This window comes from Lycium barbarum, chromosome 8 (genome assembly GCF_019175385.1).
Source record: "Lycium barbarum isolate Lr01 chromosome 8, ASM1917538v2, whole genome shotgun sequence".
Taxonomy (NCBI): Eukaryota; Viridiplantae; Streptophyta; class Magnoliopsida; order Solanales; family Solanaceae; genus Lycium; species Lycium barbarum.
In genome coordinates this window covers 107,162,058-107,234,146 of record NC_083344.1, presented here as the reverse complement: position 1 = coordinate 107,234,146, position 72,089 = coordinate 107,162,058, and the positions used below count along the sequence as shown (strand labels likewise).

Below are 72,089 nucleotides of genomic sequence, written 5' to 3'. Positions count from 1 at the left end.
AATGTTTGGGCAGATGGTCGTACCATGTCAATGCTCCTTTTGACAAAGTTTCGCCTAACTTTTTCAGCAATACCGATTCTATTTCGTCCTCCTCCATATCGTTTCCTTTTATGGCGCATGTGTGTGAGGTCACGTGTTCGTGTGGGTCCGTTGTGCCGTCATATTTCTGGATATCCGGCATTTTAAACCTCTTCGGGATTAATTTCGGGGTTGCGCTCAAAGAAAAAAGCCTTTGGATGTACCTCTTCGAATCCGGCCCCTTCAGTAAAGGTGGAGCCCCCGGGATTTGATCCACCCGAGAGTTGTATGTTTCGACCCTCTTTTTGGTCGAGTCTACCCGCTTTGCCAAAGTTTCGAGCATTTTTAGAACCTCAGTGGAGGAGCCAGCTCCGGATCCGTTGCTCTCAATAACCCGTGCCTCATCCCTTCTGGGTTCAGCAACACCGCTCGTCTTCTCTGGGGTCGTTGTATCCCCTCGAGTTTGCAACTGAGCAATTGCGATCCCTTGTTCGGCAATCGCTGCTCTCTGTTCCTGCAACATTTCAAAGATTAAACGTACGTCAATATTGTCATTAGGTGTACCCGGTTCTTTCCGGCCCTGTGCCCGGGACAAAGTAACAGAATTGTGGGTATTTAGAGGATCAGTGGCCGGTAAGGTGGCATTCTCCTGGTCCACGGTGTTTTGACGGTTGAGGCCCTCCCTCGAATTAATGGGGTTAGGGTCAGCAGGGTTTGGCAATCCTCGTGGCCCGCTGCCTTCATTTTCGGCCACGATCTCGTTGTTGTTGACGTGACCAGATTGCCCACTGTCAGCCATTTAGTCCGTTTTTTCAGAGACGAACAGAAGGTGTTTTTTGATTTAGATGGGTAAGGTAGAGATCAAGATCAAAGACCACTATTATCCTAGCCCCACGGTGGGCGCCAAACTGTTTACCCCGAATTTGGATAATCAATTAAATTTGTTGGTGAGGTATAGGATATGTGGTTATATCTTGAATTTGTTTGATAGAGGAAAGAAATATATGAATATGCTATAAAGAAGCAGCTAATAATTGGTGGTCTGTTATGCACTTGTATGTTTGTTAATGTACGAGTGTTACTTGATTGAAGAAACGTAAGAGATAAGCACAACAAATGTGGAACGAATATGATATATAAGAGGGAGATTTTGTATATATTTTGCTATTACAAGAGTTCTTGGTATGAAGGAGCCAACCCTTTAAGAGGAGGACAATGCCTCTTATTTATAGTAGTGCCCCATGGGCTTCATACAACATGAATAATAAAATAATAATGAAAAAGCTCTGAGTTGGGTTAGGTTGGATTAGGTTGATCGTACGATCTAACACCCGTACGATTGGCAGTTGAACATAACAGGACGTTATCGACGCGTGGCAACCGCACGACGGATGTACTGGACCACCGGCCACGATCAAACGGGCTAACGGCCTCGACAAAACGGATCAATGGCAACGATCAACCCGGTCATGGGGGAACCGGACCAAACGACGCCCTCCCTTTGCTTCGGTCCAAACATTCCTCCGGTTCAGAACGGGAGCCTTCATGTACGTTTCTTGTTCCTTTCCTCCTTCGGTCTTCGATCTCACCGGTTTAACATATATCCAATTTTTAACGTATACAACTCTCTTATGGATAATCCCTCTATATCAACTAGTAGCATTATGTGGGAACTTTTTTCAATTTTATGCTTTCAATTTGATCATCATTCATGAAGCTCACTTGGTTATTTTTCATCTCCTATAAATGAATTTCTTTATTGGAATAGATATCTCCATTGCGCGAGCAAATTACATGTAATATCTACAATTAGTAAAGAGAAGCCAGAGAGAGAGAATCATTAGGGGCCTTACTTTTGACAGACACTTATTTCATTACATATTTTATTTACCATTACAAAACATTAGGGATTAGAGGAGTACCTTTTACAGTAAATATTTTAATCATGGAAAAAAAGATACAAGTTGTACAGAATCTACACAGAACCTTGGAGGGAACTTATACCAATGAAATGAATTATACTTGGTTATCGTTTATTTCACATTTCAAATCGTTAACACAAAATTGTTAGTACTATTTTAAAGTTATAGATTGAATGTGTCAAGTACTTTCTACATAGCACTAGCTAGCGTCAACTTTTGATAATATAATTTTGTTATCTCATTCCATATCGCTTCCTTTCTTTTTTACTTCTCAATTAGTTTATTCTAATATTTTGGTTTTCTTTTCTTTGAAAATCGAAACTCATGGAGTCATCTTGCCACGTCTACATTAAAAGCCTGTTATAGTCTTATAGAGAAATTTTTGTTAACATTTTGGTTGAGAAGTGTAGGTATCATTTGGTTTCAAGGCAGGTTAGGCAGGATTGTGTAATATAGGGAATAGCAATGTAAGGATTAATAATTCAAGAGATTGTATAACGCATTATTTTTTTTTCTTTATAAAATCAACCGACCATTCTTTATTTCATAGAAAAGGAAATTACATTTGAAGAAGAGGGGGACATGATGCCTAACTCTTCCTAATCTTCGCAACTTGATAGATTAAGCTTTCGACACTATAAAAGAAAACAACAAAACTGCACAACTAATTACACGTAGTCAAGGTGGATCAAATGAAATTTCTGAAGCTTTCCTTTTTCTGATTCTAAAAGATGTCATTTCCAGCCTGTCCGGTTGCATCAATCCTCGGATTTGTCTTGACAATCCTGAGAAGTCCGTGAAGATTAGATTCTGTTTGTGAACATGACTCAGGGCAGCTAACTTATCCGCAATTTTATTACCTTCTCTATAGCAACATAATGTTTAACAATCACTCCCTTCTCATCACCATTGCCTTCGTTCTGTCCACAATTTGCATAAATCTCCAATGAATTATTTCTTGTTGAATGTATAGATTGATACAACAATAACATACCTAATGTAATTTCACAAGTGGGTTTGGGGAGGGTAAGATATACGCAGACCCTACCGCTACCCTTTACGCGGTAGAGAGACTATTTTCGATAGACACTCTGCTACCTACTAGATCTACTATAATTCTCAACCTTCATACCTTCCTAAAGAAATGTTAGATTGATATAGTACATATTAGTTTATAATGTATAATCTAAAATATCTATTTACTCTTTCCTTTTTAAGCAAAATACTTCTTTTCTTATTTTTGTGAGGGTCAATTTTGTCATTTAAGCATTTTTAAATCCATGTATTATTAATATTCAACATTATTATTTCATATTCTTTCTCGCACAACATAATATATAAATTTTTGCATATCTATATATGTGTTATTTATGAGAAAAACAAAAAGGATCAACCAAACATTATTAGTTAATGCTATGTCTCCTAAAATTCGGACCAAATCTTATATAAATTTATGCTGATTTATGTGGTGATATTAGCTCTTCTAAAGCCCAAACCAAATGACCCCTTAATCCTAACAACTAGTACTTGATAAATCATACTTTACTGAAATGATTTTTTTTTTAACCAAAAAAGAAAAGAAAAGAAACATTTCTGCTTTCATTATTCCCCCTTTTATCAGTTTATGTACTGACTCGACGCTTTCACTTTCCAATTATGGTATGTTTAGTTAGTTAATCTTTCCACATGGCAAGCTTTCATGCAATTTAGTCATTTCTCATTGGTTGTCCACCTCCTTCCTTCGGAGCTAAGAAATTGCTAGTATAACAATTTGTTCATTCAGACCCCCCTAGAAAAAGATCATGTTTGACTGGAATTAGATTGTATAAATAAACAAAACGCAGTTATTTTTATAATGTATAAATTAAAATTTCATTAACGTAAGAGAAATAGAAAGGTATATGTTCAAAATCCTAAATACTGCTATGATTTTTAAATTTCTCATCATAATTTTTTACTTCACCACGGCTTAAGCAAACACTATAGCTGCTAAATAGAATTTGGGCTACTGAAATCGACTATATTTATAGCCTTTAAAATAGAAAATAAAGATACTAATGAGCTAACTGATTCGAGTACATAGTTGGTTTAATAAATCAACCTCGTACGTAAAGTTTAACTAATTTTTAACTAGTAGTTGTGTTCCTTCTTTGTGTTCCCCTACCTATATTTCTTCTCATGATAATGATTTTTGGAAGATCGAGAATAGATTGTACGTGACATAATCAATTACAGCAATTAATTAATAGGACGTAATTAGTTTTTTAATACAAGTTAATCACTGAATTCGAACTTGTGAAAACGTACTTAGGTTTTGTGACCTTAGCCAACAAAAAATTGGGTGGACTGCCCTTCATATGGATTGACTGGTCTTTAATTTTTGTCTCTACTTCTTATTTAATGAAAATTTGTAGGCCAAAGTACTCTTATTCGCGGGTCTATGAAATTAGAGATTCTGGGTTCGAACCCCAGCAGAATAAAAGAAAAATAATTTCGTAAGGCAGGATTTTCATAGAAACTATGCCTATTCAAGACAAAGTTATGCCTCATGGTAGAATTTTTTGGTATCCTACAGAACTATGCCTTAAGGCATAGTTTCTAAGTAGATAGAATCCGCGACTTTTCTAGCACAAAAAAAAAAGTTGAACCAAACTAGTACCAAAAAAAAAAAAAAACACATTAGTAGGTTTCACGCACGAATTCAGGAGGCCTAACATCTAAAAGTGTCAGGAAAATTAACCTTTCACGCACAGAAACTGTGCGCGAAAGGCTTTTATCCTTTCACGCAGTAATTTCGTGCGTGAAAAGGCCTCCCTCCCCCAACACCTTGATTTGACAATGCATTATTTGACCGTTTTAACACGACTTGTATTGCGCACCATTTTAATGCGCAATGTAACACCACGCATGACAATTTCAGGAATCTATGACACATAAAGCCTTGATTTGACAATACGTTGCTGCATTATTTGACCGTTTTAACACGACTTGTATTGCGCACCATTTTAATGCGCAATCTAAGTATTGATTTGACAGCACACCACGCATGACAATTTTAGGAATCTATGACACATAAAGCCTTGATTTGACAATAGCCGACGACGGGACATGGATGCCAAAGCCCTTCAAAAATATGGAGCATTATAGAAAAAAAAGTGAGCATCACCAAATGACCGAGTATGACCCAATTCAACATGTGTATGAAGTTAGGACGGGTTATCGCAACGGTAAAGGTGGAAACGTGCATACCATTTATGAGGCAACAAGAACATGCACTTGCGGTAAGTGGCAAACGTACCACATGCCGTGTTCTCATGCTGTCAAGTGCTTCGAGAGAATGAGAAAAACGGTAACAAGTTATGTGGCGAGGGAATACAAGGTCCACAGTTACCTTAGAGCATATTCCGGCCAATGCCACCCACTTGGTAATGAAGCTTATTGGCCAAACGAGCCGTTTTCGATAGTTGCTAACAAGGATTACATCAGAAAATTGGGCATTAACTCACGGAGTCGTAGACCCAATCAAATGGATGTTAGTGAAAGAACTTATTCTCGCAAGTGCTCTACATGTAAGCAATATGGCCATGACAAGCGTTCGTGTGGGCAACAAGGCCGTTGTAGTACAAGCATGTCTCGAAGCAATAGAGCCTCTAGAACTTGAAGATTGTATTATTATTGTATTGCTTTGAATTAGTATTGCAATTAAATGGAATGAATTATTTTTTAATTAGTATAAACCTCTCATATTGGATGAATTATTATTAAATCAAATATTTATATTTGTACATTCAAATATAATAAAACACTTAAATCAAAACCCTATAAATATGACAAGTTTCAAAACTTACTTCGGGGCCTTTAGAACCCCTAAAACGACGATCCAAACGTTTAGGTGGACTTGATGTAATGAGACGACATTATTGTACGCAAAAAAATATATTAAGTTTTATATAAAATATTGATATTTTGGGGTTTTGAAACATGACTAATCTTTGCCCAAAGTATGGGAAAAAATGTGATTTGAAAGGTAACACCAAAAAAAAAAAAAAAAAAAAACAGAAGAGCCTTAACGCACGAATTTCGTGCGTGAAACCTACTAATGTGTTTTTTTTTGTACTAGTTTGGTTCAACTTTTTTTTTGGTGCTAGAAAAGTCGCGGATTCTAAGTAGATACATAGAAAACTTACAACAAACTATGCCTTAAGGCATAGTTCTGTAGGATAACTTAATTTCTACAGAATTATGTATGACAAGGCATGGTTTCTATGTAACTATGACAAGGCATGGTTACTATGTAACTTAGTTTTTATAGTTACATAGAAACGATGCCTTGTCCGGTATAGTTCTATAGAAATTAAGTTATGTAGAAACTATGCTGGAAAAGGCATACTACAGAACTATGCCTTAAGGCATAACTTTTGCCCGAAGAGACATAGTTTCTATGAAAACATTGTCTTGCAAATTTATTTATTTTTACTCTGTTGGGGTTCGAACCCAGAATATCAGGGGTACTTTCGGCCACCTTTTTATTACTTAAAGTGCCGAATGGAAAAAATTAAAGACCAAAAAGTTGAGGGGAAAAAAATTAAAGACCACCCGAAATAGGGCATTTGTGCGAATGACTCCTTAGTCAATAGCTACCAGACCTTCCTTATCGGGTACAATTAGTATATGTGATACAGATGCTATAACACAATGAATTTTGATTTTTTTTAATTTTTTTTATGTACACCTGAAGGTGCTGAGGAGTTTGGCATAGACTCCTACCATGTAAATTAAAAATCAAAACATAAATATATGAAGGAGGGGGACATGGCACATTACCTCCTTTAGACCTATATAAGGATTTGACATGCCAAATCCTGAGCAAAACAAGAGCTTGCAAAATACATCCTCTCTTTTGGTTAAACATTCATGTAGGTTAGGTCCTATGATTAGAGTAATAAAATTACATTATATACCAACATACTACTATGGGAATTACCTTCCTAGATCATGGAGGGATGATAATTCATCAGACGGAATGAGTGGTGAGGGGATTTTTTTTAGCATGCCCAATCCTGAAGCTAGGCATGCCCATGGTGTCCATCCTGCTTGGTCCAATAGCTTGGTTAGGCATATCCCGAAGCCTATTATACGTAATAAGCCTCTGGTTTTGGTTGAAAGCTGCCCCATTCTTGGCTAATGCATCAACGACCTGATTAGCTTCCTTGAAGTAGTGTTGAATAATCATCTGCTTGAATTTCATACACTTCCTTATCTTGTAAATTTTTTCAAATAGGCTCTACGGTGTTGTAGCTATCCCTTTCAAGAGGTTGACTACAAACATGGAATCAAGTTCCAAAATAATCTTATCCTTGTTATTTTGCATGTACCATTGTATAGCAAAATCTACAGCCTCTACTTCAGCACTATTGTTAGTGCAGAATTGGAGAAATTTGGAAAATGCCATGATTATCTCTCCATTTCTGTTTCTAACAACCCCACTGTTAGAGGCTACGCGTCCACCAAACAAAGTATATAGAGAGACCTGGTTGCTACCAGTTCTCTCAGACAGTGCAGTAAGAGAATAACACAAGATCTTTTATGTGGAAAACTTCTTGATTAAGGGATTAAAAACCACGATCTACCCTAGTAGGATTTCAACTTCACTAACCGAGCAACTTCAGGTTGCAACTCCATCATAAGCTAGGAATTAACTCCCATAATTCCTCACCCTTACAATAACGTTTATGCAACCTAGGAACTAACTCCTATAGTCCCTCAACCTTTACTATACTCTGATTGCAAACACCTCCACTTGACTAACTCTATCCAAGGAAACTAATACACCTAGACTCACTCTAGCCTAGTGTACCACTCAAAGGCACCTTTTGAGAATTCAACCCGTGATTAACTCTAGCCACCCACATACTAATACACTTGGACTAAATCTAGCCTAGTGTACCATTCAAGAGCTTGTGGAAGAAACCTTGAGACTTTAAGACATCTACACACAACTTCCTTTAAAGAGAAAAGTAGGTTTACATTTTTAGCACAAAAGAATAAAGACTCAACAACCTAAGGACCTAAAGCATCTTCAGTTCTGGATTTGGTCCTTTGGCTTGTTGAGACTTTGTTCTTGGGGAACACCTTGAGAAGTGGAGACTTGCACTTAGGATGGAGCAATTTGATTTGTGCAAGAATGCTTCTTCATTTGAGCATGGTGTTGTATATGTAGAGGGAAAGGGAAAGGGGTGAGAAGGTGACAGCCCATACTGGTCCTCTGCTGCTGTATGGTTGCTGCACTGCTACAGTGTCGGCAGCTTTACAGTTGTAGAGTTGACTTTTCAACTCTCCAGGGACCTGGTCTCTCATCTGGAGAAACCTGGTCCCTCATCTGTTCTTGAACGGGCTGCAACAGCTCTGCTGCTACACTGCCGTAATGTCAGTCTCTTTACAGTTGTACAGTTGACCAAGCAATAGCTGGGGACCTGATCTCATCTGGTCCCTCTGAAAACATATTTGGTCCTTTATATATGAACATATCCTGCAGCTTTTGTAATGAAACTGATTGCATCTGTTTTTTCAAGAAGCATGTCAACATAGCAGCACATGAGATATCTGGTTCCTTAGGGTTTGTCAAATTATCAAAACATAAGGTATCATAACTCATCAATTTTCCCCTTTTAGATGATGACAAAGAAACATACTTTGTATTCTCCTTGAGGACCAAATTTCTCACTTATTCCCCCTGAAGCTCAGACCGCCTTCTCACTTGTTCCCTCTGAAGCTCAGACCGCAAGACGCATAGTTGTTTTCTGGTTCCCTGAGTAAGGTTTGTCAAATCATCAAAATATATCATAACATAACGCATCAATTTGTCCCTTTTTGATGATGACAAACATATACTTGATATTCCCCCTGAAAACCAAATCCTACTTGTTCCCCTTGCGAATCGGACCTTCACTTGCCCGGCTTACATACCCCTTTTCACCTTTCCTCCATTCTACATGTCTCTCCCACATATATCAATTTGTTCCTTGAGACTGTGAGATGCACGGAGAGAACACATTGAAGACCGGGTCCCTCTCTGGTTCTGCACAATTTGACAATCATCAAAACATAGAGTGTGTCACAATCATTTTCCCTCTTTTTGATAATAACAAACTCGTAGACGATGTTCCCCATGAGAGCCAGATCCCGTTTGTTGGTAGTAGCAATCAACTATCAATTTCCCTTTGAGTACAGATCTATCTCCTAACAACATGTTTGTAGCAGAAACCAACTATCAATCTTATTCAGATCTATCTCGTAACAACATGTTAGTAGCAGTAATTCCCCACCCGGAATGCTTCCCTCTTTTGGCATCATCGAAGACCGGGTCTCTCTTTCTAGTTCTTCCAAGTTTGACAATCATCAAAACATATCAATCATTTTCCCCCTTTTTGATGACAAACTTTGAGTCGCTGTTTGCACATTCTTCCACTCTCTTCCCTTTTTCCCCTTTATTTTCTTCCCCCTTTTGGAATCATCGAAAAGAGGAAAGCATAGCTAATCACTGAGGGAACTTGTGGAAGGTCAACTAGTTGACACGCCCAGCTCCAAGCTATTTCTTTCAAGACGCTCTCTGCTTAGTGCCTTGGTGAAGATATCTGCTACCTGGTCTTTTGTCTTGCAGAATCAGCTTTCAGCAAATAGAGTGATAGAGGGACCAAGTTTCTTCATGTTTGGTCTATCATTGACATCTTCAGAGGCCTGACGTCCACTTCTTTGTTGCAGTAAAGAAGTGTTTCACTAACACTTCTTTGTCCAGCCTCAAGGGTGCTTGATACAACATCAGTTGTTCAGCTTCGAGTGGGATAATGGAGGGGCCAGGTTCCTTTGGGCCTTTTGGAGATTCTGCTGCATATGGACCGGGTTTCTTTGCGCCTTTTGGAGATTCTGCTGCATCTTCTTCATTTCTCTGCTTGACCTGAATTTTGGTAGGCCTTGAGTGAGAGGAAATCATCCACTTTTTCAGTTTTATGCTTTGAGCAGTCACTATTAAAAAAATATTTTTTTTGACTGCCACCTCTCAGTCCAGCCTTCTTCCCTTTTCGGGGACTAGGTCGCTCAACTCTTGCTTTTTTATTAATCCTTGGACCTGCCACAGAGCCAGCCTCACAACTCTTCTTGGGAACATAAGCGCCATCACAAATGATGTCCCACAGCTTTAGATCCTCAGCCATGACAGAGTTATGCCTTCTTTCCTTCCACCATCCACAATATTCTTCTATTGGATCTTGGTGGTCTTGTGATAGATTCTCTTTTCTCTCGGTTTGATGAACTAGCCATGATGAAGGTCTTTTCTAGATGTTAACCAAAGAACCCGCTCTGATACCAATTATTAGAGGCTACGCGTCCACCAAACAAAGTATATAGAGAGACCTGGTTGCTACCAGTTCTCTCAGACAGTGCAATAAGAGAATAACACAAGATTTTTTACATGGAAAACTCCTTGCTTAAGGGATTAAAAACCACGACCTAACCCAGTAGGATTTCAACTTCACTAACCGAGCAACTTGAGGTTACAACTCCATCGTTAGCTAGGAATTAACTCTCATAATCCCTCACCCTTACAATAATGTTTATGCAACCTAGGAACTAACTCTCATTGTCCCTCAACCTTTGCAATACTCCGATTGCAAGCACCCCCACTTGACTAACTCTAGCCAAGGAAACTAACACACCTAGACTCACTCTAGCCTACTGTACCACTCAAAGGCACTCTTTGAGAATTCAACCCGTGACTAACTCTAGCCACCCACATACTAATACACTTGGACTAAATCTAGCCTAGTGTACCACTCAAGAGCTTGTGGAAGCAACCTTGAGACTTTAAGACATCTACACATAACTTTCTTTAAAGAGAAGAGTAGGTTTACAGTTTTAGCACAAAAGAATAAAGACTCAACACCTAAGGACCTAAAGCATCTTCAGTTCTGGATCTGGCTTATTGAGGCTTTGTTCTTGGGAAACACCTTGAGAAGTGGAGACTTGCACTTAGGATGGAGCAATTTGATTTGTGCAAGAATGCTTCTTCATTTGAGCATGGTGTTGTATATGTAGAGGGAAAGGGGTGAGAAGGTGACAGCCCATACTGGTCCTCTGCTGCTGTATTGCTGTTGCACTGCTACAGTGTCGGCAGCTTTACAGTTGTAGAGTTACACTGCTGCAATGTTAATCTCTTTACAGTTGTACAGTTGACCAAGCAATAGCTAGGGACCTGATCTCATCTGGTCCCTCTGAATCTATATTTGGTCCTTCATATATGAACATATCCTGCTGGGAACCTGATCTGGTCCCTTTGAAAACATATTTGGTCCTTCATCTATGAACATATCCTACAGCTTGTGTAGTGAGATTGATTGCATCTGTTTCTTCAAGGAGCATATCAACATAGCAGCACATGAGATATCTCGTTCCTTAGGGTTCCTTAGGGTTTGTCAAACCTTCAAACATAAGGTATCATAACTCATCACCCACCAATACCAACTATATTCATCCTGTTATTTCTGCTACCATCAGTATTTATCTTGATTCAATCATCTTCTGGTTTTTCCCATATGACCATTTGGCTAGTGATTCTAGTTCTAAGAGTTTCCACCTCTCTGCAAAAATTTTTCCAGTCCTAGGTGTGATCAATGTGTATCCCTTTCTTTCCCATAACAACTTGACTATGAAAGATGATTTCCTTACATATCCATAAGATGGTATTCTTCTTACTATCATATCTGGTTGAACCTCTAAACTTCCAAGGCTCTCAAACAATAAAAATAAGAGTAACTTGGACCGAAAGTTTGTGATGAAAATTCATAGTTCTAGTAGTTCTCCAGATATGGATCATGCCAGCAACCGTATGATCTCTTATGTTGATCCCAAGTGGATCTGCAAAGTTTTCCAGATTGTAGAAGCTACCTCACCAAAGATAAAAACATGATTAATGGTTTTATCTACTGGTTACTACAACAACACTTAGTGTCAATGGTGATACCAAATGTGCTAATAATTTCATCAATGGGCACCTTCTTTTTAATGATCCTCTAAGCAATAAAAGATATTTTAAATAATATGCCTTTCTACCATATATTAGACCAAATCTGATAAGACTCTTTTCTTTGTCACAACAAATCCCAAGCACTTGCACAAGAGAAGTTTCCATTAGTGGTGAGCTTCCAAATTGGGTGGTCTTTCTTCATGTTGTCTCCAATAGGAATATAAAAAATAATTTGAGCAATAGGAGCTGGTACCAAATTTGAGGTAAAAACTCTATCCCATTCATTGTCAGCGATACAGTCCTGAACACGAAGGTTCCCATGACTCTATAATAAGCCTTCATTTAACAAAGCCAGTTTGATTCAAAGAGATCAGTTTAGAAAGTAACTATCCAACCTATTGGAACAAACTTGAGAGATAATTTTGTTTGTGAAATTGCTCAAACTAATAGGTCTGACCTGATTACATGATTCAGGGGCTTCAACTTTAGGTAATAGGAGACATGTGTGAGTAATAAATTTGGAAAGTTGTTTTCCTCTGAAGAAATCCCTCACTATAGCATAAATGTCATCAGCAATGATAGGCCAATATTTTTTAAAAGAAATGGCTATTGAATCCATCCGGACCAGCAACACTATCAGGGTGAAGACCAATTACAGCTTCTGTAACTTCTCTATATCTGGGACTTCCCTAAGTTTGTCATTCTCTTCTTCAGTTACAATCGATTCAAACTTTGTGAGAAACTTGAAGTCATAATTCTATTGAGGTTGAGTGAAGAGATGATTATAATATCCAATAGACCTTTGAGATCAAATTATCACCTTGAATCCATTGGCCATTTTCATCTTTGATTCTATGAAGGTAAGCTCTCTTTCTTTTCTGTCACACAACACTATGAAAGTATTTTGTGTTGTGATCCCCTTCTCTACCCACTTGACTCTAGCCTTTTGTTTTATAATATAGTTCTCCATCTTCATCCATCTGATTTGCTCAACATATAAAGCTTGAAGGTTAATTATGTTCTGATCAGAAATGTTTTCTTCATAATCATCCTCTGCTACTTCAATCTAAGCTTTAAGATCTTTAACTCTATTAAAAACATTGCCATTGGAATTCTTGTACCAATTGCTAAGGCGACGAGCAAGCCTTTTGACTTTCTGCTGAACTATATACATAGGACTGCCTTTTATTTGTTCATCCCAACTATCTTTCACAATATCCATGAAATCATGTTGTGTGGTCCAGAAGTTGAGAAAATTAAAATATATAACTGGAGGAGCATCACTCAATGAACATTTGAGGAGCATAGTGTTATGGTTGGATCCAATTCTTGGTAGATGTCTAATAGTGACAAGAGAAAAAACTTCTGACCACTTGTCATTTGTACATCACTTTATCAAGTCTTTTGAAGATTCTTTTCCTTTTCCTTCTACCATTGCTCCAGGTGAAATTGTTGCCAATGTATCATGCATCCATCATTCCAATATCTTCCATGCAACAAATAAAATCCAAGCTTCTACATAATCTGTGGCTTTTTCCCCCCGCTCTTCTCACTGCTTTCCATAATTACATTAAAATCTCCCATGATAGACCATGATCCATCAATATTTTGGTTCAGTTGGTTCAGAGATTCCCACAAATCTTTCCTTAGCCTTGATTTGGTCATAGCATAAACAATAGTGACATGAAAGTTGGTTTGAGACATTGTATGTTGAACGCTTAATGTGAGGTGTAGGATGTGATCCTCCACTCCAGTACAAGTGTAATTATGATCCCAAAAGCACCAGATTTTACCACTACAATTAACAGTAGCATTATTAAATCCAAGATTCCTTCTGAAATGATGTAACCTAGTGTTGTTCACAAAAGGTTCTTGTAAAGCCACAAAAGATACTTTGTGTACTCTAGTGAGTCTGTCAAATGCTCCTTTGAATTTGACTCCCCTAATATTCCATATGATTGTGTTAATCATTGGAAACTAGGATTGCCACTGTGTTTTCTTCCCTTTGCCTCTCCATCTAGTGTTAGGAAGAGATGACATAATGGGTTGAGTGTTTTTCCTCTTCCTGCTTGCCTGCTTCTGGGAGATGACCCTTTTGATTGAATCACTTTTTTAATTTCCTTGCTGACTTTTTCTTGTTCATCATGCTCTTAGTCTTGATTACCAGGTGAGAAGGCATTAATTAAACTGTTATCCACTTCCTCCTTATCATTCTCAATGTTAACAATTTTACTTTCATCCTTGTTGGTTTTCACTTGACTGTCTACATGTTGATCAAATCCCGGTGGGAAAGACAAGTCACTTTGTTCTTCCTCTTTTTTCACTTGTCGACTAGAAATACATTCTTTAGTGTTCTGGTCATTTTGAATGAAAATAGGAGTGACTTAGGTATTGGTCTCCTCCTCAATTCCATTTTCACTTACATGAGCAAGGCACTGGAACCTATTTTGTATATGAATGGGAGAATCCTGGACTTCTTCAATGGTTCTAGTATCCCCTTGATCTTCCTGAGAAATAACCACAACCACTCTTTTGCTTTTTTTAGTGTCATGGTTATTTTCTGATATTTCATTTCCTTGCACTGACTGATGTTGATGCCTTTTCTGCTTTTGCTTCCCAGCTTTCAGATTCCTTCTGACTTTTTGAAGAGTATATCTTCTCATCCTCCTCCTTTTCGTCTTTCTCCTTCTGAATTTTTTGCGTAATCTGATCTTCCACAATAAGATTTTGGCTGCACTGACCACCCTTATAAACCGTTCTTGTATTGTCTCTATTGATTTACAGTTGATCTTTGTTTGCCTCATTGACTTGATCTTTCTTAGCATCCACTTTTTTCTGATTTTTTTTTTTTTGTTGTTTTTGTTTTCCTTGTTCTTTTGTCCTCCTCCTTGCTCATTTTCTTCCCCAGATTTTTGGTTGTTTTCTTGATCTCATGCATCAGGTTCATTAGTCTCTTTTACCTCCTTATTGTTGTGCCCTTCCTTTTTCTCTTGTTCAGCCAGTTTCTTCTCTTTTTCTTGTTTTTTCCTTCTTTCTTTCTAAGACCCTACATTGATTCATATGGAATGACCCAATAACCAACAATGATTACGGTATTTAGGCATAGCCTCATACTCAATTTTTTGGTAGTAACCTCTCAAAGGATTGTTTTCATCTTCTTGCCCAATCCATATCTTATCAATTCTAGTCTTTGTGAGATTCAATCAACCTCGATCCTCACCTTAGCCATACTTGGTCGTGTTCTTCCTTGAGTAGCATTGGCCATGGCCATAGGGTTACCAATAGGTCCTAAAATTTGTTTCACATAGTACCAGGTGTGTAGGTGAAATGGAAGCTCCCGTAAGAGCACCTACACAGGTACTATTGGACTATCGGTTTCTGGTCTCCACTCTGGTGACCATTTGGTCATCCATATTTGCATCCCCTCAATCATCATAACTCTTCTAGGCCATAAATTAGGAAAATCTTCTCTATTGCTACAATCTATAAAGACATTATGCATATCGAAAACTCCAATTGTGGTTGTACCTTTTAGGGGGGTTCGTTCCACAAAGGCGGCACGAATTTGATCAATTTGTGGTCTTGTCTTTAGAAATCACCCAACTATAGTTAGTTTACATTCCTCCGCCAAGACTCCGACGTAATCTTTGGCTTTGAAAATGACTGCCAGAACTCCATTGTGGGTTGTTGATTGAGATTTGATGTTAATATCTCCATATTTCCTCTGTGTCTTGATGGTGTTATTAGTAATTGCAGTGGCGTAGGTATTGTTAGGAGATGCAGAATCAGAATTGGTAGTGGTACATGATGGATTAGTGGTGACTGTTGTTGGATCGGGTGGTCGAGGGACTTGCTCCGGTGCCGAGGCAGTCGGAGGTTCCATGTCACGACCCAACCCCGTAGGCCGTGACTAGTGTCCGTGCTGGACACCCATACGTACCCAATAACCCAAACCAGTGCATAAGCAGAATATACAGATACAGAAGTCGAATGGCTTTACTAATTATCGCAGACAAACAAACATATCGCACGGAAGCCGATAAGGCTATCATAGAACATAGCAACCCAAAACATATACAGAACCCACATGTATGTCTACAGACCTCTACAGATAGCAACAGAAACATAAGACGGGACAGGGCCCCGTCGTACCCTTGAATAACAAACATATGTACAACAGAAAAGTATGTACCCAAAATATAGGCTCCGGACAAAGGAGCACTCCAAGACAGCAGAATAGGATCCTAAGCGGGCGGATCAGCAAATCGGTCGTCTGTACCTACGTGGCATGAAACGCAGCCCCCGAAGAAAGGGGGTCAGTACGAAAAATGTACTGAATATGTAAAGCACGGAACAGAGTAAACAAAGTCATAACCGAAGCAGAAGGTACAGAAAATGAACGGAATATCCAGAATATCAAAATGCTGATCATATAGCATAAACAGTGCATGCAGAAAACATATGTCATATCTGGTCCCATTACGGGACTGAGTAAACAGAACGTGGTCGCCACCCCGACACTGGCGCCACAACACATCATACTCCGGAGTAGGGAATATCTCCATAGCATATCATATCACAACAGATGGCCATATCATATCATATCATCAAATAACAACATAAGTGTACATGGCACATCATACACCACAACCCATGTACGTATCATACCTGCCCCCTCACATCGGGGCATGGCGAACAATGCAGAGAAATGCGCATGATAACATATCCTGGCCCGGGCTCAGTGGAGGAAACATTGAGGCATCCACGAATGGAGTAGTGAGAAACTAATGCAAAATAAAAACATAACGCATTTACGGAGACTCAGTAGCATAATTCAGATGACAAACCATATAACAGAAACGGAGCAGTAATCATAGTGTATGCCTTTCGGATATCACAATAGCATATGTCAAAATAAGCTTTCTAAAATCATTTTCATGTTTCAAAATATATTATGGGACTTATCAAAATAATCCAAACAAATGTCATATGGTAGTGAGAAGAGTAGCCGAGAGTTTCCTTTGAGTTCTACTTCAAAATAAGTTAAACGGAACAAATCAGAAAAATCAGGGAATAGTGGGCCCACCTCGGGTCAAATGAGGTGGCGTACATAATTTACGTATATTACACTTCATAACATCACTCGTGAGAGTTTTAAGGTAATCGGGTCCTATTTGTGCAAGTTCTAGACTTTTATGCACTTTTTCTAACTATTCATAACATATTCAATTCAATTCTACTGAATGAAAAAGGGGCAAATTTGGACGTAGATTCCGAAGAGTAGAGTCGTCCCCAAGGCTCGAATCAAAGCCTATCATACCTAGGACATGCCAAGAGAAGAATAGGTAAAGCTTTACATACCTCGATCGCTTCCTAAGCTAATCTCAACTCAAGTCTCGGGCTCCCCATGATCTACAATAACATAATTAAATACCAACGTTAGCTACAAGTACTTAGGAATTTAATCCTAAGCTAGTACTTGTCTACAGAAATTTTGGCAGCATTTTCCCTATATATTCGCCTATCCGAATTTCCAATTGCTCTCCTGTTGACACAGAAATACCAACAATAACATATGGACACAACCATATCTTCAATTCCTTTTATTTCAACAAGAACAACAACATATCAAAACAGCCCCCAACTATAACATAACGATGCCCAAAATGCTAACGAACACTTACAATACACCAAGCAGCCCATATACACTTCTTATACCTTATTTCATGCAATATTTTCAGCAAATTTCAGGGAAATACAACAGCAGCCACACGACACCACATCATCTACTCATATGCAAGAAAACCACATTATTATCTCTACAATCCTTACAACAACCCACAACAATTTTAACTCCAACTCTAACCATTAAATTCCTTCATTCTCCTCACATAATCTATGATTACAACAACCAAAATATTAATTCAAACCAGTCCATCAATTTCAATTAAAACAGCCCCTAATCCATAAATTTCAACAAAACAACAAACGAGTTATAATGTTGTTTTCTCCGTTCTAAGTCGTTAAAACTCTAAATAAACACTTTAATAAAATAAAAGGAATCTTATAAATACCTTAGCAGCAGCTCCACCACGAAAATTTCATCCCCCAAGACCAATATTTAGCTCAAATTGAAGGCAACGCAACGTACAACGTTTTTCTCTTCATGAGCTTCGGGATTCGGGGCTCGGATTTTGATCAAAATGGCTTCCTTAGCCTAGAAGCTCTCTCTCTCTCTCTCTCTCTCTCTAATGTTTTTGGAGGGTCTTAACTGAAAATGATCAGCCCTCAAATGAATTTTCTATATATTTTAACTTTATTGGGCCTCATGGGCCGAAACATACTAATGGGCCAAAATATGAGTGCTTGGATCGGATTTCCAGTTTCTGCCCCACCAGCCCAACTTGCATCGTCCATATCTCCGTATTCCGATATCATTTTGATGAGCGGTTTGTTGCGTTGAAAACTAGACTCGATGAACTTCATTTTAGGCTTTTGAAACACCTTAAAACTCCTCATATACTATGAGATATGCCTCCACCAATCTAGGCTAAATTCGGGTCCGAGATTTTACTGCAGTTGTTCCGATTCATTTTGTTTAACTTCTAATCCTCTTCCAACCTCATGTGACCTCTTATACATACATATAAAGACTCATATACATCCATAAAAATTCATATACATGTCTCGAAGGGTCCGTAGAATCAAAATAACCTTAAACGTAACTAGAGAACTCACAAGCTTTGACGAAATTTCAACCGCAAAAGTATATTCATATCTTTTGTCCATCTTCTATATCATTACTAATAATCACAAATACTTTAAAAGGTCACTCACATTACCTCATATACATACTCATAACGCGATTTCAAATACTTTAGGTTACCATGTCACCTCGGGATACTTAAGGCAATCATATATATAACGATATTCTTACTACTCGATTAACTTTCCTTGAACCTTCTTAACTCATTCTTTCTTGTCTTAATTCAAGTAGCACAGATTATTATGGAGTGTAACATTCCATGACCGGAGCCCTAATTTGATCTCAGTTGGTTTTTAGACCTAGCCGTTGGACAGAGCTATTTCTTCTTTTTTAGAGAGAGCTTTTTATTACATTTTGAGTTGGACTCCATTTTCTTAGAGGTGTATATCCATGATTTGAGCATTAAAGGTTCACGTTGGGAAGTCTATCCCGATTTATTTAATTTATTGGATTCGAATTTTTTAGTTTTAGTATCAGTACATGTCCGGGCCAAACACTATTGAGTTCGAAATAATTATAGCCAGGGGCGGACCTAAAAGAGAACCTACAGTTTCACTAACCCACCCAATAGTTTTTACTCATGCCTTGTATAAGTATTTAGAAATATACAATATTTCTTATAACTATTTGATTGTGAACCCATTATTGTATGTTAACTAAGGGTTGACGTAGGAACTTACAAACTTTAAATCCTGAATTATAAGTATATACAGGCTAACTAAATCCGCCTCTGCTTTCTTGATTTATATTTTCTTTTTATTTATTTATTGCTCCCTGCCAACTATAATTAAAACTATGTTATAAAATAAAAACTATAAAGTAAATACACAGAAGAAATATGTAGAGAGAATATGTAGAGAGATATCAGATTATCTTACTTCTGCTCTTTCAACATTGCATCTGTGCATCCTATTTATAGGAGCAACATACAAATGAGATATTTTGGGATATTTGGGATATTTTGGATATTTTGGGATATTTCCAAATTAATGGATATCCACCAAGTTGGGATATTTACAACACTCCCCCTTGGATGTCCATTAATAGATGATGTACCTCGTTAAAACCTTATTAAAAAAAAACCCTGTGGGAAAAAGTCCTAATGAAGGAAAAAGAGTGTACATATCTAGAAATACGCTTTGAGAGCTGTCTCATTAAAAACCTTACCAAGAAAACCCAATGGGACAAAACTTGGTTAAGGAAAAAAGAGTACAACGCGTATTTCACTCCCCCTGACGAAGACCAAGATTCAGATGTCAGAGTCTTCGTATTCCAATCTTGAATATCATCTTCTCAAGAGTTGAAGTTGACAAAGATTTAGTGAACAAATCTGCAGGATTGTCACTTGAACGGATTTGTTGCACATCAATATCACCATTCTTCTGGAGATCATGTGTGAAAAATAACTTTGGTGAAATGTGCTTTGTTCTATCTCCTTTTATGAAACCTCCTTTTAATTGAGCCATGCATGCAGCATTATCTTCATATAATACTGTGGGTATTTTTGTATCACACTTCAAGCCACATCTTTCTTTGATGAAATGTATCACTGATCTCAACCACACACATTCTCTACTTGCTTCATGAATAGCGATTATCTCAGCATGATTTGAAGAAGTAGCAACAATGGACTGCTTGGTCGATCACCATGATATAGCAGTACCTCCGCATGTAAACAGATAGCCCGTTTGAGATCGAGCTTTATGTGGATCAGATAAATAACCTGCATCTGCATAACCAACAAGATCTGTACTACCTTTGTTAGTATAAAACAGACCCATATCGCTAGTTCCCTTCAGATATCGCAATATATGCTTAATCTCGTTCCAATGCCTCCGTGTAGGAGAAGAGCTATATCTTGCTAGCAAATTAACAGAAAATGCTATGTCAGGTCTTGTAGCATTAGCAAGATACATAAGTGCACCTATTGCGCTAAGATATGGTACTTCAGGACCAAGTAGCTCTTCGTTTTCTTCCTGAGGTCGGAACGGATCTTTGCTCACTTCAAGTGAGCGAACAACCATAGGAGTACTTAAAGGATGCAAATTGTCCATGTAAAACCGATTTAAAACTTTCTCAGTATAGGCAGATTGATGGATAAATATCCCTTTTGCGAAATGTTCAATTTGCAGACCAAGACAGAGTTTAGTCTTTCCGAGATCTTTCATCTCAAATTCTTTCTTCAAATATTCAATCGCCTTTTGGAGCTCTTCTGGAGTTCCAATGAGGTTTATGTCATCAACATAAACAGCAAGTATTATGAACCCTGATTTTGTTTTCTTAATAAAAATACATGGACAAATGGCATCATTTATATATCCTTCATTTATCAAGTACTCACTTAGGCGATTATACCACATACGCCCTGATTGTTTTAAACCATATAATGATCTTTGTAATTTGATTGAATACATTTCCCGAGACTTTAAACCAAATGCTTCAAGCATTTTATATCCTTCAGGAATTTTCATATAAATTTCATCAAGTAAGCCACATAGGCCGTGACAGCATCCATCAGTATAAATAATGTGACATCTTCTGTTGTTTGGACTGCTGGCCCAATAAACATTACGTCTACCAAGATGCATCATTTTACTTGGTAATTATTCTACGTCAACATGCTTTAAGAGACGTAGAAATCAAATCCTCACAACCTTATACAATATTGCGCGCTATATTGTATATTGTCGAGAAGATATCATGTTGTATCGGTTCGCAATTCGACATAACTTACTGAGATCTCATCACTTCATTATTTTCAGGTACCTGAACCTCCCATAAGGTTTATGAAGTGTTATGTCGTAGCTCTTCAAGAGCACATTGCCTCTTTATTATGATCATTTGTTCCTCCCTTTTTCAAGGATTATTATATTTGGAACCGATTGGTCTACCATGCTCCATGCACGTTGTAGACTTTGTCCTTCAGAGACATTAAGAGCATATTTTGCAGATGAAATATGAAATAGTTGGGTCAGGAGGCATCCAATGCCAAACCAACTTAGATATAAACCAGCATTATCAAGATGATTGTCTTGATTACATATTCTGAAAATTGTGCTTCCAACTCAATTATTTTGAGCAAGCAACTTTGTAAATGTCAAACTGCCAGTTGACAATAAACATACATGTGACCGTCTCATAGATGCATCTATTTAAGACATCACATTGCAGGTGAAGGGGCCCACACTCACCTTTTATATTTTTCAGAATTTTGGGGATTCAGTCCCAACATTAGCTGGTGTAATCAACTTATCATGAGAACAAGCAACACAAACAAATTCTTGAAGAATCTTCTAGTTCTTCAATATGTTTTTAATACTCAATTAGCACATCAGATTTAAATCAGGACGATCAAAATGGTCATGTCAACTGATAAAATTATCTGTACCCGTAAACTTCAAGTTTACTATGACGAGTGCTATTTCTTTTAATAAACTTCTGGTTTACTGTTGCATGAAATTTTATGTCAAAACTTCTGGTTTATTGTGACATGCGATCTCATCATGCTCGGGTAACGCTTTTACACACGCGACCCTACCCGTAATAAGTTGGAGATATTCAATCTTCCAATCAACTGTAGTCTCAATATGATGACCATTTTTCTCGCTAGTAAACTTCAGGTTTACTATAATTTATTTTCCGATCGAAATAATTATGATCTGAGATGAATGGTACTATCATATATAAGCTCTTCGAGAGACATTAATTTGTTCACCATAATCATATATTATTTGGACACTGCTAGTGTCATGATACTTGTAAATAAATAATTAGCTCTTCTGGAGCCTTTGATCATTAATTTCTATTACCAAAAATTGTATTAATATTTCCCCTTTTTCTACGCAAGTAAGAAAAGTATTTCTCATCTTTGAATATAGCATGCGTTGTTCCACTATCAATTACACAAATATCTTCATGATTGGTCATTGATCCAAATAATATTTGAGGATTTTCCATATATTCTTCAAAACGAAAGAATAGGCAAAGTAAACACCGAAGTAGATATTTTGATTAGACAAAGTATTACACACACTTTATTACATATATATGGAAACATAACCACAATAGCTAATACAAACGACATGTATGAAATATCTAAGTTAATACAGATCCATCACCGATCAGATGATCTATTTTTCCTTCAGGGAATTCAAAGAAATCTGCCACATCTAGATGCATAGGCTCAACATTATCTTCAGAAATAAAATTTGCTTCGGCATCCTTTTCTGCCCTTTTGAGGGAGGCTTGATATAACTCAACAAGGTGCTTTGGCGTACGACAGGTACGTGACCAATGCCCTTTTCCTCCACATCGAAAGCAATTATTTTCTGAATTTTTCTTTTGCACAACTTCATGATTTTCATCCTTCCTTTTACACTGCTGGTGGTCAAGGGTATTATATGGTGCAAAACGAGAATCATGATTAAAATCCCTTCCTCGATCACGACCATGACCACGACTGGGGCCACGACCTCTTCCACGCCTAGAATGGCGAAAATTTGCCTCATTCACTTCAGGGAATGGGGCAGTACCAGTGGGTCGACTTTCATGATTTTTCATCAGTAATTCATTATGTTGTTCAGCCACTAGAAGATGTGAGATTAAATCAGAATATTTTTTGAACTTCATCTCTCGGTATTGCTGCTGCAGGAGCATACTCGAGGCAGGAAAAGTGGAGAATGTTTTCTCCAGCATATCAAGATCAGTAATATTTTCACCACATAATTTCAATTGAGAAATAATTTTAAACATAGTAGAATTGTATGCCTTAACAGATTTAAAATCTTGGAACCTTAAATGGAGCCAATCAAAACGTGCTTGTGGAAGTATGACCATCTTCAGGTGATCATATCTATCTTTCAGATCATTCCACAGCGTAAGAGGATTTTTAACCGTGAGATATTCCATTTTTAAATTCTCATCAAGATGATGGCGGAGGAATATCATTGCCTTAGCACGGTTTTGGTTTGATGCCTCATTTTTATCTTTGATGGTGTCTTCCAGACCCATCGCATTAAGGTGAATCTCGGCATCAAGAATCCAAGACATATAGCTATTGCCAGATATATCTAAGGCTACAAATTCACGTCTAGAAAGATTTGCCATTAGTAATGGAAAACAAAGAAATCAATACCTTCGAGGCTTGTAAAGTATTTGCTCGAGATGACAGAGTCTCGTGCTGATAACGTGTTATAAAATAAAAACTATAAAGTAAATACACAGAAGAAATATGTAGAGAGAATATGTAGAGAGATATCAGATTATCTTACTTCTGCTCTTTCAACATTGCATCTGTGCATCCTATTTATAGGAGCAACATACAAATGAGATATTTTGGGATATTTTGGGATATTTGGGATATTTTGGATATTTTGGGATATTTCCAAATTAATGTATATCCACCAAGTTGGGATATTTACAACAAACTATTCTTTTTTCCAAAATTATTTGAAATGCGAGAATAAATTACGTTGACGACAAGATAGAAAAGAAAGACGGAAGAAGAGGGGCATGCATTACGTTTTATCTGAAAAGCTTAAACTAACCACTTGTAGCAAAGCTACGTTCTCGTTAATTTAGAAAAGTGTTCTCATCTCAATTTGCATAATTTCAATTGTTTTCCATATATTTTTCAGTTAAATTTTTAACCTTCAATTAAATAGAACATACAAATTTAGTTACTAAAATAAAAATACTACTCTATTGATAACTTTTTATAATCAAATCAATATTGAGCCTCCCAGCTGAATATCCTCATTCAACTTCCCACCAAAAAACTTGTCATCGTTGTTCAGTAATGCCATTACAAAGTAATCTAGAGTTTAAACTTTTGCACCTAAGCAATATAATCTTTATACTATCAAGTTATTAACAAGTCTCACTATAGGAAATTTTCTGTAAGGAGCATGAGTTGGAGATTTGGAAAAGATGAGTAACCTATAACTAGTTTAATTGCATTAATAATGTACGAGATATTTACAGCATGCAACTTCAATCCATTAACTTAGTGTTAGATTTATCAGATGGTCACTCTAGAGAAGTCACCTTGCTTCTTGATTCCAATTTCCTTCAACAAAGAATGTGTGACTATCTGATATAATAACTATTAGTTGAGTGACCATATGAGTAATCTAACTCATTAACTTATACAGCCTAAGGGCCAAACTTCTCTGGAGTCTAGACCCCTATTAGTCCATCCATTCAAACCATCTACAATTAGTGGCATTTTTTCACTGCAATGCTCCACCAAAATATAGTGAATCCAACATCCCTTGTTCATTTTTCCGGTTGCTTCTTGTCTTTCAGATAATCACAGGAGCAGACTTCATAATTTCCTTATCAGCATCTTCTTCTCTAGATGATACCTCGAGCCAAACCTATTTTTAATCTTTGGATGTCCCCTATTGACTATCCTTGTAAAGCTCCATCTTAAGAAGTATACATCCTCACATTCCATTAAAATACTTAAAATAGCCCCAAGAATTTTTTCTTCTTCCTTTTCTTCTCCACGTATGCTAGAAGTTCCGCTTGACGAACCAGAGCTTGCTCAAGAGCCTTACAATAAAACAATAAAATGCAGATTAAAATACAGTCCCTCAAATCTCTAATATGTTTTCTAGCTTTAAAAGGACAATCAAGAAAAGCATATAATACCTTATGAGTAGCCAAAAGGTCTTGCTCCAAAGTATCGATGCGTTTCATGGCATTATTGAGCATTTCCTCTTTCTCAGGAGTTAATGAGGCAGGTTTGTTGGTAAGAGTAATGACTTTCTCCTCGAGTTCTTCCATACGCTTAATCATGCTGAAGTGCTCATTAGCAGATATGGTAGGTTCATTCAATTGGTAACCATGAGCTTGTAGGGTTGCATCAGCAAGCTTTCTTGGCATATTTCGGGTCATCTTGACCAATGTCACAATGCCCATCATAATTGTCATAACTCCAGTGAATAGCTGGTTGCTAAATCCTGCGGGCGACTGAGAAGCATCATGCATGGGGAAGAAATCTCTACCTACAAAGAAAGACAAATTTAAGTTAATAAAATAAGAAGACAAAAGAATGACAGCAACAAGTATAAACAGTTTTAGTCCAATGAGAGAAGAACTTGTACCCTTAGCTTTAGTCCAAGTTACATCAACTGCCTTGTCCACTATAGGCATATAGTCTTGAGGTTCATATGCACTAGGGTGGTTTTTGTTCATGTCAACCTACAACACAGTTCCATGTTATTCTACTTGAAGTAAGTAAACAAAAGAAAGACAAAAGAAAGAAAATAAGAGAAGCATAAATATGGTTAACGGGTAAGCTATAGTACATTCAGTCTCAAAGTATGACGATTAAGTATCCAAATATTAGCAAAGAAAGTTCGAATTACTTTATTTTGGTCACAATCTTTTTGCAACCACAATAAGGATGAGATGTAGGGAAAAATATTAATTTGTATGTATCTTTCTTAAACTTCTTTTTTGAAGTAAATATTATTGGACCGTAACCCATTCATGAACTATTCAAAGTAAAAAATGGGACATATGCTCATATGTGATGGATGACCAAGTAACTTACTTCCTCATGTACAGGGGAGAGTTGAGTATGAGCTACATAATCCCTTTGAACATTAGGATTAGCATTTGCATCTTCTGAGATTGTTTTCTCATCAATTGTTGGGATGAAAATTCCGTTTGAACATTTATGTTCACCATTGCGAACCATCTGGTATAAAATTACTCACAGATTTTAGGCAGGTAAATTGAAATAGTACATTCAGAATATATGCCAAAAGGTAAGTAAACGTTCAAATTCTAAGGTTGATATCTACCTTCATTATATCAGGATCATTCCATGGACCTTTATCAGAAAGCATGCATCCTCCTTTGTCAGCACAAGTGCATGTACCGCCTAAAAACTCTGGCAGTTCACTGGTATAAGGCAGTGATAACAGTGCATTAGGCTCTATGCAGGAAAACTCACGATTCATTTCAAATAAATATAATTGCTCAAGAAAGTTTCTCGTATAATTTGTTGAATAAGCTAATAAACTCGCGCATCCTAGAAGCATATAACTTGAGTTATGCTAGAAGCTCAGAAAGCTGGAGGAAATATTTATGTCCACCTATGTTTACCTGGCATCAATTACTTCGAGCAATTTGCTTTGGTATTTGTTACCAAGAACCTAAAAGAAAGAGCCATGAATTTGTTATTCTATTGAAAGTGGCATAGTCAATGCATTTAGGAGAAAAGATGGATGTGAGTTTACATGAATTTTTGCTGTAGTCTTGGGGTCTAGGAATGACTTGACAGAGTTCCATAAGAGCCTGAATCCAGAACCAGCATTGATGATATACATGCGACACAAGCTCTAAACAGTGATAAAAAAGAATTCAAGTAAGCAAAGAAACTCAATGACTCATCAAGATAAGAACATCAAGCAAGAAGAGAACACGGGCAATGACTTAAGCTAGTTGAGAAAGAATCAAGTACCTCAGGATAATTGTTACCATCAATATTTTGGAGACATTGAATGAGTTCCCTTGCTGATTTGTTGAAGTTCTTTAGTCCCTGCTCCATGAATCATATAGTTTAAGTCACTGATTAATATAAGCTCGCAATAAAATAAACATAAACTCCTTCTGAAGTTTTTCCATGGTAACCATAGATTACTGAAATTAACAATTTGATCAGTGAATTCTAAGTCTCTCACTTGAGTTAATAATTTTCGAATACCAACATACCACTCCTTGCACATCCAGAATAGTTGTGCTTGTGTCAATGTGTCTTTTGGCTGCAATGGAGCAGGCAGGCATCTTGTCATTGAGTGTCCTCTCGAACTCCTGCACATGGTACTTGAGATAGCGATCCATTGTTGTAACTTGCAAGAGCTTAATAGAATCTACTTGACCAATTCTTTCAATATAAACTGGTCTTCCCTCCTTATCTACTCCGTGATGCCCTTGTGGATAGTACTTGAGGACTTCTTCCTTTTCCTTGAACTCGAAATCCTAATAAAAAAGTACAACAGCTTAGTCCTGCAAACTTCTTGAATCATGATTTCTACATAACACTATAAAAAATAAAAAATAAAAAAACTGGAATTAGCTACGAACTTCGTTGCTAATCCGTCGCTAAATTGCTCCTACCTAACAACATTTTGTGACAATCCGCCACTAAATAGGATTAGCAACGAATTTGTTGTTTAGCTACAGAGTTTGTCTATCACTAATTTCTTTTTTTTTTAGTACTGTAAAATTTTACTGACATTTTGCTAATTTCTGTTTTTCAGTAGTGTAAATTTTTACTAACATTTTAAAAATTCTACCTCCATGATAGTGTCTGCACCAAAGTCACTCCTCCACTTGATCATATCAGCCCACATCTGCTTTGATTTTTCAATCTCAAATTTTCTGGCCTTCAAGAATCTGTTTCATCATTTAGACACAAGGTTAAAAGAGATCCAGATCTTTCCATAAGAAATACATGTCGTCACGAATTGAAAGAAATAAAATTCTTGGCATCAAAAACTTATCACCATGACAAATAACAAAGATACTCAAAATAATGAGTTTAATCACCTTAACAATTTATGATAATCATCATGTTTTGAGGGAAGTAATTCTTCCAAGATAAGTGCTTGGCGGAATGCATCAACTGCCTTTATTTCCTCTGCATCACGCTCATCCTCAAAAACAACAGACATAACTCTGCTATTCCTTCGACCCCTTTTTGTAAAAGAATGTCTAAATTTGGTAGAGGCATTAACTGCCTTCTTCTTGAGAGACCCAAGCCTTGTCTTCCTCTCATGCTCAGGATTTTCAATGTCAATCTTTTCTAGACCTATAAAAAGAGAACATCTCAATGGTTATATAAGCTAGTTAAGAATTAAGCTGAGTATCTATGGCAAACTGTACATGTCGACACGGAGGAGGATAAATAAGATACAAAACTAGTCTAATAACGTAAGAGCTAATGATAAAGAACACATTTGAACTATCACTTTTTCGCAAGTTTCACACCTCAACTATATCAGTTGTTCCCTTTTCCTACCTGAACTATCACCACCTATATGTATTAAAACACACCTAGGTGTGTTTTCAGGTAGGAAAAGGGAACAATTGATAGTGGGCCTAATTAGCTTCAAGGTGTGTAACACTCATATGGTGATAGTTCGGTAGGAAAAGAGAACAGCTGATAGTTAAGGTGTGAAACTCGCGAAAAAGTGATAATTTAGGTGTGCTTTTGACCATTAACTCATAAAGTAACGAATTGGGGCCAAAACTCATGCAAAATTTCTGCACATCTTAAAAGAACAAGAGACTAGTTTTTAGAGATTTACTGTTCTTTAATATTCTTAGAACATGATAAATTATTCATCTATCATAAAAGATAGCTATCTCGAAAATTCAAGAAATTTTTCAGAAGTACATTACAAGATAGTCAACCCCGTTTGATCTTGAAAGCTTTTGCAAAAACGTTCAAAACAAGACTATTCCATTTGCTTTCAACATATCAACTCTTTAGGGAAAAAAATTAACCCCAAAATATTTCATGGAAATCCAAGACATTGTTGTTTTTTTCTAAAATAACTACAACTACTTGTCTAAAAATAATGAATATGCAATCATCTTCTCAACAAGAACAATTTATCGTAAACAAATTAATTCAATGCCAAAGGACAAAGAGAGGTATTGTATATAAAAATGAAAACATACTTGGCCTGAATGGTCGGTCAAGAGGTCCGGACATGTTGCCACTCATAATTGTAATTCACAAGCTGTGATAATATATAGATACCGCGAAAATATATACAATATTAGTTTATTACTCTCTTGTTGTATGCCTACATTTTTAAAGCAAACTGAAATTAGAAGAACGAATATCAAAGACATAACAATAGATATTCGAAATGAGGATTTCCTTACATTCAAGGACAATTTAAAGTCATTAAAATCATGTTAACTAAAGGTAATTTAACGGCATAAGGCAACAAAAATGAGAACAAAAACTATAAAACTTAGATAATGTGATTTTCTATCATGAAATGTTTAGGTGATGAAATTCCAAATTTGCAAAGTTCAGTTAAAAAATGAATATTCAAGCCCCTAAAAAGCAACGGGTCATTTGCACTTTTGTCCCTGTTTTTTGCTTGTCTCTAATTTTTTGTCCTTAACTTTTTCACAAGGTATAAATTTATATTTTAGCATCATAATATTCCACAAATTATGTCGATCTCATTAAAAAACTTATGTCCCGATAGACATAAATTCGATTTTGAAGGGCAAAAATTAAAGACCAGCCCATCTGAACGGCAAACCGTGCAATTTCTTCAAAAGCAACACATAAGAAAAGAGGGTCTTAAAATAATGAAAATAGAACACTAAATTCCTGGATATGAAAGTATTGATGATGAAATTAAAAAAAAAGGTAATTACACGAATGAAAATGGAATTAATGATGAATTTTTAGGAGTGGAAAAGGAAATGGAGAAGACTATGGGAGACTTATTACCAGTGGCAAAAAAATGGATAGGACATTGAGAAAGAAAGAAAGGGGTCTCTTAAATTACATAATATTACCGAAAGATTTGCGGCACCAATAACTCAACGAATGGGTAAGCGATTATTTTTCTTTAATTTACATTCAAAATGCACAAATATAACTCTAACCCTACATTCATAATTCTGTTTATAGAAAGAGATTACTGGTCCTTTGTTTAAAGATTGTTTCCATGACCGTTATTGTTTTCTCTCACGCTAAAATCTTATCGGCTCTTATACATATTCCTCTGATCCATATTATTTAATTTTTAAGATTTTTGCACATCTATTAACATTCTTTTTTGACTGAGTTGTCATTTATCTCTTCTTACTTCTTAAAATTGTTGACTGATTTAGTAAGGTAGATTTTAAAATAACAATTAAAGTCTTTAGTGTTTTCAAAGGCGTTTTCGGGGAGTCCCGGAGCGAGGCGTACCAAAAACGTCCCGAGGCGTACAGGCGGGGCGTAAGCCCCAACCTTTCAGGCGCTCGCCTAGGCTTAAGCCCCAACATTCTGGGTATTCATTTGGGGCGTAAGCCCCTAAAACTTTTTAAAATTTGAGCCAAAATTGCCTATTTTAAAAAAAAAAATCCAAAAGTTAATTTTTAGTAGATTCTCAAACTAAAAATCTCAAAAAGTCAAAAGTTTTTTCTAATTGTTTATCCTAAATTCACAACCTTTTTTCGTTGTTATATGCGGAGTAACAGATACACTTTAGACATTTGTACGCAAAGTGCAAACTACAAGGCTGAGAATTTTTGTCCTCCAATTCTTATTATGCTTTCATGCTTGCATTTTTCTTCTTCATGCTTTTATTTTCTTCATGATTTTTTAGCATTCTTCAATTTATCTTTTTTAAGATAGTTCTTAGTTTTAGAACTTCTTTTTGTGTCGCTCTAGTTTTAATAATATTTTGAAGATTCTATTCTGGCTATTTGTATTATAATGAGGATTAGTTTTAGGTTTTAAAACTATAACTTTATATTATTGTCATTTTTATCTTTGAATAATTAGGATAGAGGATCATTTTTACGACTCTAATTATGTTTCATCAGAGTCATGTCATTGGTGTAATGTCATTCATTTTTTCAAGATTTTTTTTAATGGTTCCTGCACATGTTAGCATGTTATAATAATAATAATAATAATAATAATAATAATAATAATAATAATAATAATAATAATAATAAATATATAATCCTACTAATTTATAGTTTTTTATAATTTTAATATATTTTTTCTTTATATGTTTATTTTATTAATTTATAAAATACTAAAAATTAAATACCCATGGAGCTTACGCCTCGTGCCTCGGGGCATACGCCTCGCCGAGGCATATGTAAAATGCCTCGACTTACGCCCACGCCTGTTAAAACATGGATCACGAATAAAATTAAAAGATTAAGAAGACTATATCTAACCTAAGTACACTTGTATGACCAAACAACTTGGACAATAACGAAGATTAATTATCGTATGTACGAAGATTATTTTTGTTCGATGAATGAAAAGAAAATGAATTTATCATGCGGTGGATAATAAAGAAATTGTATGCAGTGAATTATACAAGACATACTACGAAAGAATTACTTAATTTAAGAATATTTTTGCTTCAATCCTCATATTTTTAGTACACTTATTTTTATTTCACTATCGTCTAATGCAATAAAACATAAATCTTCGTATAATATAATACGTGTATAATTTAATACTGATAATCAAAAACTATATTTATAGAGATTATTAGTGGAATTACCCGCGCTTCGCGCGGTTGTATAAAAAATTCAAACCTATTAGTAAATAGATTTTTTTTATAGTTATATTTCTGGATTTTACAAAGGAAAAATAATCTTTACTGATTAAAAAGATATCTTAATTATTCTACTATGAACTAATTACAATTAATATGGCCTATAACAAAAGTTTAATGCAAAATCTCATCTTAAATTCTCATCATAGATTAGCTTAATTCTCATCTTTGACCACTTCAAAGTGAGTCAAACGCTCAAATATAATACCTTTGATTTCATGTACATCACACGCACTCCATCTTACTATCAGCAAGAAATTTTACTCATTGCCCCTTACTCTGCCAAAACTAAAGGATGCTTCTAGCTTGCAGAGTTATCTACACCTTATCTATCTAAAGATTTAAAGTTAAACCCAAAGGGTCTCATTACCTCATGAAGAAAATCCACCAACACCTTATCATAAGTTTTCAAATTATCTAACTTTAAAATAATATCGCTGATCGTATATCTCTTTTTCATTCATCTAATAATCTCTTGACAAAGCATTTATTGATAATTAGTTAGGTAAAACATCTGCTAGCCTTTTTGCCTTTTATATCTAGGACAAAACTTGCTTGCAAACTTGTACAAATTAATAAGCCTAAAATCAGTAAAACATGTTGGAGAATCTCCCTTGGATAAGCAGCACCAGATCTGTACGACTGAAACCTGTTGGAAATGTGGCGCCACAAGAAAAATAGAGAATAATATAAACACATCCTAAGCGATACTGCTCTAACAGTCTCAAAAATAATACTATCTTATGAATCCATCTGAACCATCCGCTATACTATATCGACTCATTGAGAATACAGCTTGATGACTTCTGCAAAAATTTGGCTCAATAGATAGTCATTGTCCCTGCAAGATTACTTAAATCGTTTCTTTTCAAAAGAGTCTAATTTATTTTGACCTTATTAGCTTGATTTCATAAGTGAGAATTAAGTTGGAATTGAACAGACCGTGAGAAACAGCGCCTTTCGTGATTCAAGTAGTAAGCACGTTCTCTCCCTCTAAAGACAAAATATATTATGGGAAAAAAAAGATGCCTCATTCGACATGCCTCTTTCGTAGTAAGCAATTTATCAACCTGATCACGAACTTTTTTAAGATTCTAACACTTCCCTTCTTGGTTTAAAAAAAGAGCACTTCCCTTCTTCCTTGAAAAATAGAGTTAAAAGCACTTTCTATTATCTATCTCCCGCTGTTAGAATAGACAAGGAGAAAAAATGCCTTACGTGATTCATAAGCTCGGTCTCTCCCTCTGAAGACAAAATATTATGAAAAAAAAAAAAAACGAAATTCCTCATTCGACATGCCTTTTAATTCGTAGTAAGCAATTTAATTCGAGATTTCTCATGAATTTTTTTAAGATTCTAACATCCCCTTCTTGGTTTAAAATAGGAGCACTTCCCTTCATCCTTGAAAAATGGAGTTAAAAGTACTTTCTGTTTTCTATCTCCGTCTATTAGTGACTGTCATTTTCTTTGTTGTGTTTTCCCTCTTACGAAAATAATGGTCAGTTGCCAATAGTTATTTTAACTTAGCTTTCCAACTATATATCCTATCATCTCCTGAAGGATTGAGTTGCATCTCAATTTCTTGTGCTAGAAGACGGTGAAGCATTCTGTCAAATAAAATAGTAGGTGTAAATCTTCAAAGTCTAGATGTATCAAAGTGGAGATACAAATATGAATATATTTTATTTTTCTGTGGGAATCAAACCCACGTTATTTAATAAAAATAGCAGTTGAAAATCTTCACAACGTACCTACAGACATAACACTCTAAAGTCTAAACGTATCACAGTAGAGATTACAAATATGAATATAATCATAGTTTTACAGCCAACAAAAAAGGAGCCTCTTTTCGACCCTCACTCCTAAATGCTCTAAATTCACTATCTTTTAAGAAGTTAAGACCGGACAGAAATATAGTTACATACTTGAGAACACAACCAATTTTCATGTACTATTTGAAGTTCGGTTTTTTAAATCAAAACATATGGGAGTCAAAGTGTAATTAAACGAAAGAAGTAGTAGGCAATCTAATTGGAAAAGATTGATGCGCTAGAAGTAAAAAAGAAGTGGTTGAGAATGGAAAAACAACATACCTGACCGGCCTGAAGAGATTTTGTGCAGTCAAATTACCTCCAACAATTGTGACACAAAGTCGAGGAAAACAAACACAAGCCCCGGGATAGAAATAGGGGAAAAAAGAACTCAAGCAGAGATACATGACAGTAAATATTAACCATAGATGAAGCTTCAAACTAGCCTTGGGTTTCTTCTTGGCCGAAGCTTCCTCACCGAAAGAGTCCTTCAGTCAAAGATATATGCACATATGTAAATGAAGAAAATATAATCCATTGGAAGTGTTGTCAAGAAAATCAAAGTAGTAGTTAATCGAAAGCCTTCATGATCAGAAAGTTCCATTAATCACAAGGAAATTACCTTCATCACAAGAAAACATCGAAAAGACTAATGATTGTTCATCAATCCTTCTAGAAACACTTGTTCTTCAGTAAACGTTACAAACTTTTGACTTTTGCACAAAGTTACAAAGAAATTCCCTTGTGAAATAAACGCACAACCAAAAGATGAAGAACTTGTACCTTCAATTTTTTCTCAAGGATGATAAACTTTCTCTCTAATATTATTTCATTGCAATATCGTTTTAAATCTTTTAACCTTATCTGATCCCCTTTTTATGCTTCTATTGAGCCGAGGGTCTCTCGAAAACAGTCATCCTACCTTGGTAGGAGTAAGGTCTGCGTACATTATACCCTCCCCAGACCCCAAGATGTGGGATTTCACTGGGCTGTTGTTGTTGTTGTTGTTATTGTTCAAGAAGTTAGCCAATGGAAGTTCGAATGTTCAACTTTCCCCTAGAAACACTTTTAACAAAACCTAAACAATACTTGACGTTACAGAGCAAAGTACTTATTATCGAGAAAAACAACAAATAAATATTTTAGTGTCCTTATCTATTCATAAAACGCAAGACGAAAACTTATTAAGTGAACACATTCAAGATCAATCAAATCTCACAACATGGATGATCAAATAACCAAAAGATACAAACTTTATGTACATGGCTTAAATGTTATGTATAAGTTTTCTAAAGTCATGAACTATGTCTCTGATCTGATCATTGTAACTTAAAAGTTTTAGACCTATATTTCAAAATTTAGGGCGATAAAGAATCTTCTCCGCTTCAATTACGTAGCAATAAAGTTTGTATGGTTTGCTTAAGTTTCAAAGGAAAGAAAGAAAAAACGCCTGCATTCTTCCCCTTCTTTCTTCTTTCATCAACCAATGGATGGTTTTATGCAGTTCGAAGTGCTAAGATTTCGAGTTTAACAATTCAAGTAAGAATCTGTTACTAACCAAAAGATACAAACTTTATCTCTACGGAATTGAAAAATAATCAAACAATACAAACTTTATTGCTACGTAATTGAAGCGGTGAAGATTCTTTATCGCCCTAAATTTTGAAACACAGGTCTAAAACTTTTAAGTTACAATGATCAAAATAGAGACATAGTTCATGATTTTAGAAAACTTATACATAAATATTTAAGCCATATTCTCATAATTATGTCTTTAGAATGCTACAAAAATAACTAAAGTATGTGTATACCTTAGACTTCACGGATTTTACAGGCAATCCTAGTCCCTCTTTAACACGCAGAGTTTTGTCCATTTGGTTTACCTCTGTTTAGAAAAACCTTCTTCCGCTTTCTCCTTTCCTACATATTTTGTCTGCAATTGAAACAAAACAAAAAACAATGCTAAATTAAGGATTAAATATACATGTAAATTACAAGTTTAGATGGAACTCTCAAGTGGAAGAGGGAAAAGGGGAAAAAAGGAGAAGAAGGAGAATGTTTTTGGGGGAAATCGACCAGGGGAAAAAAGGTTTTCAGGAGGAACGTTGTTGTTTCCATCCGTTACAGGGAATTAATAAGCGGAGCGACTGTTGAAGTCTATTTTTTCCTTTTTTTTAAGAGTAGATTTGAAGGAGAATTGGCAAAAATAGGAGAAAATAGATAAATACCAATATTGGATTCTAAGACATGTCACATCAACGAGCCTATATCCCTGCTTTATATAGATATATAAATTTTTTTCTTAAGCAACCAGCCAATTACTGCATTAGTTATTTGGTGATTATTTTTAATAAATGTAGAGAACAAATAAGATGTTAAAGTTGCAAGAATTGCGCGGATTAACCTTCATATGGACTAATCATTAATTTTTGTCTCAATTCGGTGGTCTTTAATTTTTGTCCCTACTTCTCATTTAATAAAAATTTGTGGGCCCAAGTATTCTTATTCGCTGGTCTATGAAACCAGGGATTCGGGTTCGAACTCCAAAACTATGTCGGAAAACGAACTGCATAGAAACTATGCCTTCATGCACAACTTTTGCTCGACTAGGTATAATTTGCTATGAAATCTTGCCTTGCAATTTTATTTTTTTATATACCCTAATAGGCACAACTTTTGCCCCAATTTTTTTGACTGAACCGGGGTTCGAACCCAGAAACTCAGGTACTTTAGGTGAAGGACAAAAACTAAAGACCAGCAATTTGATGGCCAAATATTAAAGACCACCCCGGATAAGAACAAGTAAAACTTACATAAATAGCTACCTTTTAGTAGCTTGTAACAAGAAATAGCTATAAAATTGTTATTTACTAAGCGTAGCTGGTTTTTTAGTTGAAACGCGTGTATTTCATTTTTATGAAATATAGTGAAATACATGGAACGTCCGACACTGGTGAGTAAAATTAGGCCGTATTTATGGAAAAGATTTTTTTTTTTTAAATTCAAGGATTCAGTTTAAATCTTCCCATTAATCACGCGTAATGAATGTTCTTCCATAACAGATTACGTATCTCTCTCCACTTTTATCACAATCAAAACTTTTTGAATTCAAAAAAATACTGAAGATCTAAAAAGATCCAACTACAGAAGAATCTCTTTGAGCTCTGTTTTCTACATTCGAATTCTTCAAAATCAAGTTGAAATACACTCAATGAGATACGAACGAGTGTATATATGGAATTTTAGTGAAGATCAGATTTGTATTTCAGATTCTACAAAAGGTATGTTTCAAATTTTCAATGATTTGTGTGATTGTTTTTTGATTCAATCTTCTGTGATTGGAATGATGAATTTTTTTTTTCCAATGCAGTCACTGTTCTTCTAGTTTTGTTGAATTATCAAAACGAAACATGTCAAGCATAACAACAGTGATCAGACACTCCGGTTTTTGGAATGAACAGAATTGCTTTGTTGATTACAAACTAGACGCAGTTGTCTTCAAAGATTATTGTTCATACGGTGATTTGGTTAAAACTATAGCAATTCAGTTAGGTGTTGATATTAGCAGGAAAACGATTTCAATAAAATATGTTGTTGAAGGAGACAACATGCCAATGGAAATACGCAACAATATGGGAGTAAGGGTGTATATTGAGCTTAAGAGAGAAAACAGGGGATTTGAAGCATATCCGTTGTGCGTTAGCATAACTGATAATGATCTTGAGAATTTTGTGTCCGGCGAATCTGCAGTTCGAGACGATATGTTTCAACTTGAATTTAATGATTATATGTATGCTATGGACGTAGTTGACTCAAATGATTTGGATGCGTCGGATTGTGCTAAGGCTGTTGTTTTATTTGAAAACAATGATGACTTGATAATTTCGAACAAGGAACATAAGGATGTTTTTGTTGATCAGATCTACAAAGATAAGGACACTCTGAAGAATGTTATGGCGAATTATGCAATTCGCAAAAGATTCAATTTCAGGACAGAGAGGTCGAATGCCGTAAGGTATGTTAGTCACAAAAAAATATGAAATACATTGAAATATACTATGAAATATATATGAAATATATTGAAATATACTAAGAAATGCATTGAAATACAGTGACGTAAACTGTTGTATTACCATTACATTTCAGTTGGATTTAATTAAATACAGTGAAATACACACTGTTTGAATTATTTAATTCCATTATGTAACCATTTCAGTATATATAGACAATGTATTTGGGATCTTGTATGTGTTTGAAACTTCAATCTGACTGTTCTTTTTTTGTATTGGTTTATGTAGTTACACTCTGGTATGTTGTTCAACTGATTGTCATTGGAAATTCAGAGCTTCAAGTATTGCGAACTCTGAAATGTTCAAAGTGAGATCTTTTCATGACGAACATACGTGTCCATTGAAGGACAAAGTGTATTCCCAAAGGCAAGCAACAAGTTGGTTGATTGGTGCGTCAGTTGTTAAGCCAAAAATAGCAAATCACAAGAGGAAATATACACCTGGTGATATGGTAGACGACGTAAAAAATGAGTATGGCGTTAATGTTTCTTATATGACGGCCTGGAGGGCTAGAGAAAAGGCAATGAATGAATTAAGAGGGGAATCAACAGAATCATACAAGAAGTTACCGGGATATGTGTACATATTGGATAAAACATACCCTGGATCACATGTGAGAATGCACAAATCACAACAAAACGAGTTCTTGTATTTGTTTATAGCACTTAAAGCGTTCATAAAAGGCTTCGAGTGTTGTAGACCAATAGTTGTAGTAGATGGTTCCCACCTTAAAACTACATATAACGGTACTTTTGTATCAGCCAGCGCGTTGGATGGTGCAGGTAGATGCCAAAAAGTTAAAATACATTTTTTTTTCTGCTTTTGGTATATTTCGTTGTATTTCATTCTATTTCCAATGTGTTTCCAATATGCTTTATGCTATATTTCACTGTAATAATACACAAAACATGTATGTGCAGGTAATATTCTACCATTGGCATATGGTGTGATAGATTCAGAGAACGATAAGTCTTGGACCTGGTTCTTTGAGCAGTTCAAATAAGCTTATGGGAATAGGGATAACATGTGTGTTGTATCAGACAGACATGAGAGCATCATTAAGGCGGTGAGTAGAGTGTATCCAACTGTGCCACATTTGGCGTGCATATGACATTTATGGAAAAATGTGACTACGAAATACAAGTCGAATGGTGAAGTATTGAGTCCTGTATTCTATGCACTTGCAAAAGCATACACACAGTCTGAGTTTGATAAGCTGATGGAGAAGATTGAGAAGGTTGATTTTCGGGTAAAAGAGTACTTGGAGGATGCTGGAAGGGAAAAGTGGGCTCAACTGTATTCACCCGTTAACAGAGGATGGACAATGACCTAAAATATAGCCGAATGTATTAATGGAAAATTGGTAGCAGCAAGAGAGTTGCCTGTTTTCGATTTTCTTGAAGAAGTGAGGAGGATGTTTGGGAGATGGAATTGCACTAATAGGAGGAACGGTACATACACATTCACAACACTTGAGAAAGCATTCCAGCAATTATTATCAATAAACGAATGTAAATCTCTACGTATAATGGTATGCTACTGTTTATTTTGTTGAAGTCTGCCTACATATATTTCAGCATATTTTAGAAGGTACTTAAGTAATTCTGTTTGGATTGTATATTTCCATGTATTTCATATTAAGTAATTCTGTTTGGATTGTATATTTCCATGACGGTATGTTACTGTTTATCTTGTTGAAGTCTGCCTACATATATTTCAATATATTTCTGTATATTTTAGAAGGTACTTAAGTAATTCTGTTTGGATTGTATATTTCCATGCATTTCATATTACTTATCGTTGTTAATATTCAATGTATTCTGGTCTGACACATTTCTTCTTGATTAGGTTGAACCATCAACTGAATATGTGTATACCGTAAATGATAAGGCAAGGCGATTCATAATTGATCTTAAAAAGAAAACATGCAGTTGTTGGATGTTCCAAATGGACGAGATACCATGTCCACATGCATGGGCTGTATTGAAGAGTAAAAGTCTTATGCCTGATGAATATTGCTCAGACCTATTCAAACCAAAGACAGTGATTAAGACGTATGATGTGCCTGTGGATCCTCTGCCTGACGAGAGTGAGTGGAATATTCCCAAAAACATATGCGATGAATTTGTTTTGCCACCAAGATACAAGAGACCCCTGGGAAGGTCAAAGAAAAAGCGAGATAAACCATTAATAGAGACGATGATTGGTAACGTACGAATGCTTGTAGTACTTGTGGACGTCTTGGTCACAATAGACGTTCTTGTTCTAATGAGCCACGTAAGAAGTAGATGTTTAGATTGTAATTGTTTTTTTAAAAAAAAAAAAAAACCTTATCCCCAAAAATATTAAATAAAGAAATTTTTGGTTCATCGTTGTATTATGTAATTTTTGTCCTTCATTTTCATAATAATATTGCATACAATTCGGTGTTAACGGACGTTAAATGAAAAATAAGTGAAATGTTTAAGAAATATTAAGTTGCATTAGGCCTGGAATAACCAGAAGCAGGTGCTGGAATACAACCTGATTTTTTGTATTTCACTATATTTCGGTGTATTTCCTTTTGCATTTTCACTATATTTCTTTTACATTTCACTATATTTCTCTGTATTTCAGTGTTCAAAATGTAAGAGTATTCCAGTTCACCTGGAATAATTTGTCGAATTGAAGAGTAGGTATATAACATTAGAATATATTGAAAATACACCAGAGGCTGTTTTCATTAAACGATAAATATAAATATGGGAGACTTAAACAAAAAATAGTCGTGAAAGAAATTAGTTAAGTCATTGATAAAAAAACACTGCCATTTGTCAATTCTTAACAAAACAACACAACAAAATGTACAAAAATGGTCAGCAAAACAGTACTGTGAAAAACGATTCAACATAAAAACCTAGTGGACTAATTAACAACTACTGTGTCGACCGCGTTGTAATCTATGGCAGGCCTAACTAGTCTTGGCGGCAGTTCATTGTCACTGAAGGCATTCAATTCAGCCTTTTTCCATCTGTATTTCCATAGTAATGCCCCGTATCTATTACGTAGTATTTCTGCATCAATTTCAGATGGAACGCCTCGTCCAGAACAAAAGTATTCAGCAAATGCGGCAACATACACACAACAATCCCTGAAAAAATAAAAAATAAAAATGATTATTGGTTGAGAATTTTGAAAAAAAAATGGAACTCCGATGTTGAAAGACATACATGCTGCCAGAGGCTTGTTGTGGCAAATCGTTCACATACATGACATGAAAGTCATCAGTCTGTTGTTTGCCCTTGTATGATGGGTGGTTAATCCAATCGATGCCTTTTTTTTTCTCTCATAAAATCCAGACAAATGTAGATGATGTGGCAATAGGGTAGCTATCTTGTGTATTTCTCTTCTAACAACAGCATCATGACCAGCAGCTTGGTATGAGTTGTAGATGTACAGACGCCTGCACGTAAAAGAATATTACATCAGCTCGGTTAACAGGTTGGTAAATTAAATTTCATACGGACCTTGTGTGATAGAAATACGAGGAACATACAGGGAGATATGCAGATTTAATGATATTTTTTTTAAAAAGAGTAGGAATACCTGTCAGTGAATGGCACTACAATCAAGATCCAGTGATTTTCCTCTTTGATGTTGACAGGGATGAGAACACAATCAACTGTATGCCATGGCACATTAGCCAGCATCCTATGCCCGTTAATGTACTCGCATATTTCGTTCTCCGAACTGGAAACACTACTGGTCCCCTCCGGATTAGCATATGCACGATGAATTTCATTAATTTTGGAGAAGAACATACAGTCAACAGTTGTGAATTTGAATCTGTTATCCTTGTCGTACTTGCCTTTCTTCCGCAAGCAGTAAAAAATGACATCAATATGCTGTAAAAAAAATGAAATTAGTTTAATGGATACCGGTAAAAAAAATGAAATAAGCTTCTGCAGAGAAATATGCAGTTTGAATGAAGGAAATATAGAGAAATACACAGAAGGAATATAGAGAAATATGGGAAATATAGAGAAATATAGATAAATATGGGAAAAAAGGAAATGGGAAATATAGCACCTCATCATTCCAAGACTGGAGAACCAGTTTTTGTCATCAACATGTAACACACCAAAATTGAAGCCAAAATTGATGTCATCTAGATCCAAAGCTTGCTTATTCTTTTTGTAACGACTTTCCTTACCCTTTCTAAATAACAACAATCAGTTATTTTCATTTTGAACAGTTTACTTTGCTGAAAGAATGAATATATAAATTAAAAAGGTAAATACGTTCAAACTTACTTTTTATCATGCCTTAGAAGTAGATCTTGTTCAAGCCAATTCCGGTATTGTTGAATAAGCGAAGTATTTCACGGGCCATTAATTGGATCTTCAACAAATGGATGCTTCTTTTTAAAAATAGAAGGTGTGGGGTCTTGAACAGAAGCTTCTGCAGAGTCGTAATTGGTCATGTAAGGTGAACTGAAGTATTTACTAGGTTTGACTATCCTAGTTGGAATAACATCTGGTTGAGCAATTACAACGTCCGCATTAATCACTGGCTCTTGTATTCCTTTATCAGCAGACATTACTGGCATAACAAATCCTTTGTGACCCATTTGATGAAACACAGAGAATCCTGACGAACCTATTTGGCTTGGTAACATTTCGTCAGGGATCAACCATTGTGACTTAGTAATGTTCTCATCGAACCTGTGTGGAGTCTCTAAAATTGAATGATCAGTGATGTCCCCGGGTTGTATTCCCGCACCTGCTTCTGGTACACGAGTTTCTAGAGGCAACTCAATGAGCATCTCTGCGACCATTCCCTAAAAAAAAAAAAAAAGAGATTTAATAAATGTTAAGTATAGCAGTATCTTGAAAAGATCTATAAGATTGAATGTAAAATTTACCTCTGTTGAGTTGAAAGATCCTTTGTCCGCCCGATTAATCTCTTCAGATGAAGCTTTACGTGTATCTGCTCTTAAATTTCCAAAGGTCACTACAATTTTCGGAACTTCCTCATGTAACATTGGTCCAACACCCTTTTGAATAAGAAAAAATCAAAATTTAAAACAAAATCATAACATAAAAATATAAGGTTGGAGAATTACTAAATACACAGAAATAGGGTCAGGATTAGATTGATTCTGTGGGGGTGGAAATACATAGAAATACAAAAAAAAAAAAAAAAAAAAAAATTTGTAAAATAGACAATTGTATCAGTGAAATACAAATGAAACGCCATAAAATACAAAAGTTTGTAAAATAGAAAATACCGAGGAAAACATAACTTTAAAATTATAGACTGGAACATGGCAAACTCATTTTACCTTAATTGACTCATCATCATGTTTCGACGGAGATGTTTGAATGGTAGAATCATGACGTAAGTTTTCTTCAGGCGTTAACTGTAGCCCAGCATCAGTTTGATGCTCCGGCGCCTCACTATCGGTAGCCTTCACATAAAAAAATGAATTAATATAAATTGTATTTCGCAATAAGAGTCTAAAATGTTAGTTCAATTGCTATTTCACACATTTAACTTGTCCACAGAATTGTTCCCCTTGATTGCTTCAAATAGCTTCTTGAAGTTGTCATCCATGAAAGTTCGAAGCTTGGACAACTCACTTGTGAACTCACCAACGACCTAATATTTAAACAAAAATAGTATTTCAATTTGTTTAGAAACGGTAAATTAAATACACCAATTTTTTTTTGTTTCGTAACTAAAATCACTTACTGATTCCTTGAAAATCTTTCCTTAGCAATTGCATTTCCTCTTTCATGGATACAGTAGGGACATCACGTAGGATTGTGGTATTTTGGGGTCTATTCATTTGTTCATTCAACTTTGGTGAACCAGACTTCTGTAAAATAGGCTTTTGAGCAACCTTTTGATCCTTGTGACTCTTCTTCACAGTTGTATGTGGTTCGGTGTGGATTTGTTGTTTCTTAGATGTGGAAGCTGTTGCAGGAAGTTGTCTGCGTCTCTTTGAAGGTGGAGAATCTGTCTGATTCATCCGTTGTTGCTGTTTGCCCTTAGAAAGGTGGGGGGAGTAGTACTGAAATCATCAAAGGCATCCACTGGCATATTTGTGACTTGGGTACCTTCATGGGCATCAACTAAGACATTTTTGTCTACTGTATCTCGACAGACAACAACATCGGGCAATTGGAGGCTCTCCAACTCACTGCTAGTGGGGATTGCATTTGCAAATGTACAGCTCTGAAGAAGAAAGAAATAAATATTTAATTAGTGTGTTATAAAACTATTCACACTTACATTTTGAACACTGAAATACACAGAAATATAGTGAAATGTAAAAAAGTATAGTGAAAATGCAAAAGGAAATACACCGAAATATAGTGAAATACAAAAAATCAGGAAAAAAACCACCAGAAAAGCAATAATAGGACAGTAGAACAGTGGAGTACAAAATAAAATCAGTAAGGCATAATTGCAAAATAAAATGCTATGAAAAAACATAAAAATAAGTTAGAGTGTTCGAATATTACCGACTGTTTGCCGTCTCTAAAAATGCCTTCCATCAAAATATTGTATTTTGGCTGACTGTCGATGGACCTCCAATTCAACATTCTTGGAATGGAATTTCCGGATTTAATATCGAGATACGATGGAACTCTTGAACAACACTCATAAAGCCAAACTTGCATAGCCAGTGGCATCCCATGGATCCTGTAATACTGTGTTGTGGCAGAATACTTCTTGCTGATGCTTCTAATCAACTCGTTAAAAGATTCTTTGCCCCATGGATAATCTACATACCTTCCATCCTCAACCACTTTAAAATGAACCCTTGGTATATTCGTTTTCCTAGGCTCACCGCAAAAGATGTATGTATTTATAAAAAATAAAATTGCAAACTTAACAGCGTCCTCATCATTATCTCCCCAACACTTATTCTTAAAGCAATCAATGAACTCCAATCTTTTTACTTTACTCCTAGTTCCACCAAAATATACATCCATAATCCTATTCAATTTTTCCTCATCATATGTAAATTGACCTTCATCGGCTACACAATTTAGCCCGCTCATAAGGACAAATTCTCTCATGGTAAATCTCAATACGGTACCATTTATATCAATTGTAAAGCAATCAGAAGTGCTTTCCTTGAGCTCTTACCATGAAGCACCTAAAAATCTGTGCTTGAACCTCCAGGTGTTGCATTCCGAGGAATTTCCCAAATATTGTCTTGGAAAATATCTCTAATTGTGGAACAGTTAGCTTACTCTTGATATCTTTGAACACCTCGATATTAGTGTACCGTTGCATCGATGGAGCCTCTTCAGGATGACTCTTAACATAGAATTTAGTTTCCTAAAATAAAAATGCAACACTAAGTTAAGGCTGAAACAATTGTATAAAACATAGACACACACAAGAAATATACTGAATTGCATATCCAAGAAAAATATACACAAAAAAAAATTGCATAACACAACTAACACAGCTTTTAAAATCAATAAGTACAGAATAGTAAACATATGTACTTGTGAAAATACATAGAAATATATTGAAATACAGTTAACTATGAAAACAACTACCACAGTTATGTTGTATATGATATAAACTACAGTTGATGCACATATAGATTTTATTAAATACACAGAAATATACTGAATTGCATATCCAATTATGTTGAAATATACAAAAATATAGTGAATACAAAACAACAAAATCGAAAAATTTCATCAATACCTGTTCATCCTCTTCCAGATCTACATCTTTAACAACATTTTTACCCTTAACGTCTGAAGAAGGCTTGGTTACTTTTCTCTTATTTTGTTGAGCAACTTTAGAACCTTTTTTGACTGGTACATCATCTTTTGGCTTGCTCGGTTTTGAAACTTCAGTTGGTTGAAGTTGACGCATCCTTGATGGGTCATGAATCTTCTTGCTTCTTCTCTCAGCAACAATTTTAGCAGATTCTCCTGCAATTGGAAGTTGTTGTTGTGAAAATCCCAAAGAGAAACTAGGACCATCATAAGTATGAGGAATACCTCGAGTATTCCTACTTGGAGTATCTCTTTCCGCCATTAAAATGGAGAATTAGATCTTGTTTTAAACACTCTAACAATGGTTGAAAACAGAAAAAAAAAAGGAATGAAAAAGAAACAAAGAAAACGATGAAATATAAGAATAAATATAGAAAAATACAACAAAGAAAGTAAAAAAATTCTAATAAATTATCAAAATTCATTACCTACACTGTGTGGGTAACTATTAAGGAAGATGGAATCGTGCTAATAATAATAATAGATAATGGGCGTATAATACGGTTGAAAATATTGAAGATGGGAGAGAAATTAATTTGAAAAGAGAAGAGATTGGGAGTTATTGGGGAACATGGGCCGTAAGTTTAGGGGAAATACAGAGACGCTTGTAGATCAGTTACAACTGGTAATTTTGACATTAATTTAAGCTATTAAAAATAAATAAAAGGTAGCTATTATTAATAAATAGGTCTTAGAGGTAGTTATGTCTAGTAAATTTTCCTAAGAACAATCGTGCAAATTGGCCCATGCAATTGATTGGGCTAGACGGCCCATTAGGAAGCCCAGTTATCTAACCCAATTTAAAGGCAAATAAAAACCCTAGTAGAAACACAAACTTCATTAGGTTCTCATATCCCTCTCATTTCTGCCTTAATACCCCGCCGCTCTCCTCCTCCTCCGATCAATGGTACGCTTTTCGCCACCGAGCAATCATCTCCAATATTATTAATTATACTTAACTTTTTCTTAACTTCTGAATTTTGTAGGCTCCAAAGAAGGCCGCTCCACCTCCATCTTCCAAGCCAGCAAAATCTGGCGGTGGAAAGCAAAAGAAGAAGGTCATCATCTCTTTCTTTTAAACTGTTTTATTTTGAGTATTAGATGAATTGTAAAGGTACTTATGTTAGATTTTATTTATTCATGAGTGCAGAAGTGGAGCAAGGGAAAGCAAAAGGAAAAGGTGAACAACATGGTTTTGTTCGATAAGGGTACCTACGAGAAGCTTCTGTCTGAAGCTCCTAAGTACAAGCTTATCACTCCTTCTGTCCTTTCCGACCGTCTCAGGGTATTAATTTTCTTTCTTATTTTAATTTTAATTGACTTGATGGTGAACATTGTCTATCTTACACTAGATCTATATCTATAAATATATATTGGAAAGTTAATTCTGTCCCATTTATGTTTATGGTCAAGTAGATTGTAGGTTTGTGATCTGGAGTAAAGTTTTGTAGTGATGGTGCAAACTTAGCCTAAGTAAACATTATATTTCTTAATTATTCCTCTATGCGTATAGATAAACAGTAGCCCGCTGTCCAGGTGCTACATCTGTCCCTGAGCATTGTGAAATTGATTTGGACCTTAAAGTAACGTGGAATGATTCTATTCAGATATGTATACTTTGTTTCCACCTCATTGGGAAAACGCATGGTGGGAAATAGGTTTTCATTGAAATGCTGAAAAAATTCATAATTTTTTTCGTGTGAAAACACTACTATTTAGATTTTTTCACCGACATTCAATGGGAAATAGCCACTTAGCATTTTTCAGTTGGAAAATAGAGATTTTTTAGTAGTGAGTACGAGTGTTTAGGTAGTAGAGTAGTTAAAATACCTAATAGATAGCATTCCTTAAGTTATCCTTGGATCACTAGAGTCTTAGAAATTGTAAACTCACATGTTATTTTTTATGCTGCTACGATGAATAATTAACAGGACTGTTTAGATCTATGGAGTCTCTCATTGCTTTGATGTTTGTTGGTTGTTGCTTCCATTGCTTGGCTTCTAAGGTTTCAATCAGTGTCACCTGAGCGTTTTCCTTGTGTTAGCTTCCAAGATATGTATCCTTTGTGAGGTCTTATGAGTGTTTGGTGAAGGGCGTTGTTGTGTGGTGTCTCATAATGGATGACGTTTTCTGTTCATTTAGAACCTGTGGGACAAATAAGATAACCATCAAAGCATATGCCATGTAGGATAATGAACTAATATTTAATGGTTTGTTCTTGTGGTTGAACGTAGTTTGCTGCATTATCCTTGGGCTCATGCACATCTTATGCTAAATCTCAATCATGAGATCGTGTTTTTCTTGGTTCTTGCTTTTACTACTGACTGACACTGGCAGCAATAATTGATTCAGCACATTTGTTTGTATGCTGATATGCCATTGTAATTTTGCTAATTTGTTCATTTTTATTGGATTTTCAGATTAGTGGATCACTTGCTAGGAAGGCAATCAGAGATTTGATGTCTAGAGGCTCAATCAGGATGGTGTCTTCTCATGCTAGCCAGCAGATTTACACCAGGGCTACCAACACTTAGTGTGCGTTAAATTCATTTGCTTATAAAGCTCTTGCAGGGCCTACTTGTTTTAGACATTATCTAAAGTTAATTTGGAATATCACGACAGTATGAGCTACTACAGCTATTTTGAGCAATAGGTTTTGTGATTGCAGTTACCCTTGACTATGTTTCGCGTGTGTAGCCTATTTATTTGAATTATCTATCTCTACTTATCTTAGATGTTGAAACTGGATGTCCTTCCCTTACATGTCTAGATTCCAAGTGAGTTCACTCCCACCCCCAGAGATTGTGACTGAGTGATGATGGGTTTTAGCGGAATTTTTCATCGAACTGGTTGCTGTAAAGTTCAGTAACGAGGGTATAGAGCTTTGTGCTATCTTTCTCACCAGGTGGTGCAGCATCTGTACTGGAAGGGGGTGATCTGATTTAGTATCCGATCAATTCTAACATCCAAAGATGTCGATCCTCTTCATTTTTGATAAAATATGATAAACGTAAACTTATATTACGTTCTCGGATTATGTTTCTGACAACCTTAGAGATGATATCAAATATGGCGTTTCCAGAAACAAGTGAAGGTCTCTATAGAATGTAGTCGAACGCAATGAAACTACTTCTACATCTGGAATGAGAGATGATAAAGAATTTTTTTTGGCAATAAAGAGAACAAACGGTGTGTTTGTCGTCCTTTTGCTTATTCGAGGCAATTCGCAGTAATGCCCTATTTTGGGGTGGTTTTTTATTTTTGTCCGTCGCCTAAAATTTTAGAGTTTTGGATTTGAATTTTTGCTCAGGCAAAAATTAAAAAAAATCGCCAGGCATAGATTGCTTGCTTATTATGCCCCATCGGGCAGAGTTTGCCTGTAAACTTTGTCTTAGATAGAGTTTTGCAGGAAAGGCAGAGTTTGCCATTTGCCATCAGGTTGGTGTAACTGTTTTGTTTGGCATGCAAAATTCTGCCCAGGCAGAGTTTGCATGCGAATTCTGCTTGCGAATTCAATTTTATGCCTTGCAATTTTTTTTTTTGCTGATTTAAACTCAGAACCTTAGGATATTAGGCGAAGGGCAAAAATTAAAGATCACCAATTTGAGGGGTAAAAATTAAATACCAGTGATTTTGAGGGGCAATCCGCACAAAAAAATGGCTTATTAGCGGATCGGATATTAGCCTATAAGAAAGAACACCATAGAAAGGTTGTCACGATTATTTGATCTCTCTTTTATCAATTAGTAATTAGTATATTGTGGAATGGCTTATGAACGCAAACTTAGACTTCTATCCAAATTATTTGAGCGCTTAGTATAATTTGACTAGGTTTTGCGATTAACTTCTATAGTAATTAGATTGTTTACATCTTTTTTTAGATAGTAGGTGGATAAAATTTAAGTCTACCATAAATTTATTCCTTTTTTTCATTTTGGCATCTCAATTAAATGTTATTCTTATTGAATCTTAACTTGGTCTCAAGTGTGTCTATTAAATGCAATCCGACTTACATAACACATATGGTGAGTTTCAATTTTTTTTAGCCTTGCGCGTGAATGTCAATCTCATCCTATGTAGAAAATTCAATCAATTAAAACACTCCACCCATTTTAATTATACACATTAGATATTAAGTTTTAGTTTTGATTTTTTAGTTTTCAGTTTGGTTTCTAGTTTTGGTTTCTTGTTTTTCAGTTTTTGATTTCCAATTTTGGATTTCGGTTTTGGTTACTTATTTTTCAGTTTTAATTTTTAGTTTTTATTTTCAATTTTAGTTTCCAATTTTGATTTCTTATTTTCCAGTTTTGTTATTTGATTGGTTTAAGTGGTGGTGCTTCACTTGTATAACATAGTAGCACACTTCTATGTGTATAATAAAAATGGGTGGGATGTTTTAATTGGTTGAATTTTTCACGTAGGATGCAATTAACATTCACGCGCAAGGCTATAAAAAATGAAACTCACCATATATTTTATGTAAGTCGGATTGTGTTTGATAGATACACTTAAGGTCAAATTCGAGGGTTCAATAGGAACAACACTTAGTTGATGTGTCAAAATGAAAAAAAAGAGCAAGTTTAAGGGGCCTTATATGCGTTAAGCCAAATCTAAAATATTGCTAATTTACTTTATCTTTGTTCCATGACAAAATAACGTATAGGAAATTTCCGCTACGCTCCTAAGTTTGTTTCTCAGTTCGATTTCTGATTGGAAACAATTGGTTGAATCTCTTGATAGTTATGATTTTCGTTTGGGAAAAAAAATCTGTTCCTGAATTGTGTGAAATGATTTACTTTTGCACTCTGTTAATAGATGAGGTCAAAAGTAGGGCCGAGCATAAATACCGAAAACTGAAAAATCGGACCGAACCGAATTTCAAAAAACTGAAAGAACCGAACCAAGCTAGTTTAGTTCGGTGTATGGTGTCCACCTTCAAAAAATCGAAACCGAAATAGCCGAACTGAACTTTGATGAAACCGAACCGAAAAATCAAAATTTAATACATCACACAAAAAAATTAAAAAAGTCCAGGCCCATTAAGTTTAATAAAAAAAAAAAACCAATTGTAACAAGTCATCTTTTGCTTTTGTATCTCTAATTTTTCACTTCAATTAAGAAAATCAAATATCCTTAACAAAGAAAGGTGACTAATATGTGTCTTTAGGGTTAATGTATGTCCTTTATGTATTTTCTTAATTATTCTTACTGTATGTATATAACACCTAGTAATCCTATATTACGGTTATGGTTTTCTGTTCTTGTGTATCCTGTTTGTTTGATTTTGATTTCAATTTGTCAGTTTTATGTTTTATTGCTTTTGAGAAGATGAATTAGTATAAATGGAATCGCTTCTAATATCATATCAAAAAAATCAAATTGAAAAAATCGAAATCGAACTGAAAAAAATCGAAACTGAAAGAACCGAATCGAACTAGTTGAGTTCGGTGTTCGGTGTCCACCTTCAAAAAATTGAAACCAAAATAACCGAATCGAAATTTGATAAAACCAAACTAAAGAACTGAACGCCCACCCTAGTTAAACTACCCATGTTCTTACCAAACTGGTCCACATTTGTCCTTTCCCACTACCAGGAAATGATTAGCACCACAAATCGTCTGAAAGAAGGGTATAAATGATCGTTCCACATAGTTCAGCAGTATATTTGGACCCTTTTCCCAAGAAAAAAGAAATAGAAAACACATTAATGTGAAACTATCTTTCTTCTTCATAATACCTCTACCAGACTAAAAAGTCACCAAATTTATTAGATTTCAGACAAGAACATTAAAGAAGAAATGCCCCGCTGGGTTTCGAGAGTAGGAAATGATGGCTTTTATTTGAATTGTTCTTGCAATTTCCTTGAGTCTCTTGAAAAAGCCTTACAAACATGCTCACCCTTCATTATATACGGTTCCCTGACTTGCATTGCAATGGGATCAAGGGCGATGAACTCATCCTTGATCCTACCAACCCCTTATCTTAATTCTTACCTACTTTTCAATGATCAATAACAGATTTACCGGATCATTACCCTCTTTCCATAGTGCAACTGATAATAAGTTTCAATTTCTTGATATGTCAACTAAGGTCATAAAAGGAAAAACACCTCCCTGTTTATTTCGAAAAATGGCAAAGTGCTCAGTTTCGAATAGACAAATTAAGTCTTTGACGCATTTCCACTGGATTATATTTTAAAAACTTTCAATGTGCGTTTTGGACATTGGAAACAATAAGATGAGGTTAGTACTAGAAACAACAAGATAAGGCAATATTATAATTTCTCCTAGGGCATGGAACTTGGAAGACATATTAGAATTGAGAAAATACATAAGATCCCCTTAACTTGTTTCCAAAATTCACTTTAACGATCAAAATTGAGTGTTGTTGAACCACTCGCTTTCTAGTTTGGCCACGTCATATTTAGTGATTCTTTTTAAATAATTTTGTCCAAAACTAAAAAAACAATTACAATATGAATAAAAATCGGCCCGATCCAAAATTAAAACCGACCCATTCCCAAATTTATATGAATCTATTTTTTTTTAGTCTGTGTCAAAATGAATGACCTATTTCCTAATTTGAAAACAAATTCACTTTATGAAATGATTTACAGTCACACAAATATTTAAGACTTATTTTGAACCACAAGTTTCAAAAATCTTTACTCTTTCTTAAATGTCGTGCCTAGTCAAATGAGTTCACATAAATTAAAACGGAGGAAGTATTTCCTTTCTAGGGAAATAGCTACCGATGCTTGTGCCGGAGACTCTAAGCCCCCGTTTGGCCATAAGAATTATTCACTTCATTTCGGAATTTTTTTTCGAAATCAGCGTTTGGTCATGAAAATTCCGAATACAACTTGAAGTTGTATTTCGAAATACCAAAAACTCAAAAAACTTATTTTAAAAAAAAAATTCACTTTTTTTACCCTTTTACAATTATATTTCACCAATAACTATAATTTCAAAAATTATGGCCAAACATAACTCCAAATCTAAAATTTCAAAAAAAAGTTTTTTTTTTTTTTTTTTGGTATTTATGGACAAACGGGGCCTAAACCTTCCCTCAAAATCGGGTGTTTCATCTTGTCAGCCTTGGTTTGGAGATCAAACATCAGCTTCTCTCTCACAGCTTCGTCCCTCACGCTATCGCCATTTATTGATCTGAATTTTTGGTGCAGGTTCGCACCTCCGGTCCAATCAATTCTGACCCATTTGACCTCCGATGAACAGAAGACATATCTCTGTCGGAATCTACCTTAGTGCTCCTCAAATATTTCTGGTTCTCCCACTTCAACCCACATGGTAAGGTAAAATTATGTAAAGGCTTCTATCTTTCAGGCCCCATCGCCATATGAACACCTCAATATCCAAATTGATAAGCCGCTAGCAACACAGAGAGAAGAAAATCAATAGCTAAAAAAATATAGTTAAATCATTTTTCCTATTGTTGGTGACCGGAAAGAATGGTGAAGCATTTTCTCCTTATTCTTCTCATTTTTTTATTCTCCTCTTCTATACACCCTTAAAAAGACTCTTAAAACACAGTAAACAGATATCTGAATTTGAAGGAATGGAGCTAACCTTTGCTAAATTGAAGATATGTTTTAAGTGATGATGCTTATAAAGCTTATGATCAACAGTAAAAAGGTGGTGGGTGGAGGAGTTGGAGGAGAACGTGTGGAGGTGGTGAAAAGATGAAAGAGAAATAGGGAAGAAGAAGAGAAAAGATTTTTTTTTCTTTTTAAAAAAAGAAGGAAATGTTCAATATTAAATGTAATAATTATTTTTTTCGGAAAAGGGCCAAAATTACCCCTGAACTTTGGAAAATAGTTCATTCATATCCTTCGTTATAGTTTAGAGCCAATTATACCCTTACCGTTATACTATGGGGTCAATTATACCCTTATGTCTAACAGCTGCCACACGACATCATCCCAGCCCTTCAAAATTATTTTCCCTTCAAATAATTTTTTACCCACTAAAATAACTCAACCCGACCCGACCCGATTTTTTTTTCCAGCCAAAGTGATACGGACCCAACCCATTACCCCTTGGTTGGAAAAAAAAATTCGAGTCCGGTTGGATTATTTTAGTGGGTAAAAAATTATTTGAGGGGAAAACAATTTTGAAGGGCTGGGATGATGCCACGTGGCAGCTGTTAGACATAAGGGTATAATTGACCCCATAGTATAACGGTAAGGGTATAATTGACCCTAAACTATAACGAAGGGTATGAATGAACTATTTTCCAAAGTTCAGGGGTAATTTTGTCCCCTTTCCGTTTTTTTTTTTAAAAAGGGTCTCGTTTTCTCTCGGCGTATGATATTAACGTGCGCCGTCCATGGGGTAGAGAGCTCGGATTCCCACAGAGAAGGTATGAATGGCACAACAAGCCAATGCGCAGGTCCAGAAACAACAACGGAAGAAAGGGGAACAAATTAAAATGGTCCCAGTAGATGCTACGGTGGAAATTGAAGCAGCTATAGGGGAAATTAATGAAACATTGACTGAGATAAGTGAAGCAAAAGGTGACCTAAGTGAATCAGCAAATGCGGCTGGTGAACAAATAAACAACAACAAACAACAACATACCCAGTATATTCCCACGAGGTGGGGTTTGGGGAGGGTAGAGTACGCAGACCTTACCCTTACCTTGCGAGATAGGAAGACTGTTTCTGATAGACCCTCGACTTAAGAAAAGGTGCCAAGTCAACAATAATAATAGGCAGTAATAGCAACAAATAATAGGATAAATGACGTTAAAGAAAGAAAGAAAGAAACAAGCAAGCTATATGAGAGATCTAGAAAAAAAAATAAGCGAGTGAACAAAGATAATAATACTCCTAATGGGGAAAAGAAATTCCCGCGGCCCCCTACTGGCCCTCTACCCTGATACTTGACCTCCACCCCCTCCTATCTCCAGTCATGTCCTCCGTAAGATGAAGTAGCGCCATATCCTGCCGAATCACCTCTCTCCAGGCCTTCTTTGGCCTACCTCTCCATCTCTTCAGGCCCACTACTACCAGCCTCTCACACCTCCTCACTGGCGCATCAACGCTTCTCCGCTGCACATGGCCGAATCTTTTCAACCTCTATTCCCACATCTTATCCACCACTGAGGCCACACCCACCTTGTCCCGAATCACTTCCTTTCGAATCCTATCTTTCTTGGAATGCCCGCATGCCCATCTCAGCATCCGCATCTCTGCTACCTTCATTTTTTGGACATGAGCTTTCTTAACTGGCCAACATTTTGTCCCATACAACATAGTCGGTCTAACCACCACTTTGTAGAACTTTCCCTTCAGTATAGGCGGTACCTTTCTATCGCATAACACCCCCGATGCGAGCTTCCATTTCATCCATCTCGCTCCAATACGATGTATGACATCGTCATCAATCTCGCCATTCCCTTGGATGATCGACCCCAGGTACTTGAAACTTTCTTTCTTCGAGATGACCTGAGTATCTAGCTGCACGTCCTCGTCCTGTACCTGAGCATCACTGAACTTGCACTCTAAGCACTCTGTCTTAGTCTTGCTCGACTTAAAACCTTTCGACTCCAGGGTCTGCCTCCAAACCTCCAGTCTCGTGTTAACACCGCTCCGGGACTCGTCAATAAGCATAATGTCATCTGTAAACAACATGCACCACGACACCTCTCTTTGAATTTGGTTTGTCAGTGCATCCATTGCCAAAGCAAATAAAAACGGGCTAAGAGCGGACACCTGATGCGGGCCCATCGTGACTGGGAAGTATTCTAAGTCACCTCCAACCGTCCTCACCAGATGCAGCTGGTGAATTAGCCGAAATTGATGAAACAAAGGTATCTAAAGCCTAAGTGGATTGGGAGGAGAAATTCAAAAGTCGAGCAACCCAAGCAAGCAATCGTGGGCCAATGAAGTAGAAATTGCACCGGAGTTGCACAAGCAGAGCTCTATTTGGGATAACTTTGACATTACGAAGATATCATAGACGGGATTCAAACTGGAATTGGTCACTGCTGAACTACATGGTTAGTCCCAAATCTGTGAATTTGAAATTGAGGATATCAGTACAGAAATTGCTTATTAGAAACATGCAGTTGTTTGTTATGTGTTGGGAGCTCATCCCCCTTTCTTAATATTAAATGGATATATTTAAAGACTCAGGGGGAAATTAGGCATAAATAAGGTTTCAATGCTGAAGAATGGTATTGTGATAGTGCGATTCAGCACAGATTTGGGGAAGGACGAGGTACTTCAAGGTGGAATTTACCACTTTGACAATAAACCATTCATTGTCAAAGCTTGGCATCCAGATATGGAATTAACAAGGGATGAGTTGTACAGTGTCCCTATTTGGGTGAAGTTGACAAGGTTAGAATTCAACTATTGGAGTCCTAAAGGGCTAAGTAATATTGGAAGTTTGATTGGAAAATCTCTCTAATGGTAGATCACAATACGGAGAAGAAAATGGGGTTGAATTTTGCTAGGCTACTGATTGAAGTTGAAATAAAAACACAACTGCCAGATAAGGTGTTCTTTTAAGAATGAAAGACGGGATTTGGTTGAACAATGGGTGCAGTATGATTAGAACCCACACTATGCACTTTTTGTACGAAGGTTGGGCATAATGAAGAGAGTTGTAGGAAGTAGAAGCTTCCACCTCAAATTCCCTCTCCACGGGATCAGAGAAGGGAGAAGAGCAACACAAAGAAAACAAGGGGGAAATGAAAAGCAGAAGAATGCAGAAAGTGGTGCAAAAGCCACTGATAAGCAAACTGAGAGTGTTGTAACTACTGGGAAGTATCAGGAAGTTGGGGGAACTAGTGGTGCAGCTGGGGATAAACAATCACATTTACAGCAAACTGTTGTAGGATGGGTTACACCATTAAATACTTCAAGAAGTCTATATAAGCAGCAACAATATGTTCAGCAAGGTGCAATGCAACAACAGGCAGTGATTCAACAGAATACTCTTCAGGTACTTAACAAATCAGGGCAAGGTGTTCAAGTGGCAAAGAATCCAGTTGGAAAAGGGGGAAGGATGTTCCTTTCTCTGGGAATGGATAGTGTGTTCTGCTGGAATGTTAGAGGTTTGAATGCCCCTAACAAGCAAAAGGAGGTCAAACTCTTTTGTAATAAAGAATGTATTACTTTAGTAGGACCAGTGGAGACAAAAATTAAAGCTAGTAATATGGATAAGGTGGCTAGTAAATTGTTTGGAGGTTGGGAATACATAACTAACCTTGGAGACCATTATAATGGTAGAGTGTGGATAACTTGGCAACCAGATTACTTTCAGGTGGTGCCTATTAGTAGTTGTGCCTAAGCTATTACTTGTAAGGTGAAAAATTGCAGTTTGAACATTGACTATCTCTTGACAGCGGTGTATGCTTTCAACACGAGAGATGAAAGGAGGAGTTTGTGGAGATATTTAGAAGATCTGAATGCAGGGAATTCATTACCATAGTTAACCGTGGGTGATTTCAACTCAGTTTTGAATAGTGATGACAAAATTGGTAGAAATCCAGTAAGCATGGCTGAAATAGTAGACTTCCATACTTGCGTGGAAGCATGTGGGTTGATGGAGATGCCCAGGAAAGGGAATAAATACACTTGGAATCAGAGGCGGACCCAAGATTTTGAGTTCGGGGGTGCTGGACTCAGGAATTTTGAGTTCGGGGGTGCTCTATTAACTATTTATATCTGTTTCCTTTATATTTTCTATACAATTATACACTCCGTGATTAAGTTTAATGGGTGCCGGAGCACCCAAACTTTACACATGGGTCCGCCTCTGCTTGGAATGACAGAGGGGACACTAGAGTATTTTCCAAGATTGATTGGGTGTTTATCAATAATGAATGGTTGACAAATATGTTTGCTTTTTTTGCTAATTTCTTACCAGAAAGTGTGAGTGATCACAACCCAGTGAAAATCGCCCTTCTAAATAGTCCAAGAAGAACCAGACCTGCTTTCAAGTATTGCAATGTTTGGGCAAGTCATCCAAAATTCTTAGACATAATGCAAGAGGAGTGGAATCATGGTGCTGAGAGGTGTAAGATGTTTAGGGTGGTAAGGAAGCTGAAACATATGAAGAGTAGATTGAGGACCTGAATGGACAACATTTGAGGAATATTATTACTGAAACAGACGAGGATAGGCTTGCTCTTGCTCAAGCTCAGGCTGCATTACACCTACAGCCTCTGGACATAACTTTACAAGAGCAAGAAAAGCTGCAATATCTAAAATTTAAGAGATTTTCATACTTGGCTGAGATTTTTCTACAACAAAGGAGTAAAACAACTTGGATTAAACTTGGAGATGACAATACAAGATATTTTTTCTCAGTCATTAAACACATGAAGTTACAACAGACTATCATACAAATGAAGGATAGTGATGATGTGGTGCATAATGATCAGCAAGCAATAGCAAACATCTTTGTGGAATACTACAAAAATTTACTTGACACCAAAGAAAGGCATAGAACTAAGCATGTGGGAGTTTTCTAAGGAATGGACATGTCTTGTCCACTGTCCAACAGTTGCAACTGATACAACCTTATACTGAGAAAGACATTAAGGCAACAATGTTTGGTATTGATATAAACGATAGCCCGGGGACAAATGGTTATGGTAGTGGCTTCTTCAGAGCAACTTAGGGAGTTATTGGTGAGGAAGTGACTCAAGCAATTCTGGAATTTTTTGCAAATGGTAAGCTCCTGACTCAGTTAAATTCTATTGTTTAATCCCTGATTCCTAAAGTGGATGCACTAGAGTATGCTAGCTAATTTCGACATATCTCGTGTTGTAATGTAATTTACAAGTGCATCTCCAAAGTTATATATATGAGACTGAGGAAAGCTATAGCAGTAGTGGTGGTTTGTAATCAAGCAGCTTTTATTGAAGGAGATCCTTGATACACAATGTCCTGATATGTCATGATCCATTGAGTCATTACACCAGGAAAATAAGTTCAAGATGTTTGATGAAAATTGATTTAAGGAAGGCTTATGACATGGTTAGTTGGGATTTTATTGAAGAAGCACGGTTGGGTTATGGCTTTCCACAATCCTTTGTTCAATTGATCATGACATGTGTAACTTCAGCATAGTTCACTGTTAAGGTCAATGGAGAAGGGTTTGAATATTTTGAAGGAAAGCGAGGTCTTAGACAAGGAGATCCAATGTCCCCTCTGCTATTTGTGCTAGTCATGGACAATCTGACAAGGACTCTTAGAAGGATGAGTGAATTATCAAACTTCAGTTACCACCGAATGTGTAAGTCCACTAAACTCATACATCTGATTTTTGCAGATGATCTGATGGTGTTTTGTAAAGGTGACAGGGATTCTACTAAGAGGGTGATGGAGGCTCTTCAACATTTTAGTGCAGTGACTGGTTTAGTTGCAAATCTGGAGAAATCCAATATCTTCCTTGCTGGGATGGATGATGCTACAAAGGAAAGGATTTTGGATAGTACTGGGTTTTCAATAGGTACACTGCCTATTAGATACTTAGGAACTCCCTTATCCTCAAAGAAATGGAACAAAGTAGATTGCCATTAACTGGTTGATAAAATAACAAAGAGAATCACTGTTGGAATTGAAAGAAGTTAAATTCATTAAAGAATGTGATGGCACAATGGTAACACAATGGGCATTATTTACTAACTTCAAATGGCTCTTATTCCATAACTAGCAGTTATCATGCAATGTTGGGGCCACTTCATAGATTACGTGAAGCAGAATTGATGTGGAGCTCTATTATGTTGCTTAGGCATTGAATCATAGTGTGGTTGGCATATCAGGGGAGATTACTCACTAAGGAGAGACTACACATGTTGAACATACCGATGGAAGATGATGATTGTTGTTTATGTGATGATAGCGTTGCTAAGACAAAACTGCACATGGTTGTTGAGTGTCAATGGGTGAATGCAGTTAGAACTGGGCTGACTAATTGGATGGGAGTGACTATACCAAGATTAAATGCTAAATAGAGCTTGGGTTGGATAAAACGAAGAGCTTGGAGGCAATTCAAGAAGGAAATAACGGCTGCTACGTATGGAGCTCTAATTTACCATAACTGGCAAGCAAGAAACTGGAAACAGTTTAGGCAAATAAATGTAAATATAGAGTTTGTCATTACACAGATCAAAAAGAAATTAAAGGAGAGGTTAGAATTGGTTCTAGGTTCTAGGAAGGCTAGGCATTGCCAAGGTTTGATTCATAGGTTATGTACTTAGTTTACATACTCTTTGTTTTTTGTTTTGGCTTTCACTGGGGTCTGGAGCTCTTAACATCTTTCCTAGCAGATGGTTAAGACTTCTGGATGCTCTTTTGTTTTTAAATACTTTGTTTTGGTATGGTAATAATTCACAGTTATTGCCTCCCAAAAAATATATCAAGTGTAATAATTGTATAATGACCAATTAGAAATGACAAATGGACAAGTTAATTAGTTTTAAGCATTATTTTTTCATCTCACGCGCTTTCAAGTATACACTTTCTTTGCCAAGTCACCTCTTAAGGGGGTATAAATTATACTTTGAACGAGATTTGGGGGGGGGGGGGGGGTGGGGGGTTGAAAAAAACGCCCGTAAAGTTAAATTGTTAAACTGAGTTTTGACGACAAGTTTGAGGGGGATTTTATGTATTTTTCTCTATTAGAATTTCACCTATCTTCTTAGCATCATCAATCATCAGACTGAAAAGGCCTTCTAGTTCAAAAAGTCTTCCATTGTCATTAAGTTGTACATTAGCTCACTGCTTTCTGCTTCTCTCTTCTCTCGAGTCCCTCTCTAACCATGAAAATACATGCATGCCAGTTCAAGAACACAAATTGCTTTGTCTCTTGCCTGAAAAGATGCCCTCTTCAGTCTACTTTCCTTGGGTGGATAGCTCTTGCTTTATTTTTCTTGCTTCTTTTGATGACTCGTAGAGTTGATTTGTGAAGTGACTCTTGACCCCAGTATCATAAAGGCAGTCAATGTAGTTTAAGATGCAGATAACGGTCATATGTAACTTTGATCCGAATTCATGCCTTGTCAAATATTTCAATAATTAATTCAGTTAGCGTGCATTATCTCTCGCAAACCCTTTCTATATACGGTATGCTTTATTGAGTCAGTCAACATAAAATATCTGTACGCTATATTCTTCTTGTTTTGAATTTCGTTATGACAATGACATCACCTATACTTGAAACAGCTGGATGTTGCTTGGATCATTTGATAAAGCGCTCAACTTTTATTTTCTCTTATTCACTTGTATCACTACGTACATTGCATGTTTAGAACTAAGAATATAATGATGCATCGAAAGCAGTTAAAACATCCAATGAATTTCAAAGATATAATCAAATTTTCAGTATCTTATTTTATCGTCTGACATTTATTACAACTAATTTGGTATTATATTTCTATGGAAAAATTTACAGCTATATTCTCTGTTTTAAAATTATTTTAAAGTAAAATGTAGCAGAACTTTGTTAGTTTTTTAAATTGAAAAAAAATAGAAGTATCCAATACAAGTGTTTTTTAAGTGTTTCGAAAGTAAAAAAATAAGAACTAGAAGTTGGAAGGATATGTCAAACCTAGTGCATTTTGGAGGGCCATAAAAAGTGCTTCTTCTTTAGTAGTATTTCACTAATGCTACTTTCCGTGACGGCAAGCATTTCCGATGGACCAGCGACTATAAAATTTGGGAACCCCACGTGAGATTATAGATGACTATTATTAGGGAAAGCGATATATATATAAAAACTATTGATTTGATGATCATATAATTAATTTTCGATATATAATAGAGAGAGTAGCTAACCAAAATGAAATTATTATATGATGAAGAAATGGGAAATATTAGAGGAAGGTGCTAGTAGTGCAGGTGTGCTTACTAGGCCAGAGACGATTATGCAATACAAAAAAAAAAAAAAAAAAACTTGAAATGAAAGCACTTTGTTAGAGTTTTAAGGCTAAGGACTGTTTCACCGGACATTTCATCATGTCCCGTAGTTGGACTCGTGGGCCGTGGCTCTATGGTAAAAATTTGTTCAAGCTCAGTGTTTAAACTCATCTAACAAATACATGACACGTGTGCTTACATGCTATCACTATCATAATTTATCATTAATTTATCATTTAACTATGATAAATTAATATATTTTGGTGTAAACATGAAAATGTGTGGCAAGGTGGATTAGTGAGGATTGTTCTCCCACTAAAAATTCCAACAGATTGTTCTCCCGCCAAAACTCCACATGCCACACTAACCTATTTATAAACCACTTTATTACTATTATGTTCTCTGTTCAAAACATTCATCTGCTCTCTCTTAAGAACAAATACTGAAGTTCTTTCTCTGTTAACAATAATGGGGTTTGTTAAAATTCGCCTCGTCGATGCTTTTGAGAATGCAAAAACTTGTTTCGGACCTAGTTACCTTGCTTTGAAAACTATGGTCGCCGCGGTTGGAATTACAATGACCTAACCTCCTCTACAGGTTTTACTGCTCAAGTTTACCTTCATATGACGAAGGTCACGGTTGTCTCAAGATAAGGTCACTAAAGCATAAATGCACCAAAAACTTTGCTATTATAAGATACCTAGTTATTAATACGTGTTTATAGCATATACCTCTGTATTTAAAAAGTTAGTATCGCATGTCTTATTATTTGTTGGAATACAATATCATGGTTCTTGTTGTTAAAAATCTTATTGGTAGATGGGGAGATTTACGTAGTTTAATTCAAAGATACAAAATTCTACCGGTATTTAACTAAAAACTTAAACTTTGAAAAGAAAATTTCTACATTCCTAATGTCATGATCATATAAGAAAATAATGAATTTTTCTAAATATTAATTGTAACTTTTGGGTACACATAATAATTTTCTAGTGGTTATAAGAAGACGTTTGCTGAAGAACAACATTAATTGTAATTCAGATATTGAATAAGAACTTAAAAATATAAAAAGTATATTTAATGTTCTATGTCACTATACAAGAAAATTATGAATTTTTATATTAAAAATACTTGAAAATGGTATTTTATCCCATATAATATATAATTTTTCTAATTATCATAAATAAAAAAATTTATTTTTTCTTAGATTTTAGTTGGTGATGTTAAATGAATGGGCAAATTAGGTTAAGTTTCTATTTCTCATTAGTTAATACATAAATCTACCTGGTTGTTCTAATTTTTCCTTCTTCTAGTACATTTGCTCTCCTTTTTTTATGACAGGTTTATATTCCGTTTGAAACTCATTTTTTTAAAATCAATTATCTTTATTTACCCATTAAAAAAAGATTGTCCAAATGAATTCATCCTTAAAATAATAATATTATAGCTTTGCATCCAAAAAAAGTCAAAAGAGTGAAATCCGAAAAAAGTACAGGAATCTTATTAAAAATACCTGTGAAATTATATTAAATTTTGACTTTAGTCATTGATTTTATTGAGGAGCTTAAGTTATGTGCATAGTCAGTGTACAAATTTTTTACACTATCAAGTAAAATTTACCTGCTATAGCAGGTTGTCAATGTTTTCTCAACTTTTTTACTTCTCTAAAATGCCGTGCCTGACGAAGGTAAGCATTCGAATCTGTTTCATATTGAATTTGATTTTGAATTCACTTAATCCCCATTTTTGGTCAATGAAATGTTTGTAGTATTCACGAGTCTTCATCTACTACTATAACTGCTAGATTCGAACACCAAAGTTTCACTCAAACAATGTTTTTTAGTTAGGAAGAGAAACCTAAGATTAATCAACGCTGGAGAAAATGAGTTTGAACTTTCCTGTCGAGGTCCAGTGCTTCTGCTTTGTGAAGCTGAAATTTGAACTTATTTTAATATATCTCAATGTCTATAGCGTTGATTTTGCGAAGATGTTGAATATAATCATCATGTGGATTTATGGATTTCTGCTATCACTGTGTAACAACTTCTATTAGACGTTTGATTAAGGGTGTATTATATGATGCCACTATGCCAACTAAACGCTACTACAGCATATATACCTACACAGCCACATATGCACGGAATCAACTAGATATACAAACTAGGAGAAATGTCCAAATAATTTCCAATATTATAAATGTAGTATAATATACTATTGAAATGTTTTAGAATATAGACCCACTAGCAGTGTCAAGTGTGCGAGTCACACAATTTCGGGCATCAAATTTAACCAAAAAGCTTTTGACAAATGAAATCCAATTGAAGTATGATGGAGAATAACTTTGAAAAATGAAAGATCACACAGATTATTGCATTGAACTGAAGGTCTGCATATTTTTAAGACATAACTCTCTGATTTTTCTTTCTTAAATGCATTGAAGATCAAGAACCTACAACTCTGCACTCATTTTCGACATTCTAGCAAAATTTATCCTTGATTTTAGTACATGTTTCTTGTACAAAATGGACTACTACCATTTACCACACAGAAACTGAGGCCCTTCTCTACTGGTGGAGGCCAAGATACCAGTTGGCATTGGAGAATTTTTTTTTTTTTAAAAAAAAAAAGGTAAATGGACATGGCATATATGACAGACTATGTCAGGAAATTGAAAAGACAAAATAATTCTGAGAAGATGATTGTGGCTTTCCTGGTATAGGAACTGTATTATCGACAAAACTGCAAAGATTAGGAAGGACGCCATTAACATGAATAAAGTTGTGAGCTTATTTTTACGCATCTCAAGTTTTCAAATGGTAAACATATTCGAGTTATATTCTTTTTTGATGACATATTCAAGTTATATTCTTAGCAACTACACACTTCCCTTTGAAACTCAGGGTGTTCAAGAAGCAGACTGATAACTATCCAGAGAACGCCACAATTATAGATGGAGCTGTGATATGAAGAGCCAAATACATGCAAGATAACTTCAATAGGTTTTCTATTTCTGGAGAATAGTGGTGACTATGCCAACAATGCTTTCATTCCTGTACAAAACTCTCATCTTATAAGGGTTATCACTTATCAGAAATGTAATCTTATGATGATACTTATTGTGCACCTATTATCGATGAGTCTGAGGGTTCAACAACATGTATTAAGGAGGCAGGAAATTCCATTAGCTTTTCCACTGAATCTTATAAGGCATCAGAAGTGAATTTTTCTTCACAGATGCACTTCATTAAAGCATAAGACCAATCAATCATATGAATCTAGAAAGAATGGTGGCATAGTGTAACGTTATTTCTCTGTTATCCAGCTGTAGTAGGTAGCATGGCTCTTGATTTATCATGCACTTAATCTTGCTGACTTACAAGGGGCAAATTACCAGGAATTCATTTACTGACACTTTCTACAGCACTGAAATGTAGACTACAGACATTATGGAGTGTACCATTTGTTTCTTATAAGTAAATACACTATTCAGACAAGCACTGAAAACATGAAGAGACCATCATATCTTTTCAGTTCTGGAATCCAGTCTGAGGGTGGAAACAGTGTTTTTTTAAAAATATGTTAGGAAATGCTGCATACTGCATAACTCCAACTGAGAAACCCTTCATGCACGGGTGAGCCATATTGATATCTAGACCAGAGCCCAGCTTTCCTAATTGTATGAACAAACACTACTTTTACACTAGTGACGGATAATGTAAAGAATCAAAATGTTGACGAGAAAGAGATATTTTAAGTCTTCAGTTTATACTACCTGCATGTTTTCAAGATTTAATATTCCAGGTTTCTTCAAGCAGTCGGCCATGTTGCACTCACCAAAATGCCCAAGCTATAAGCAAGTAGAGAGAATGCAACATGATAATGAAAAGATGCATACCGTGAAAAGGGCAAGAACAATTACAAACAACTAAAACATGGGATGAAAAATGAGAAGAGAACTACTTATCTAGTAAAACAGATTTGGCTCATTATTGGTTGATTTCCAATCTGGGAGAAACTTGCTACAAGCTGAACAGAGGAGGAGCAGGCGGTCACTCAGTGCCTTCAACAAAGTAAAGCTGGCATGGTTCAACTGTCCAATGAACTGAATCTCAGCCACTACGACGAACATTGTACAGTGATCTCATTGCCTACTAGCCAAATAGAAAATACCAAACTGCTTTAGAACGTAACTGCCACAGCATCTAGATCCCTCGCATGCACTGATGAAAGCAGCCAGATGAATGGCCTGTTCAAGAAACAAGGTGTCTGGATTCTCATCATACTGGGTATATACAAAGATAATCCCGTCTAAGCAGACAAAAGAAGCCAAATCTAAAACAAGCTATGTACTTACTAGCACCAATAAATCGATACTAAGCTCCAACATGCAATTGATTGCATGATCACTTATTAAGCCAGAGCACTTTTCTCCTCATCATGCATAGCCTGGAGGACTAATCTGAAGCACAGTAACTGTTGCTGCTATGAGTTTCTGCAGAAACTACTGTTTTCCAAACTACATAGGGGCCTCTTTTTTGGAATTCACATGGTTGAAAACAAGTTATTGCCTTTCCCATGAGGGCCATGGCAGCAATGCTTGGGGAATGTTTCTTCTGGAAATCACCAAGTTCCAACTTTGAGCATTGAGGCTCACAAACCACCATTGATTGAGGCCTCTTTTGTGCAGTGACAGATCTATTATGAAGCCACCTTTGAACCCAAGACAGTGAAGTCAATAAATCTTGCTCATCAGAGTTCCTTGCTAAGGCTAGATTTCTATCATGAGCCACCAATTCTTCACCATGAAATTTACCAGCTGCGAGTTCTGAGCCAGTTGTGGTAGCTCTAGAAATTTTGCTATGGGACTTGTTTGCTTTCTCATGAGATGACTTCGCTGAAAGGTTAGAGCTCTTTGTTCCAACAGAAAGGAATCTAGAAGCACTCAATTTGAGGCGCTTGACCCATCTGCTACCAGGTTCCTCATCGAGCAGCGTCGCAGGGCAAATATCAGCTTTCAATGGACTTGGCTGCTCGTTAAGGTCAAGGAACAATCTTCTATCCAAACTTTGAGTTCTGGAAGAAGTTGGTTCCAACTTGTCGGTAGGAGCTGGAAGCTCCAAGTTTATGTCAGGTATTTCGGTGGTATTAAGGCTTTTATGTCCAACTTCTTTCTTGGGACAGTCAAGTGCTTGACGAGTAGGTATATGGTCCATTCCACTCACCTGCAAGATACCAGAATTACCAGATGATCAGCATTGAGATGCACTTATTATTGCTTGTGAATTAAACCTTAAACTCGCATTGAGAATCTAAACTGAAGGGGTCAAACGGGAAATTGATGGTACCATTTGCAAGAGTACTGCTCTGCAGAAACTATTGGAATTACACAAATAATAGAGCACTGCAGTTTGCTGAATTTACATGGTTTCTCCTATGGGGAAGAATACCTTCTTTAATGGGGAAGAGTTTATACCTGCAAAAGGCAGTAGAAAAGGCACATTCATTATAAAGTATAAGTCTGTGCAGCTGCTATATCTTCCAGACTAAAGCTTAGAAAGATCTTTCATATTTTCCTTGATAGCTTAGACTTATAAAGACCATGACCATAACAAATTCTAAAGAGGATTTTTACACCACTTTATATTAGTTAAGAGCTTTAGTCAAGACTATTCCTAGACATTGTTCATCAGAACAGTACATACCACAAAGCTGGTTCTTTTCCTGGAACACACCAATTTACATTGTATTAGTTGCAGCTGAACATTCATTCTTTAACATCACTTCAGATGGCTTACTGTCTTCAATATTGTCTTTTCCTTCACAACCTGCAAAACGATCCAGAATTTGAAGCTTCAGTCTTTGTTGATTATCACCAATAAGTTAGAGATTGGCTGTCATGATCACTTAGTGTGTGTTCGGTGTGAAGGAAATAAATGGTTTTCTTACTTTTTCTGGTGTTGGTAAGCAAGCAAAAAAATATTGTCCCAAGAGCAAGAGCATTTATATGTAAACTAGGAAAACATTATGGGGGTAGGGTGGTCAATGGAGGGTGTTGGGGTGGTCATTTATGCAACTTATTTTTCTTATTACTCCCACTGGGGAAATCATATTTCTAATTTTCAAGGAACTTGTTTTCTAGAAAAAAAATTTTGCCAAAACATTTTAACCCACCAAACATGAGAAAATTGAAACTATTTTTTTTATTTGTGTTTGGCCAATTAAGTTAAAAAGTACTTTTGAGCAGCAATTAGTGTTTGATCAAGCTTTTAAAAAGTGCTTCTATGTGTATTTTTCTCAAAAGTACCTTTCGGCAAAAACTATTTTTTTAGCTTCTGAAAAACTGCTTCTGCTACTCCCCAAAACACTTCTTTTTTTCCAAAAACTTGACCAAACACCTCACTTTTTTTAAAATAAGCACTTATTAAAAAAATAAATATTTTTAGAGAAAAAATAAACTTGGTCAAACAGGCTATAAATCTTTTAACTAAGAATAAATCTTTGGATACAGAATTAGTCTGGATGTGCGCCACGTGTTACATCCAGTTGTCCGAGGAGCTTCACTGAAAACTACACTATGTTGATAGATAATTTCTTTTATGTAATATATATATATATATATATATATATATATATATATATATATATATATATTATTTATTATATGTTGAATCTTTGGCTTTACATGTGAATAGTTTAAATTTTGACCTTCGTTGATAAAAATATTGGCTCCGCTACTAATTATATCGGCACCCAAGTGTGATGACTTTCATCATTTCGCTGAGACAAGACTTAAATAGAGTGACAAAAATAATACGAATTTTATAACCGACCCCAACTTGCTTAAGAGCCCGTTTGACTTAGCTTATAAGTTGCTGAAAATAACTTATAAGCTATTTTCGATTTTTTTGAGTGTTTGGTTGGCCAGCTTATAAGCCGCTTAAAATAAGCCCAAAAAAATTAGCTTAAAAAAAGTAAGCTGCTTTTTTAAAGCTCATCCAACGGGCTCTAAATTGAGTCCGTGTAGTAGTTGTTATAACAACTCAAACTTATTCTTAAAAAAGAAATTACAACTTACAAAAAATTACTCAATTATTTCTGGTACTTTTATACACTTCTCTGGAAAATAGACCCAGAAATGAAAGATGAAACCGTTGGTACACAACAAAATGGATACTACCTCCGTCCTAATTTATGCACACTTTTCGAATTTTGAGAGTCAAATTATTAATTATTGTGACTTATAGTACTTGTCATTAGTTTCCTAATATATAATTTTAAAAAAAAAAAAACTTAAAAGATTATATGTCCGAACTGTGCCATATAAATTGTAACAGATGGGAGTATTTTATTAAGCATATAGAAGAGACAGAAAATGAAGTTGATAGTTTGACAAGAAGTAAACTTCAAAATGAACTGACCTCTGTTCGCAAAAGGCAGTAAGGTCGAAACTGAAGGAAACTTTAGAGCTCCACTGAAATTGAACTATGAAGTGGTTAACCGTTACTACTGATTTATGCATATATATAGAGAGAGAAAAAATTGCTCGGCAATAAAATCAAAAAGGGTAAATATATAGCCATCGAATTAGCATTGGATAATTTGGTGTCATGCGAAGGAGCAGAACACAAAATAGTGAACAAACATGTGTTTTGTCATCATGTGAGGCTTGGAGGCTTCCAGCTCAGCTTTCTTTTGATTTTTCTCTCCCATTTCAAGTCGCCTCTCATCATATAGTATTTGTTATTATTATTTTGTTTTCTAGTTGGGAAATATCTACTACCTACTTATTTGAAGTATATTTATTGATTATGCAAAAACTTTAATGATTTTAATCTTTCTTTCTTTCTTTTATTTTTTCAAAATAAATCTTGCTTTGACCAGGCATTCAATCTTGTCCTTTTTCTGTTCTATTCATTTAATTGTATGTGAACAACTTGTTTGGCTAGGGGGCAACCTACTTTTAAAACACATGATCTTTTTCTGAAATTTATGTTATGTTATTTTTAAATATAAGAAAATTTTAATTTTTTTAATAAATTAAAAATAAGATACTGTCACGTAAGCTCAAATAGAGCGATTGAAATTAACTATGAAAGTTGAGGTACAAGTCACACGACAAGTAAGTTGAAATTCCATAGAAGCATTGAATAAGGAGAGGTCCACAAAAAAATAAAAAAAGAGATGTTGAATATTATTAGCAGTAACTATCTTGACTCCATTAAATTTTCCGAATTAATTTATAGAATTGGTAAATTATCCCTTTGAGAATAGAATAATATAGTGACATTTGAAGTCTCTGACTACAAAAAGATATATAGTAATAAATTACAGTAGTTAGTAGTATATATGTTTGTTTTCAATGACACCAAGTATATTGGCCTAGCGTTTATTAAACTAAAATCAGCTCATGATTATTATCACACATTAATTTCATTACCATTACTCCAACTACCATGTACAAATTAGTATTTATATTACTATTAAGTTATTTACTCAAAAAATAAATAAATTAAAGTAATTGTCTTGACGAGTATCGCAGCCAAGAATAGAAGTCTAAGTTTTCCAAATTTTAAGATACTATATTACCAAAACTTTATAATTGGAATTTGTATCCTGCATAAGCATAATTTACATACAATATTCAAGTTTCACCAAAGGCCTTTCTCTATTCTTTCTTTTCCTAAGAGAAAAATAAAAAAGGGTTGTTATTTTAAAAAGTGAAATAACTATCTTTTGGATTGGTATGAGCAAAAGTATCTTCTTCCTTCCTTTTTTTTTTTTTAATTTAATTTTTAAGTTTTTCAAAATATCTTGTATAGTTGACTTCCAGCCTCACCCAATCATCAGCGGAGATACATATGGGGAGACAGGCAATGGCAATCGGCACAGAAATATCTACTCAGTGCAGATATCCCATGTTAGCAAAAAAAGATATCCCATGTGCCTTTCGGATCATTTGGTATGAAGAAAAGTATATAGTAGCAATAGATTAAGAACATAATTCATTCGTTTCATTTTATGTCTCTTAATTTAATCAGTATAGAATTTAAAAATATAAAAAAGGCTTTACAATATTGTAATCTTAAATTAAGTTTGTGTATAACATATCAATTGATTTTTGTGATTGTAAGCATGTCATGTCATTTTTACAAGGGTGTGTTACAAAAAATAAAATAAGAATTTTGCAACTAAGATCGTGTTATTTTAAATATAGAAACATGAAATTTTTCTAAACACTACTCCAAAGCGTATGCTTTGTCAATTATAACAAACTTTATATCCAAAGTTAATAAACTTTAGTCACATATATATTTGGGTAATAAAATAAAAATTGAAGTATGCAAAACGTTAGATATGGATATTGTTTTCCAGTAAAAGCGAATTTTTGATAATATCAGTTAAATTTCTAGTTTTGTAGGATTTAAAGACAAGTGGATTGTATCCGATCCTTGAAACTCAGAAGGATGATAAAAACAATGTAACAATGATGAAAACCTAAGCAAAAGACTGAATATTATTCAAAGCAATATTGTGTTCTTGAGTCAAGAGCTGAGAGAGAAAAATAATTAGGCTTATAAGTCTCGAAGATGGTATCCCTCTTCCTTCCTTCCCAAGCTATCTTTATACAAGTCAAAACTAGACTTTTCAACTCTAAAGTACGGATCGTGCTGCGGAACAATGATCGAGGCTGACAAATGTGACATAAGTTGGTGGGAGTGGAGGCCAGCTGTAGCGAGCTCTCGGGCTCTCTCGTGTCCGTTTAGTCATTTGTCCCCGGGGGGCGGGGGCATATTACCCCATACAGATATGCTGGCTATACTTATGTTTACCTGTGCACGCACATACGAAAGTATAATTTATCTCGCGATAAGCTCAATATACAAAAGTAAGACAATTTTTCATTAATTGCTATCCAAATTAAATGCCATGTTGATGTTGTAATGTGACATTAATCATGACACGGTTTAATGTTCCATGTATTAACACCTGGATTTTCTTATATAGGTATTAATTTACCTTGATGAACTTCTATTAGAAAATGTATCAACAAGATACTTGACTTCTCATAGCCATTATTTTCCTTGATTAACACCATTTACATCGTTAGTGTGCATCACACAATTAATTTGATTGTATCAAAATAAATACAAATGATTGCTGGTGAAAGTAATGTAGAGTTCTTTATATATAATTTGAGAAACCAACCCCAGAATATAAATGTATGAATGGTAAAAGTTCACTTTAGAAAGCATTAATGTATGAGATTTTTATTAAAGAAGAGTTTCAATATACAAATTTCGAAAAAAATCCTTGCAGCTTTTAAGTTGAAAGGTAAATTTTGTGACCAACAATCATAAAACCTATCTTTTCCAAAAGACCCAATCGTGTTGGAGTTGTAGTGTTCCAATTTGAGTTTGAAAAAGTGTCATTTCCAAATAAACAAGATATACCAAATTAA

At 35.6% G+C, this 72,089-nt stretch overlaps 4 protein-coding genes and 1 long non-coding RNA gene across 10 annotated transcripts; 2 read left to right on the top strand and 3 right to left on the bottom strand.

The window, feature by feature from the left end:
- Positions 1–24,439: 24,439 nt before the first annotated feature.
- Positions 24,440–31,434, bottom strand: LOC132606575 (phosphatidylinositol/phosphatidylcholine transfer protein SFH3-like). Its single transcript, XM_060320150.1, has 12 exons — positions 29,426–31,434; positions 28,289–28,550; positions 28,036–28,135; positions 27,452–27,718; positions 27,201–27,278; positions 26,977–27,078; positions 26,843–26,892; positions 26,539–26,638; positions 26,286–26,432; positions 25,834–25,930; positions 25,379–25,734; positions 24,440–25,279 (listed from the first exon to the last, which is right to left on the bottom strand). The coding sequence occupies exons 1-12, from the start codon at positions 29,469–29,471 to the stop codon at positions 25,190–25,192; spliced, it is 1,695 nt and encodes a 564-aa protein (XP_060176133.1). The 5' UTR covers positions 29,472–31,434; the 3' UTR covers positions 24,440–25,189.
- A 7,727-nt stretch (positions 31,435–39,161) lies between these two features.
- Positions 39,162–40,597, top strand: LOC132608090 (uncharacterized). Its single transcript, XM_060322162.1, has 3 exons — positions 39,162–39,248; positions 39,791–40,219; positions 40,559–40,597. The coding sequence occupies exons 1-3, from the start codon at positions 39,162–39,164 to the stop codon at positions 40,595–40,597; spliced, it is 555 nt and encodes a 184-aa protein (XP_060178145.1).
- A 5,957-nt stretch (positions 40,598–46,554) lies between these two features.
- LOC132606574 (small ribosomal subunit protein eS25-like) lies at positions 46,555–48,483 on the top strand. The gene is made up of 4 exons (XM_060320148.1): positions 46,555–46,642; positions 46,722–46,793; positions 46,886–47,020; positions 48,156–48,483. Exons 1-4 carry the CDS (start codon positions 46,640–46,642, stop codon positions 48,267–48,269), a joined length of 324 nt encoding a protein of 107 aa, XP_060176131.1. The 5' UTR covers positions 46,555–46,639; the 3' UTR covers positions 48,270–48,483.
- A 4,252-nt stretch (positions 48,484–52,735) lies between these two features.
- Positions 52,736–53,567, bottom strand: LOC132605236 (uncharacterized). The gene is made up of 2 exons (XR_009569108.1): positions 53,322–53,567; positions 52,736–53,123 (listed from the first exon to the last, which is right to left on the bottom strand). It is a non-coding gene; the product is annotated as an uncharacterized LOC132605236 (long non-coding RNA).
- An 11,809-nt stretch (positions 53,568–65,376) lies between these two features.
- Positions 65,377–69,296, bottom strand: LOC132606572 (F-box protein At2g16365-like). 6 transcript variants are annotated; one of them, XR_009569981.1, is made up of 4 exons: positions 69,049–69,296; positions 67,333–67,455; positions 65,985–66,852; positions 65,377–65,896 (listed from the first exon to the last, which is right to left on the bottom strand). XR_009569981.1 is itself a non-coding variant. In XM_060320146.1 (4 exons), the coding sequence occupies exons 3-4, from the start codon at positions 66,976–66,978 to the stop codon at positions 66,085–66,087; spliced, it is 771 nt and encodes a 256-aa protein (XP_060176129.1). In that variant the 5' UTR covers positions 66,979–67,103; positions 67,333–67,455; positions 69,049–69,060; the 3' UTR covers positions 65,377–66,084. The 6 variants fall into 6 exon arrangements, 4 of the variants coding, with proteins under 4 accessions (XP_060176129.1, XP_060176130.1, XP_060176127.1 ...); XR_009569980.1 differs by having other exon boundaries at positions 65,377–65,876; positions 69,049–69,295; XM_060320146.1 differs by adding an exon at positions 66,976–67,103 and having other exon boundaries at positions 65,377–66,852; positions 69,049–69,060.
- Positions 69,297–72,089: the final 2,793 nt, after the last annotated feature.

Coding starts and splice junctions, on each gene's coding strand:
- LOC132608090 (XM_060322162.1), top strand. CDS start 39,162: ATGGAGAAGATTGAGAAGGTTGATTTTCGGGTAAAAGAGTACTTGGAG. Junction 39,249..39,790: donor GGGCTCAACTGTATTCACCC/GTTAACAGAGGA, acceptor CTTCTTGATTAG/GTTGAACCATCAACTGAATA. Junction 40,220..40,558: donor TTCTTGTTCTAATGAGCCAC/GTAAGAAGTAGA, acceptor TCTGTATTTCAG/TGTTCAAAATGTAAGAGTAT.
- LOC132606575 (XM_060320150.1), bottom strand. CDS start 29,471: ATGAGTGGCAACATGTCCGGACCTCTTGACCGACCATTCAGGCCAA. Junction 25,931..26,285: donor TCTCCCCTGTACATGAGGAA/GTAAGTTACTTG, acceptor ACTGTGTTGTAG/GTTGACATGAACAAAAACCA. Junction 25,280..25,378: donor ACCTTTTGGCTACTCATAAG/GTATTATATGCT, acceptor TTTTATTGTAAG/GCTCTTGAGCAAGCTCTGGT.
- LOC132606572 (XM_060320144.1), bottom strand. CDS start 67,398: ATGAATGTTCAGCTGCAACTAATACAATGTAAATTGGTGTGTTCCAGG. Junction 66,853..67,332: donor GGAAAAGAACCAGCTTTGTG/GTATGTACTGTT, acceptor GGTATCTTGCAG/GTGAGTGGAATGGACCATAT.
- LOC132606574 (XM_060320148.1), top strand. Junction 46,794..46,885: donor GTGGAAAGCAAAAGAAGAAG/GTCATCATCTCT, acceptor TCATGAGTGCAG/AAGTGGAGCAAGGGAAAGCA. Junction 47,021..48,155: donor TCCTTTCCGACCGTCTCAGG/GTATTAATTTTC, acceptor TTGGATTTTCAG/ATTAGTGGATCACTTGCTAG.